Genomic DNA, 60,948 nt, shown 5'->3' on the forward strand with positions numbered 1-60,948 from the left:
AAACTCTTCATTGCTTCCGCAGCGCATTATAGCTACACTACTTTCACAATAAAAGCCCCGGACGTGTACATTGTGTCAATGCTTACCTGAGAGCATTTTGCGTACAGGCAACTTAACATAACAGCTTATGGTAGCTGTCCTCAGGTAGCAGAAATATTGAGTAACTGTGGAAACTCTATCCAACAAAAGAAAAGACACTCGCAGAGTAGACAAAAAGGCAAAGGGGAAGAGTGCTCGTTCTAGCTAGATAAATATGTAACTAAACCTGCCTTTGTACTTGTCTAAATAGGTTTAAAGTTGTGTCTCTAGCGAAAATGTTAGCAATGATATATATCCTTTATTTAACCAGGTAAAAGCCTCATTGAGATTAAAAAAACTATTTTCCAAGAGAGACCTGGCTGAGAAAGCAGTATAAAAAGAGACAAGTTACAACATTTAAACAGTTATCAAAAAAACTTAAATACAAGCAACATCACAATAACACAGTAGCGACTTATAAGGAGCAGTCACACTGACCAAGGAAAGAGATTTATTTGTCCTTTAGAATCAATTTGAATTCATCGATTGTGATCGGTTCAGAGAGTTTCAAGTCCTTTTGCAAATTGTTCCATGATAAAGGGGCGTAGCTAAAAGCTTTCTTACCTAACTCAGTTCTCACTCTTGGCACCAGCATCTTTACAATATTTTGAGAGCGTAGACCATGTTGATTTTGGTTTTGAAACATGTATGTATACAGGTATGAGGGGAGCAGCCCAAGAATAGATTTATAGTTAAAAACGAACCAATGAGAGTCTGTGGACATACAAAGACATTTCAGTTGTGGCATACAAAGTACAATGATTTGTGCGATTTCCAAAGCCAGTTATGAAACACAGAGCACAATGATAAACACTGTCCAACTTCTTAAAGCTCTTTTAAGTTGCATTCATAAAAAGCAGATCACCGTAGTCCAATAGAGGCAAGAAAGTTGCAGAAATCAAATATTTTCTTGACTGATAGGTGAAGCAAGATTTGTTTATGTAAAAGAATCCTAATTTTTCAGTTTCAGTTTTGTCACAAGGCTTTCAGTGTGGGGTGTAAATGACAGCTTCTGATCAATAGTGATCCCTAATGATTTATGAACAAGTTGATCCATCTGCTTGTTCATATGAAAAAAAAACGTAAATATGTTATCCCTGTCTTCGTCGTTTGGTTTGTTTGGAGCCAAATGTGATGTGTTGTTGGAATCTCTGAGAAAAACAGAACAAATAATAGCACCACTCGGAAATGCTAGGGGGTAAAACATTTAAAAAATGTACAGTAAACATGCATTAGAGAGCGGAAATACATCTTCCCAGACATCATTATATAATACAATATGTCCTGTGCCTCCAACCTTGTTTATGCACTAAGTGTTGTGTATAAGTCTTTGTTGCTGGCCCTCAGGGTTGCAGGATGCCTGGCTGGCCACTCTGGAGGCCTCCTGCTCTGTGTTACCCAGAGCAGAGCCTCCACAGGGACTTTCCACCAGTCCGGCTCAGTGTTCAATAAACACTGTGCCACTGCCAGAGAGGAGTACCTGGCTGGCCTTCTGGTGGGAACCTGCTGCCGTCACCGAGCGCCGTGAAGGCACTCATTGTTCTCGGTGCGACAGGACACACTGTAAACACAAGGTAGAGTGTGTTTTTGGACGTAGAAAGAAACATGCAGAGACATCAGACAGGCAAACACACGGTTTTACACAAGACACACTCAAACAGATCCCCGAGATTAAATGGAAGCAGAGCTGCAAAGCCTCGATCGGTGCTGCTGTTGCCAAGCGCCCAAACAACAACATCAACAACTGCACATCTCAGCAGGTGAACCGAGGTGACTGCAGCAGCTTAATGGTTATAATGGTTTGTCCGTCAACTCTAATTGTGAGTGTGTGAGAGGCAGAGATGCGGTCGGGAGGGAGGGAGGGAGGGCCGAGATGAGATGAGAAACAAAAAGCGAGAGGAAGGTGAGAAGAAAGGAAGGATGGAAGAGGAGCGAGAGTGTGTGTGCAGGGAGGAAGAAAGAGTGAGATTGAGATCTTAATCGTTACAGTCTTTTTACAAGCTTGTAATGTGATCAAAGGAATCATTGACCTGGTGCTCATTTTGCCCTGCGGCTCTTATCTGTTTCCTTTCTGCTAATGGAACACGACACTATGTCGAAACCAACACAACATGTCTCACTGTACAGCAGCGTTTTGTTAAATGTCATTATAAGAAACGTATATGGTTAAAGATCATACGATGTGGTCGTCTCATATTATAATCAGAGAAGTTTTCTCTTTCGAATGACTAGATGAAAGCAATACACTACTGTATTGTTTAACCCTTGTAGTCCTCCTGTCGACTATGCACCCATGGACCCCATGACATTAGACTGGTTTTAGGACGAAAAAAGTGAAGAAAAAAAATTACTAACAACTTTTTTTTTCACCTTTTAAGGCAACTCATGACCAACAAATTGATATATAATTTTCATTTTTTTTTATTTCTTATTATTGGTCAATTTTAGTCAAATATCCAAAATTAGGCATCATTTCAATAGAAAAAAAAGTAATAAAACCTGAATATTTTTTCAATAGTAATGGTGGAAAAAAATTATTGATGGGAATGCAGAGTAGGGTATGTCAAGTTTTCGTGAAACTTATGTTTTGAAAACATTGTTCATTTTTAGATGGCAGCAAAAAAAGTAAAAAAAAAAAAAAAAAATCACACCTGTGTTCAAAAAGAACCCCATGACATTAGACTGGTTTTAGGACATATAGAAAAAAAAATATGAACAACTTTTTTTTCACTTTTTACGATAACTCAAGACCAACACGTTGATATATAATTTTCTTTTTTTTTTTCATTATTATTGATAAGTTTTAGTCAAACATACAAAATTAGGGCCTAGTTTTCAAGTAATGTTATTTTATCTATAAAGGATACAGAGGGGCACATATGCTGAAAATTTCAAGCAATTCTATGAAAATTAACCTATATTAATGGTATGATGAAAATGATTTAGGGTCAAAAAGGACCACAGGAGGGTTAACAGCATTTCTGCAGTTTTCCTGAAGATAGCAGAGATAACACAAGATTAAAAAAAATGAAAAATGAAAATACTAACAATGCTGGAATAAGACTGGTCCTGGATTTATAGTTTTATGAAGATCTTACAACTAGATTTTGACGCAGGGACCCTGACTCAAAATCAGGTTAATTTTGTGTTTTAATATCAGCAACTGTCTTTATGTTCAGATATCTGCACATGAATGCAGAATCAGTGGCAATGGGACAGAAACATTCAGGTTTGTAGTCTGAGTAGTACTGGCCAATCATGTTTGAGCAGGCTTTGGTTGCATGCAGGTAAACAGCAGGTTTCCCTTTCAAAAGTGTGTGGAATTGGATTGTATGCATGCCAGGCGGCATCACTTAAAGCGATAAGAGCATTTTTGGGCATGCGGAAGTTTTTACGCCATGTATTTTCATCAGCTACTCCTTCCACAAAGTTATCCACCATCGACTAGATCTCCCAGGTCTCGTCCAAAGCCGTCTGGCTCGCCTCCGACGAGTTGATGCATCCTAAATTTGATAGAGGTAATTCCAGATCCTTCTCTGTTCAGTAATACTATTTGTACATATCCTGTACATTTGGTGGAAAGACTCCTGTAAGTTTATTAGAGCTGCCAGAGCAGCTTGAAGGTCCGACGCATGGAAATAATCCCACATATTTGTTTATTTCCCTGTACTGGAGCATGGATGTGACATAAATGCGTACGAGACGTGAGCAGATCTGAGCAGAGTTTTGCGTCTTGATAGACGGACCCGATACGGCAGAGCGTATTCGACTTTTCCACTTTGGAGGGTGGTTCCAGATTTTTGCGTTTTTAAGCATCAAAAAAAGCCGTCACTTTCTAAACGAAAGGCACTTCCAATAAAATATTTTGTCGTTTTTACCCACAAGCGTCCTCATGTAAACGGGGCCTTAGTTTGTTTTTTTTTCAGTCAAAGAGGCGTGAGAGGTTTCCACACGTTCAACAATGTGCACGTTTGATGAGCTAAGAGAAAATACTTGTGTAAACATGAAATCATTCAAACTGGAGTTAGTCAGCTTTCACACGGTGACACTGATATGTTGTCTCAGTAAGAAGGCCCAGTGACTCAGTGGTTAACACTGTGGACACACAGCAAGATGTTTCCAGTTCCTTGGCTCTGTCCGCTCGGTGAAGAGTTTTCAACCTCTCACTTGGTGCTCAAGTTTCGATCCCACAATCCAAAGACATCCAGGTCAAGTACAGCGAACGAAGAGTGAGCTCAGTGATGGATGGCCGAGCGATTCCTTCCAGCTAAATACATGGCGGGATAGGTTCCAACCCCCCTGTGTCCTTATAATAAACAGGTGAGGAGAGTGAATGGGTGAATGTTCTCATGGCTGAGAGCGCTGCAGGACTCCCTGTCAGTCAGGTTTTGTTACAGGACTCTGGCTCTCAAGCGTTCACGTGAAGTCAAGGCATGATGGAGCACAGACCTTGTATGCTCTGTCTGGAGAAGTGTAAAAAAAAAAAAAAAAAAATGCATTCTGAGGTGTCTTTTTGCTCTTGGTTTCGTCGCTTTAAGGGGACGGAGGGGTTTGGAAGTTCAGGAGGAATGTAGCATTTCTAAAACCAGTTTAAAGCTGCTCTAATCAATATTCTTATATTGTTAATATTAATCTGTAGTCAAGCTGTTACAGAGGTCATGGGCCTGGTTTTCTGTGTCTAGCCAGAGTAGAGTTTGTGTTCATCAGCCAGGAAAATACATCATTTAATGAGGTCATTTTAGTATTTTTGGACACATATTGCAATGGTTTGGATACAAACCACTTGTGTTATATAGCAAGAGAAAATTTGATTTGATGGGCTTTATGTAGCTATAAAAAGAAAGGCTTTTAACTTTAATCAATTGGAACAAGGCTGAAATTGGACTGCAAAGACTAATGTATTCAAGTAAAAAACGGCTTTGATTTGAAAATTACTGGCTTTGATGGCTGCATATTCAAATGTTTTACAGCAGTTCGGGCTTATGTTTGACTGTGTTGCTTCATACTTACATTCTTAGACGACTGTGCCAACAGGACAAGACACTTTTTAATTTTTATTTTAGATGACCCACAAGGGACAACCTGAGGCTGCATTCATCAAATGAGATGTTGGGCAGCGGTATGGGAGTGTTTTCATTCCTGTTTCCATTATATTCCACATGGTGCTAGAATTTAGCCATCCTGCTGGTACGCTGAGTCCTAAAAGTGCCTGGGTTCGCATCGACAGATTGAAAAACTGTATTTATGTTCAATAACCAACCAGGATGTGATGCATCTCAAAGGGTCAGATTTTAAACGTAAAATTTGGTGCACAAAGCCAAATTATGTGGCTTTACATGAAACATGACGTGATTGCAGTTTACGTGAACTTTCTGTTGTTTCTTTTAGCATCACCTGCAGTTCCCCCCGCCACAGCCTTAATGCACAAACAACATTGACATGAATTGGAGGACTGTAACTTTCTGTATTGCCATATAAAGTTATGGTGAACGTGTTAGCAAACAGTTGTCCATTTATACATCCAGCAGTGAAACATCATATCTTTTATTTGGAAATTTCTGGTAATCCAACACACGAGGGAAATGTCTGGCTCTTTAACTGCTCAATACTCCACTACTGAGCTAAAATCGCATTGTTGCAGGCCAGAAAAACCAAAACAATGAGCTAAACGACACTAAAAGGCTAATTTTGGATGCAAATTTGTTGTTGGTTGGTTACTATCAATGATTCTTTGCATATTATATATTTTATAGTTGTTTCATCCATTGTTCATATAAAAATATTGATAAGTGCAGCTTTAACATAAAAATCAAACCCATGGAAAAGTCTTTAAATCTCTGTATCGTGAGTGGTAAGAGACAGAATAAGACTTGAAGGAAGACCTGAGTAACACTCCCTCTCCGTGTGTTGAGAGCTACATTTTAAAAAGTATTTTTATTTTGACTCACAACTCCTGTATACAGCAATCAAGCTAAATTTAACACGTTGTGGGGTCACTAACTTTAATTCTGGTGCTACCTCAACACTGAAAGCTTTGTCTAGACAAAATAGTAATTTTAAATGTCCAGTCGCTTCAAAACAATTTCAAGACTTTTTCTACCATGACTTCTGGGCCCAGACTGTCTCTGTAAAGGAAAACAATAAGAAGAGCAGCACACACTAAAAGGGTTATATCAGAGCAGTGAAAACAAATCTACTTCCCTTTTATTTCAACTGTGTAAATATCACTACGTGGTAGACAGACACAGTTTACATAAGAAGGCCTTCGATTACAAGCTGTGAGAATGGCAGGACATTCAGCCTCCCATTCAGGACTGTCACGAAAGCTGGCGCGTCTCCTCAATGACGATGATTAAAGGGCGCTTGTTCGCCGCAGGTATGTAACAACCACTTCAGGCCGGGCTTTGCTTCCCTCATGCTACCAGGAATGTATGGGAGCTGCACGGAGAGGAGAGAAAAGTACCACTGTGTGGGGAAAACACTGCCCCTCCTCCAGGCTTCTCGCTCAGCCACATGCACTAGGTGCACCACCGGGGCTGCACTTTCACCGCTCGTCCAGCCTGAGAATATACAGCTTGGGAGGACCCTGGGAATCAGTGGGAGCTGAGAGGAGAGAGTTATGGGCGTTGTTGTACGTGCTGAGAAATAAAACTGAGAGCTTTTGATCATGCCTTTAATAACCGAGGACGGATTGTTTTAAAGACTGAAGACACATTTAAAAAGACATTATGACTGAAAGCACACAGTCCAGTGTTCTATACATAAAATCACATACATTCTGGTTGGAATACTGGGTTAACGCAAGTGATTTTTTTCCGCTTGGAAGGAGACTTGGTGGAGATCAAGCAACTTCGATACTTTTAGGTACCAACCAAATTGCTTCAATACTCCTAAAATGCTTCATCATTTAATAGCAACTGTCAATACCTCAGAAGTAAATCTCACCTGTGTCTGTGGACCAATAAGCATGCAGCATGCTTGTACCAAGAGATAATAATGCTGGTGATTTGTCGATCCAACAAAAACACTACGTTCGCACAGAGAAGGGGCTCTTTTGTGTTTTGTTGTTTTTGAGAGGCTTGACAGTGTGTGAAGTGTAAAGGAGTTCGGAAAGCAACCAAAACTTCAGAATTAACATTGGGATGGTGTGGAGAGAGCGGGTTTCAGATGCTGATTGACCATCCAACAAGCACTTTGTTGGAGGCATATTTGTCACTAGCGCTCCTTTCCCACAGTACAAAATAGCCACTAACACCCACTAACATCTGGCTTTTGTCTTTAGTGGTAAAAAGCTTCAATCAGCATTCATTCGTGGGAAAAATGACTCTGCAGTAGTCATGGGTATTTATTGGCTCCAGCTCCAATCAGCAGTGATGGAAACGGGATGGACATGATCATTTGTTGCCCCTTTTACGGTGATGATATGCTATGATGCTTCTGAGGTTCCACCTGTCTCCATCCAAGCAGCGATCAAACATTGTTTGAAATAAGTTGGCACAGTCTTCCTCATTCCTTGTGGTTCGTGTCCTTTATCCTTCCCTTGTGTTTCTCCATGGTCCCCTGTTTGTCCCTTATCTCTGCACACCTGAGACCCAGCTACTAATGAAGCTCCTGCAGTACAAATACTCCAGCTCCTCACTCCAGTCTTACCTGTGTCTAATGCTCATCTATAGCCTGAGCTCTGTGTCTGCATTCTCTTTAAATCACCTGTTTTAAATAATCAGACCAAAACTAAAACCAGAATACATGGTGGCAAACAATGCAAACATACAAACTGGACACCGTTGGGGTTTGAACCCATGACTTTCATGCTGTGGCAAAAAGTGTCCCTGGTTGGATTTAAACCCCAGAACAACATGATCCGACACACTGGCACAATACACCGAAGTTGGCCAGCCAAGTCAATTGAAGTTGTTGTCTTTAAAAAACACTAAATACAATTTTGTGTAGATGAGTGTCCCATTAGGAAGAATGCATTGATGTATTATGGGTTTGAAACGGCCAATGCTCTCTTCAGATGCAATATTTTAGATGAAAAAAAAGACTGGAAAAAAGTATCACTCCTTCTGTGAGGTTATGGGAAGAGAAGACTCATGGTAGCAGTGTGTGTGTGTGTGTGTGTGTGTGTGTGGTTATGACCCAGTTAGCAAAGGCCCATGTTTCCAGATGGTTGTGTCACTGCTCCACTACTGGTCTGTGCTCCAGGGAGCTTTTTCTCTGTGTGTGTCCCTTACTGATACCACTGATATAACTCTCTGTAATGCGCTGCATAACTGGGAAACATAAATGTTGAAACAATTCATATAAACTTGTCTAGAGTTGTTCTTTTATACTCATTGAGTAGCTGTGACCTGTAAATATATCTCTTACTCTTGTGATCCAAAACATTGATCTGAAGCTCAATTCTGTCTTTTCCCGAAATTATTTTTCAAACAATTTCTGACCGACCCATATCAATTTCAGGCTTAAAATATAAACTGTTGGTTTTGGTAGGCTCACATCCAGATTAAAGTGTATACAGTGGAATGACCAAATGTGGGCAGTACAGGATGTGGCACACGGAGATGCTGGTTTGTTGTCCGAGTGGGGTTAACCACACGCACACGTCTTTGTTACTGGTTGAGGCTGCGACTTTTCCAGTGAGAGTTCAGCACCGAGTTGAATTCCACGCGATGCAAAGAAGCGAATGATTTATTCGCCACTTTGCCCACATAGAATGGAAGTAAACGGTGGTAAAAGGTGAATATTCGCCAATGTTACATTTGTGTGACCGCAGCTTAAGCCCACACACTTCTGGTTTAAACCTTGGCCATTCTGAGTACAGGTATACATTCAGGGTAAAGAGAGAGGAAAAGGCTAGAATTTATAATAAGATAAGGGGGTTCGAATCCGACTTGGAGCCCTTTCCCGCATGTCTTCCCCTCTGTCTCACCCTTCACTCTGTCCTATCAATAAAGCCCAAAAATGGCCAAAAAATTTTCTTAAAAAAAAAAAAAAGATTCCCTTTAAAAATGACACCATACAGCAGAAATATAATTATACCGTACAGCAAATATAATAATATGGATTGAGTGTCAGTATCTCTGGAAAATGGCATACATAAATATTTTAATATTGCTTTTGATACTGAAGTACTAAAGTTTTAACCCAAACATTTAGATTTTTTTTAACTGTGAGAACTAACTGATCTCTGTTGCCATCAACATGTTGCCACAAACATGTGCATCCCTCTGGATCTGTTCATGGTGACTGTGTTCAAGCTCCAGGTGTGACTCAGCATTATTGCATATGAATATCAGCCTCACTTCCTCTTATTAAATAAAACAGTCCGTCATGGAACAGCTCTGGAACAGCATGACCCTGATACAGTGCCAGCGTCTTTATATCCTGTTTACCTGACTCTACGCCTCTCTCCCTTCCCACCCTGTCCACCTCTCTTCTTCTCATCCTTCTTTTACACCATGCCTTCCTTCCTTTCCTTTCTCCCTTTTGTCTTTTCCTGCTCACGTTTCTCCTCATGTTTACAGTACCACTCATCTATCCCTCCTTCCGCATTTACCTGCTTTTCCATGACTCCTCTTCACTCCTCCTCCTCCCCCTTGTTTACCTGTGGCCCTGTAACCACGGTGATGGCCGCGGTTGTCACAGTGATCATGTTACATCTAGGACAGCCAGTTCCAAGAGAGGGGAAACAAGGGATTCCCATAATAAGCCACTATTGTTCCCAAAAGACACTCTCTCTCTCTTTCTCTCAGTGCTTCTCCACTCTCATAACACACCAGCAAAAGGACACCAGATACACACATAGGCAAATACACAAACAGGCACAAACTGTGGGCTACAGATAACGTGAGCACTGACACAGTTTTATATCCGGTACTAAAGGATGTTACAGGTAAATCAATGGTACATGGGACTTAGTATTTACCATCAGTGTGGACCTGAGCCACAAGACTTGGTCTCAAGTCAGATTAATTAGAAATCTAGTGAGTAGACACTTGACAAAAAATCTAAATTTTATGTTCATGCCATTGCTTCAGTTAAATAAAAAAGGAGACATATAAACACAGAGCGCCATGTGTCACAGTCATACAACACCACACCCACCGTTTCTGATTCTTACACGTTTTGTTCAGCAGGATAATCTTTTACACCACTTTTATGATGTTTGAAGCATTAATGCAGCCAAATAAAGTAAAAAGCTAACGTTATGCTATAGTGAACTACGCCATGGTTGCATGACTTCTACATCAATGTTATGCTTCAGATGGTCTACGACAATCTAATACATTTTTTTAATTAACCTAATTTACAATCTACAAGAGTTTGCAGAGCACTGAAAAACACGACTCGAAGCTATAAGGCGGACCAGAGAGAAAGTTTCTGTCTGTGTCTAGCGTGATGATGTGCGATGTCCCTGACAACCATTGTAGTCTGATGTAGACACTTGTTAGCAACTGCCTTTTTATGGACACTTAAAAACTCTTACAACAAAACAAGAACATCACTTAAGCTTGTGTTAACCACTAGGTTAAAGCATTTGATAGGATTATTTTAGCACTCTGTCTACCACAAAGGACAAGTTGGCTGCTGGCAAGCTAATGTTAGCTATATGTTTGAAAGCTAGGGCACTTAGCTTTGTGAATTATTCACACTCCACTACAACATGAGTTACATGCTGTCAAATGCTTAAGCTTAACTTACAGAAATAGTAGTTAAAACTGACTTTGGATATATGAGTTTGTGAGATTTTAAAAAACTTAGCTGGTTCTTTAACCTGTTGGAGGTGCATTTCACCACACAGCAGCTTTTAGACATTTCTCTGTTGTTTGCTAACAGACAGCAGTGACAATGATGCTCCTTCATTCAATTCAAAGTCAATGGTGAGCGATGGATTGTTTAACCTCTGGAGGGGGCGGGGCTAAAGCAGTGGCGGAGCCAGAACGTAGCTAATGGGTAGGCCTGCAAACATCTGGGTGGGCCTGATTATTTTTTAAAGCTAAAAAAATAATCTGTCGGACCACTGTAAACATGGGCGACGATTTATATTTTTGCCCGTGGGTGCCCAAATTAAATAAATACAATCATATAAAGATCATATAATTCTGACTATATAGGGGTGCTCACTGCTTCTGAACATCTGATTTTACAAAGAATTGAAATCATGATATAGAGCCTGTTTTGAGGAACTCGGAACACCGAGACGGTGCTGTTCTATTCCGGCGGGTCAGAGGGAGAGAGAAGGTCCTGGGTCGGGAAGGAGCCGCCGCCCATCTCTCTCTCTCTCCTCACTTCACGTCGTTTACGTCAATAGAGGGAAAATTGAATTCGGACCGAAAGTTTTATTTACAAGATTAAACTGAGTGACACGGTCTCTGTCTATCGATCGCGCAGCACCTGTACACACACAAATATCTTATAAATCTGAGTCCGACTCGCAATTTACACCGCAAAATAATGACACAAAGAAGTTTAATTGTGTCCGATGATTAGAGAGAGAGAGAGAGAGAGAGAGAGAGGAGAGAGAGAGAGAGAGAGAGAGAGAGAGAGCTTTGGTAGAGAGACATAGAGTAACAACAACAGAGAGCGAGCGCCGGCCTCGATAAAGCTGTTATTAACCAGAGAAATAAAACTTTATTTCGTGATTGTTTCACAGCGGTTACATTCAGCAGGTATAGACACGCCCACGGCAACACACCTCAGCCCCCCTCACACCCCCTCTACCGCACTCTCCCACCACCGGTTGCCGGTTTCCCTGAGTCTGTCTGAATACGCACAAACAGCGCTGTCCACGGTGCTGTGACACTGAACCGGCTATACAAGCACTGATGCGCATATCATATCATGGCCACACAACGATGGGACTTACACGTTTTTATTCACCATACACACACTTATTAATTCACAGCACTGTTATGCCCCAGTCTACTCTCTTCAAACTGAAAGTCGTGAGATGATGATTTTTTTTTCGTATGAATTATAATAATTTTTTTTTTTTTTTTTTTTTTTTCATGAATCTTACTGGGTGGGCAAGTTGTCAATCTGGGTGGGCCTGTGCACACCCAGGCCCACCCATAGATCCGCCCCTGGGCTAAAGTCCACTCTGTCTCTATTCTGTGATGATTAATAAATAGAAGGCTTAAAGGGTTACTTTTTGTCATTTTCGTAGCTCAAGTTCCAAAATGCTGAATCATCCAATTCCCACAACCCAATTAACCCTTCCTGACGATTAAATGTAACCCAATCGAGATGGACAATGCTTTAGCCTCTTTGGACAACGGCCAATATTTGTGAGGTTTCAGTGTAGCCACCTGATATGTGGTTAATGGGTATCCGGGGCAAGACCTTCACCTCTGTGTGCCGGTCATAATTGTATGGTTAACGGTCCAATTAGCATCTAAAGCCGTAGGAATGGAGTTGAAAGACAATGTCATGTCTATGAACGGATTGTTTCACAAGTAGCCAGTTTATCTGAGTTAGCTAGGTTAATAAAAAGCTAAATCGTCATAATATCAATGTCCATTAACATTTTTTTTGTCATCTACTGGTGAGGTTGCAGCTTTCAATAAACTGAAATGCCCCTCCTTTTCAAGCATGTAGGAGAACTCTCTAGAGCCAGTGCTTGGAAACAAGGTGTTGCAACATGGCAGACTGTTGAAGAGAAGTTGATGAAGGGCTCATTCTAAGCTTACAAAAACACAATGATTCTTAGTTTCAGGTTTCAGATTATACACTAATAGAAACATATTTATGAATATTATATTTTATTTTATTTCTGTCAGTAGATGCCCCTATATCACACACACAGCTCATTCAGATGTTTAAGGGATATTATGGTTGTTATTATAATAATATAATTATATTTGCATTGTAATATTTATTGACATTTTTCTTATTTATGCAGTTATTTGCTATGGGAAAACAGCCTGCCAAGGGCCCAGCACCAGATCTATTTAAATCACTGAACAATTCAGAGATGGTAGAAGAGATTCAGAGCTCTCACACTACTCTTTATTTATTTTTATTTTTTCCTAACCTTAAACATCTTTTTCAGCACCACACAAAACTTTAATCTAAGTACATTATATCTTGTGTGATGAAGTTTTTTTCTAGAAAAAGGCCAAGCTGACACATAATGTTTAGGACAGCAAATGTTTGACTTATTAGAGACTCGTAAGTGTGCTGCCACTCCACAGTGTAGCAGAGTGTGTGTGTGAACGAGTGAAGGTGGAAAAAGGGTTTAAGTGTGTCACGTAAAGTGAAGAAGAAGAAAACAACAAAGCTGAGGTCAGTGCTGAGCGGAGGATTTTCACTCACGCTGCTGTGTTGAAGCCACCGCTGTTTCTCTGGCTCGGCTGCAGCTCCAGCACGAATTCCCACAGGCTCTTTTTTTTCTCCTGCAACCCAGAGTACCACAGGAAGCCGAGCCTGGGTAGCAAACACTATAGTTTTATAGGAAGCGAGTGAGTGCAATGCAGTATAACCTGCAGCAGGGAGCTCAGATGCTGGACGAACAGAACTAGGTCACATCCAGCGTCATAACACACAACAGCAAAGTGGAAATATGGTTGAGCTGCGAGGCCACTGATCACGGCCTACTTTTCTTCCTCTTTCTGCAACCTTGCTGTTTTTCGGAAGTTATATGATACATAAAAGAGGTTTGACACAGAAAATGTAGTCCAGCTATATAGTGAACAACCCCTTTTGATGCACAAATTATGTGTTTACAAGCATCAAATTTGTATTTCTTTAATGAAGTGCATTTTAGAAAGGATTCTCTTCTTGAATCCAGAAGATTTTCAGCACACTGTGGATCAATAGAGCCCTGGATACTTTTCTTTTTTTATGTGATCCTTGTATCCGTTTGGAGGTCGAACAAGAGCACAAAAAACTCAAAATAACTTCCTACAAACCACCTTTCTCTTCTCTGCCAAGAGAAAAAAGAACAGAAAGAGCTGGAGTAACAGGAAACTGGAAGCCGACCAAGGAGAGATACTGATGTGGGTGTTCAGGTCGATGGCAAAGGTCCCAGGACACTTTGTTACTCAACAAGCGATGATGCTGCCAAGGATGTGGACACTCCCAGATTTCTTTTTTTTTTTTTTAGGTAGACAAGGAAGCAAACAGGCCACTAGCTTAGTGGCTAAAAGAGTACTTTAAGAAGCTCACAGCGGAGGATTGTTTCTGCTCCACTGGCTGCCATGCTAGATTTCAGACTTCAGCATCACTGCATGGAGTTTAGTTACTGTCGTCCCTGCAAATGTGTGTATTTAGAACCCACAATAAACTACTGCAGGGTATAAATGCCACTTTCCCCTACACCCGTGCACTGATGTTTCTATGTCAGTTCATTCATGCATGTGTTTGCACTCTATTTGCTTCTGATTATCACTGAGGCCGCTATGATGTCACCAACGCGGCTCATCCACCCAGTCTGTCAATATAAAAGGTTACACATATCAAGTATCCCATCTGTTTTTGTGTTGGATCTATTTTTGGAGCATTCCGTCATGCTTAAACAAAGTGTTTAAACTGGACCCACGTAAATCTGTGTTGACAGAGATAAGTCATACAGGTAAAAATTCACATAAAGCAGAAGAACAATTATATTTGTGACATTTAGGCTGAAATCAGAAGAGCCACAACTCTCTCCATGACGTTATTACCGCACAGCAAGAGTGACTTCACCCAAATTGATTTCCTTTTGTGAGCATGTGCACATCAATTTCTTTTGACTACTCACTGCTGATTAACACAAATTTAAATGTAAACACTGAAGTACATACAGTTCTTTTATTTCTTGTTCTTGTACTTTTTGTATTGTAATTCCATATAAAGGTCCCATATTGTAAAAAACATTTTAATTTTTTTTATTAAACAGGTCTCGATGCTATACAAATACTGGGAAAGTTTCAAAAATGATCAATCCATGGAGAAATGCACACAGCCCGTATTCTTAAGCTGTGCCTTTCATCAAACCGTCAGAACATGTGATGTCACAACTATTCTACATATAACGTAACTGTATCCCAAATCGGACACCATTCGGCTAAAATTCTATCAAAATTTCACATTAACTTCTAATATAAATGATCACGTAATGCTTCCAATTAATTAAATGGTGTGAAACTAAAATCTAACTTCTTATCTTTAGAACCGTATATTGCTTTAACCGTGTACGTTATGCTCAGGTTTAGCAGAGTCGATAAAAGGACGCTCATGCCTGTGAATTAGCCGTGTGCTATCTGTATTCCAAATCTGACACTTGGATCTCCTCGCTGTAAAACAATGGGGGCTGCTGAGTTTTTCGGGGGAAATTGGATGTTTCTGGGTAAACCAAATTAATAACACCCTTAACAACCATTGTTATCAACACACCTGGACCGTACTTTTGTCCTTCACAATAAAATACAGTACAGTAAAAATAAAGATGTACTTTTAACATCGTCACCTGAGTGTCGCCCAATCATTCCTACTGCTTTCTCTCATCAGATTTACTTTCGTATTGTAATTAGACATGTAAATCTCGATGAAATTTCACAGGTAGATTGTTAAATATGTATAAATCAATTATACCTACACTGGTGGTGGTGATCCTATTCGAAATCACCGTGAAAACACCGTGAAGCACGGCATTACAAATGTGTCCGACAGCGACGAAGGGTGTGCGATTTGGGACAGTCTCTATACAAAGAAATTGCTGTTACTGTCATTCCCCGGCTGCAGTGATGGTGCAGAGATGCAGAGAGCACAGATGTAGAAGATCTAGACTAATCAGAGCATACTGTTTTTTTTCTGAAGGGGTCTTAAAGATACAGGCGCTAAAATGTAGCGCTTTAGACAGAGAAAACGAGTGGTCTCCCCTCAAAAACGACACTGTAGGTTGTTTGTACGGGCAGCAAAATCAACTGTCCTCCACCGCCCTCTAGCGGGTGTAGTAATTATGATTGACAGCAATGCAGAGTTTAAATTGCAGAAGTCGTAATTGGGGTGGATGGGAGGAGTGGTGGATGGGTAGAACAGACGTTGGGCTTTCGCCCAGGAGAACGGGGTTCGTGTCCCATGTGAAAACAAAAGAAAACAATATGATTTAAACATCACAGAACTTCTTTGCATCACATTTTTACATAACTATGTCACTTCCGGTAGTCAACCTCGTAACTACTACACTTCAGGCATTTACATTTACTGTTTAAACTGTCAACGACTAATTCTTTCATTTAGGTGGAAGATTGTGTTGAAGAATACAGGTTCATTCAGACAGACAATATGAGAAAAATAATGTGTTTTTTTGGAACATGTTCTAGAAGAAACCCAAAATATAAGGATGAACCTGAAAATGAGAATAATACGTTCCCTTTTTTGTTTTCTAACTCTAGGAGCATTACAGAGCAATGAATGTCAACATTTTTGTGTAAAATAATACAACAACACAGAATTCAAATGATATCACCGTTTAAGACTTGTGCAATCCTTGACAACAAAAATAGAAAACCCATATCAGTGACAACTCTTCCTGATATACAGCGTGCCAAAAAATGAGAGTGACATGTGACAGAAATATATCACCACCACCGTCTGTGAAAGCTGGCAATAACATGTCAGCATTTCTCAAAATGTCCCTGCCCGTTTACACCACAATGCGAGGCCAGCGTTTTAAATATGTTGTATGTTGAATCTGTTAATATGTTCACCAGTTCCAAAAGCCAGGTTTGGTAGATGGAATATGATGTAGAAAATAATTTGGGAAATAAAAATATTCACATTTTTGCAGAGTTACAGATACCACTCACATATCTGTGCATTTACTATAGAGTGGGAGCCAGGAGGCGATTAGCTTAGCTTAGCTTAGCTTAGCATAAAGACTGGAAACGGGGGAAATAGCTGGCCTGGCTCTCTTAGAACTTAAAAAAATAGGCCTACCTTCACTCCTAAAGCTCACTAATAGACTTGTTTTTTGTGACTGGTTAATGCATGCACAGAAGTTAAAAAATGACAAGAGTTGGTTTTATAAGGGGGTTTATTAGGTTGGAGCAGTTACCACCTCCTTTGCATCAGGCAAAGCAAACATAACTTGTTGTTCCCAGTGCTCTTTTACCTTTCTGGTTGTGATGGTGTTTTTTTGAGTTTTATTGTTTTCATGTCATGGATCAAGGGAGTCATTATTTCCCTGATCAAATATGATCACCAACGTGGGCGAGATAATAGTGCAGCTGGTAGACTTGACATGTGTAAATAACCTGTTCATAAAAAGGGTTTTTTTTCCTTCATGTCACACCCTACAGGTATGATTTCAGATATTAGGGCGTTATTTTGAAGTCTGATAAAGCAGCTTTTAGTAATTTTATTTGCATTGTAGTCTGACTCTGAGTGAGTGACATCATTCCTGGTCAAGCGTTGGTGACTTTGGTATGCAAAGAGCCGGCTGTCCGCGCCGGAGTCACGGAACATCCCAATGACGTCATGGAGAGGCAAATTTTGCGTGCTTGTGTTTTTCTAAGACGTTGGAGAGTCAACAATCCGTGCTGCATTTTCCTAGATTCTGTCATCACCTTCAAGCACACACATGCACTCTTCATCACCCCAGCTTCTCTGTTTTATCCTTCGTCTCTCCTCGTTGTGATATTCCACATGAACTCTTAAAAAAACCTCCACAGCAGGATGATAACACATGATGTGACAGCATGGATCATGCTGGTTACTGAAGCGGAGAGGACAAATGTGAGGCATGGTTGAATAGAAGGGGAAAAAAACACTGCTCAGCAACTTTATTACACTGACTTCAGGACTATGAAGTCTATATATATTTAAAACCTATATATACATGTATCTGTACTGTGAAGGCAGCCAATCCCAGCCTGCCTGGCTGCTGGAGAGGATGCTTACCCAGCAGGCTTTGGGGGTTCAGTGGTAGGCCAGAGCACATATGCAGGTCACAAAAAGCTTGAGGGAAAAGGATATCTACTTAGAGCATATATGCACAGTCCAACATACATATATGCATATGCATATTATCTGATTACCTAGTCTTTTATGGTTAAATATATTTCTTTGAACATTATGCACCCATGCATGACTTAAGCCCAGTGGTAAAGTGCAATGGGGCTTTTATTTCAATGGAGGGGATTTTAAGTGCATATTTAGGTTAAAGTGTTTGGAAGTTTTCATTAAGTCTGAAAAATGGAAAAATCTTTTTTTTTTCTGGTTAGTTCAATGGTGTGTTGTGACCATGGTGTGGCCTTGGTTGCATCCTAAAACATACATACTTTTCAAAATAAACTCATGTGTTCTCAAGAAATGCACACTTAGATTTAGGCACCAAACCTATTTGGTTAAGGTTATGAAAAAAGGGTTTGGTTAAAATAGCTTGTCTATATGTAACTACTGGACACAGTTACATAGTAGAGCATGACATAGCACATGACGTATCTATCTACCAATTTATGGCCCATTGACAATGGTGACTTTTAGTCACCATTGTCAAACTTCAATCTCCTTCGTCACAGTCAAGGGTTGGTTTGATCAATTCACCACCTACTGCCCCCAGTCTAAACTGACCTTTGCACTCTTTATAGTAGCGATGGGCAACTGGAGGCCCGGGGGCCGCATACAGCCCGCATCCTCACTTGAAGTGGCCCTCAGTACAACTACATGCATTTGAGCATGATATCTTAAAAGTGCAGTGTAAAATACACAAAATTACTTCTTGCGATTAATGTTGGTCTGCTGTTCTTGGACTGAAAAAAAAGGAATCACAGTAAGTGGTTATTTTTTATTTGCTACAAACCTTTTATATTCCTATTTATACTGTTATACATGCATTTGAGCATGAAATATGTTAAGTTGCTGCACTGTAAACATTTAAAATTGGAGTTTCATCATATCTGGTTAAGTGCACAGTCCTATATGTGGCCCTGTGGTAGTGTCCATGAAAAATTGTGGCCCCCTCCAACATGTAAGTTGCCCATCCCTGCTTTATAGTATGTTGCTCTATATAGCATCTTACAATGACACAAATTTTTGTACAGTGGAGTTACTTGAAAGCCTGATGCGTCTCATATGAACATTAAAGTAGAACTTGTGTGTCCGTATCTGACTTTGAGAGTCTCTGAACAAGTGTCAGTATCTAATATTGCTCTACTACTTACTAACACCCTTTGCGCAGGATATCCAAACAATCAGTCGGAGAGCTCCAGCTCATTCATGATGCAGTCCTTACACTTAAATCTGAACACACTGCTGCATTACCAAACTTATATTTTGTCTTTTAATGTAAAGCACTTTGAGCTTACTTGTAGTGAAATGTGCTATATAAATAAAGTTACCATTACCATGTGTTTGAGTAACTCATCCTGGAAAATTTATGAAATTGTTCATAGGCACAACGAATGAACAGAAAAACATACATTTTACGGAAAATTTTATTCCCTGGTTCAACCTAATGCCTCAAATTGACTGTAATGTATGTTATTAAAGACTCTTGTTCTTCACAAAGAATTAATTTAATCATATTTCTGATCCTATCTGGAAGTCACTAGTCGTCAAACAAGAACTCCTGCTTGTGTTATTAAGATATCCTCCTTTGAACATCTATATCTAATACTGAGTCAAACTGATTCATGCCTTCATTTCAAGCAGGTTCTTCTCATGTAACACCCCTTTTTACAGTAATACACAACAATCTGTAGGACAGCTCCAGCTTATTCCTTAAACTCAAATCTGAACACATTTTGTCTTTTATGTAAAGCACTTTGAGTTTATTTGTAGTGAAATATTTTATATCAATAAAGTTACCATTGCCACATGTTTAGGTAACTCATCCTGGAGGATTTATGACATTGTTGTTATTATGTTTGATGTTAGGCACATTGTTTTGGCCAGAGGCACAGAGCTGCTATCATGTGATTGTATTTGTGTGTGTGTGTGTCTATGCACGCGGATATGATGCAGTAGAGAGAAAAACTGAAAACAAGATACGTTTTCCATGTGTGTATGTATATGCTTGAATGCGAGCATCCATACGCATGCATATCTGTCTACGTGCTTGCGTGAGCTCCACCTCTTGCGTTTCAATGAGTCATGACCAGCGAGGGTTGCTCATGCTGACTAAAATTAGAGGTTCGGTTATCTGCCCAGTGAACTGCTCAGCACTGCTTAATTATTCAAGACCTGGAAAAAGGCTGAGGACTGCCATTTTCCCCCTCTCCCCATTCTCTCTCTCTTTCCCTCTCTCCTGCTTGCTGTGTTTTTTTTCCAGGACGTGAAGTGCGTCACCCCTGAGTGCGTGTCACTGTGTCATTCACTCGCCACTGGACGATAATAATATCTTCTAGGCTTTTCCCCTTATCATGCTCTGTGTGCATCCGCATTCACGCTGTTTGTGAATAACATCCAACGTCAGAGGAGTAGGAGGTGCACAGTCACATGCTCACTCACAGAAACACACACACACACACAGACACACACACACACACACAGTAATTCCCTGATTTCCCCCTAATGCCTCAAATTAACTGTAATGTACGTTATTAAAGACTCTTGTTCTTCATAAAGAATTAATTTAATCATATTTCTGATGCTATCTGTAAGCCCCCAGTATTCAAACAAGAACTCCTGCTGGTGTTATTAAGATATGCTCCATCACTGGACCTGTTTCTAGGCATTCATTCATATGTTTCTGTGTCAAAATAAAGCCTGGTAATATTCTGGACTCCATTATTGACAAAAAAAATTCATGGGATTTGATGAACTGGTGACACTCATTCGAATTAATATGGGATCTGTAGTTTAATTTGTGTCAATCACACATCATGGGTGTCAATATTTAAGTCAATATTAAATTATTTATTTATTTAATATTGACTTAAATATTGACACCCATGATGTGTTTCTATGACTTAAAAATGAATATTCCTATGAAATAAATAAATATGCCTATGAAATAAATCTCAAAATATTATTTATTTTGAGATTTATTTCATAGGCATTAGGCAATAAATATATAAAGAAATATGCTTTTTTCCCTTTTATTTCTGGGGACTTTTATTTCATAATGCCACATTTATTTATTTATTTATTTTATTTCAATTGGCTCTTATTATTTCTACATGTATTTATTTATTACTTTTTGCCTCATTTATTTATTCAGGATCTATTTCATAGCCATATATATTCATTTTAACAGCATTTTTATTTTTTTCTAATAGTAACTTTAATGGCATACAAATCTGAGTATTTGTTCTGCAAAATGGAGGACATGGCACATGACCATGACTCCACCAGTAATTTGCAGAAGCTTTCTGGATTCAACACCATAGATGCGCTATTGCTTTGCAGTAATATAATGCATTTTAAAAAAGACCTTGCCATTCAGTAACATAGCGGAGGCACTATGAATGAACAGTAAAAACATAAATTCTCCAGCAAATTGTCCAGAAACCTGGTTATTTTTTCTTAAACATTAAAGTACATATTCATGACTCATTTTTAAAGTTTGACATCTTCAATATGAAATAGGCTGAATGTGACAGACAAGTTAGGGAATTCAGAAATGATTAAGATATGGACTGATATATTCTTAGTTCTGGTCTGTTTGTTGGATTTGTTGACTAAAAGCTACACGTCGTTGGACAATGAGAATACTGAAGGGCCCTTGAAGAACGGAGCTTGTTGTCAGATTATCTGCGTCTCAACCTGTGGCAGGCATCAAGGTGAGAAGTCATTGTCTGAGGTGACGATTGTGTGTGTTTACCTTCGTGTTTGTGCAACAGTGCGTCACGTCCACCCCCTCCGTAACACCTTTTGTCCCTTGGCTGTCACTTCTTGTAAGTCAGACACCTTCTCCATCACTACACGCTCTCGCTCTATTGTTGCCTTTGTTTCCCTCTCTCTCTATCGCTCCCTCTCTCTCTGTCTCTCTTCATCATTCACTCTTTCATTACTATTGTTTTATAATGACATAGTATTATCGCTCATGTTCATCAAAGAATTATATTAAAAAAAGGACATCTCCAACCTATAAACAGATGTTTAAACCATTATATTTGGTCAGCAGGTGTGTGACTGAAGCCATGTGGTTAATACTGGTTGTTTAAGGGTTAAGAAGTCTTCAAATTTAAATGAACTACACATAAGGTGTTTATACCTATACCAAATGTCATCATCACCTCTTCCTAACTGCATCAAACTGCGTCCTTGATCTCTCTCCAATAACTCTGTCATTGGTATGTCTTTTTGTACTCAAGACAAGAATCCATATGAATGGGGATGGCCATGGAAGGGAAGAGCCTACTGGCAAAGGCCCAGGAGCCTCAAGTGTCTAGCCTTCACCTACAAAATGCTACTTAAAGAGACACTTTTCAGCCAGGAAGAGACTCAAAATGATCAGAAAGAATCATAGAACGACTACAAAGGGACAAAACACTACAAATGGATCAGAACAACTACAAAGACATAGAAAAGAGCTACAAATAAGCACAAAATAACTACAATGAGATGAAAAACAGATGCAAAGAGTCATCAAACAACTACAGAGAGATGCAAAATGACTACAAAAAAAGAAAAAAAAAGGGATTAAAAAAAACAACAGACAAAGAATAACAATTTGACCAAAACAGCCTTAGCAATTGCTTGGCGACCTCAGACATCAGGAGGGAGCTCAACTTAGATCGCATCATTTGGAGACTCATAATGTCCACTGGATACCTCCCATGAGAGGGTTTCCCAGCATGTCCAATTGGTAAAAGGCCCCATGCAAGAACAAGAGCTGGAAAACCGTTGCTGAGCAGAGTAATACCTGGAATACCCTGTGACCCAGCCCGGGTTAAGTGGATGTATGTATGGATATATGGATGGAATTGATGACTGAATGGGTGGATGGATGGATTGATGAATGAATGAATGGGTGGATGGATGGATGGATGGATGGACGGATGGACGGATGAATGGATGAATGGGTGGATGGATGGATGGATGGATGGATGGATGGATGGATCTTGTTGACCCAACACCTCACTAGTTGTTTTTCCTCAAATTCCTTAATCATCTGTATGTCTTTCTTTACTGGTATTTACAGTATATGGCGATTTTTTTTTCCTAGGATGGCAAAATCATTACACGCCCTATCTGCCTCTGATTGACTAGTAAGCATTGTCTTCATCGGTTGGGTTGGTTATGTGTAGGCATGAGGGGTGAGATTGGATAAAGTAAGATTATCAGGCTGAGCTAATAAGAGGCAGAGTAGGGCAGCTGTTGCCTTTGCCATCCTAGGAAAACAATATCCACTGGGTTAGACCCAGAACACCCTGGAACCTGTGGATTCCCAGGAAGAGCTGGAAAACGTTGCTGAGTAGAGGAATGCCTGGAATACCCTGTGACCCAGCCCTGGGTTATGGATGGATGGATGGATGGATGGATGGATGGATGGTTGGATGGATGGATGGATGGATGGATGGATGGAATGGATGGATGGATGGATGGATGGATCTTTATGACCCAACACCTTACTTATACACTTTAGTGTTGTTTTTTCCTCAAATTCCTTAATCCTCTGTATGTCTTTCAATACTGGACAGTATATGGTGCCCTCTTAAACCTGCACCATGTTGACTACCTTCAACTACTGAAACCTGTAATAGAGAAGGCAAAGCTGACCAACCACAGATGCATCACAGGGCTCTCTATGGAGCTGCCACACATTCAGCGGGTAGTGCAGCAACTTGTGTAAAAAGCAGAATTTAGTCGTAGGGTTCACTCAGGCCATTCGCTGCCCTCAGTCACACACACACACACACACACAAATGCATGAACCCCCCTGAACCCCCTGCCATATAAACAGGCAGGCATGTTAGGAATGCCCACGTGCATTTACAGACATGTTTTGTGCCACCGGTGGCATTTGTTTGGTTAATCAGTCTAAGCAGGCAGCAGGGTCTTTTGTTATTGGCTGGGGCGCAGGGCGGGGCCTGCTGGCTCAAAGAACCTATGAGCATCAGCAACATCCTGCTTCTTTCAGCGGGGAATACAGGATGCATTCCTGTAACATGGCGGTATTGTCATCTCATATAATACCAGAGAGAACAGAGAGGAGAAGGAGGATAGAGCCCTCGTCTGTCAGTGTCACAGCTCCGCTTAGTCCCAGCCCAAAAGGGATCTGTGTACATTTTTCTGTCCTTCATTGCTGAAAATGGAAATTCAGTTTTCAAGGACAGCAGAAAAGATAACAGGGATCATAAAACAACAAACAACATATAACACATTTCCAAGTTAACAACCTTCACAGTTAAATATACTGGTGGGCTGATGAACAAATGCCAAGTCAGAAAATTCTCCATTAATATTTTCTGGCATTTAATTTCACGATCACAATCCAACTTAATTTGCACTGAAAATCATGTTACAAGCAAGTTATTGAACAAGACAGCGCTCACGGTTTAGTATGTTTCAACCATTTAATTGCAAATATGTGTGTGTATTCCTCTCTGCCAAGGAGGTGATGTTTTTGGCTGAATGAAGATCAGGCCAATAGTTTTTTTGTAATATTGCTGACGGACCAAAGGAGATCACACTAAATTTGGAGGTGATCAGAATGAGATTTCCATTAGCTCCAAAGTAAACCCGTCTATGTCATAATTAGGCAGTCAGAGTAATCATTGTAAAGAGGCCAGATGGGTGGTTGTTAGGTAAAAAAAAACCAAAACCTTGACTTTCAGGAGACCAAGTTTGCATTCTGAGTGAAACTAAAAGTAAATGTAGTTAATATTTTTTCATCTCTAAATTAACTTACGTACGTAATCATGTTCTGTCGTGTCGTATGTCACCAATATAACTGCATCCAGTAGTTAGGTACTGAAGTAGTTGTTTTTAACCCCAACAATGTTCTTATTTCCTTACCTTAACCCATTAGTTTTGTTCCCTAAAATGAACAGTTCCTGTCAACATGGAAGTTTATCTTGAAAGGAGACTTAAGAGACTTAAAAGAGACTGAATAACGGACACAGGGTTAGAGGGTTAGACTGTTGGTATTTGAAGTTGGGACTGAGTATGTGTTATCCAAGGAACATGTGAATGCACCATTGGCCTTTGGTGGAGGTGTCTAAGCGCCATTCTAGTCCAGAGTTGGAGTTGATTTATGTGTGTTTTCCAGGTTTTTAGATTGATTTTGTGTCTTCCAGATGCCATGTCACTCGCTGGGGTGTTAAAATCAGTTTAAGCGAAAAGGAAATTTATCTCAGTAGATCATTATGTGGCTTTTCATAAAAATGGCTCAAATACAGAAAAGCATTTATTTATTTATTTATTTCATATTTTATTTTTACTAAGGTGAACTCATGCACTTTTGCACAAATCATGCAGCGAATCTTGTTTTACAAATCCTCCAGTACTGAATCTGCCCCTCGTCATTTGCATCTCCTCATTTAGGATTAACATATATTTAATGGAAATCAATAAGGGATAATGATGGGTCAAAGACAAACATACTTGCAGTTTAGTCTTTAACATGTTCAGCCACACAAGTGGGAGGCTTCTCCCGCTTACTATAGCGGATTCCCTCTACGGGTCATCAACACTTTGAATGTCACATGAGAGTCACGGAGGTCAGCAGGGAATCGTTAAGGTCAGATGGCGCTCATGTGGGAATCATCAGAGTGGCAAAACGTCTTCAAGATCAAACATAAAGTCCTGTTGCCTTTGGCTTTGTGACTTGTCTTTGTAGGTTAACTTTGTGCAAGGATAATGACATTTCACTGATTCACCTCATCAGGGCCCCTCGTGAGCAGAGCAGATCTCTACACAATGGCTGTCAGTTGAAATGCAGCACATGTATAAGGGGCTGTCAGCGACCTCAGCTAACCCAAGCAGGATGCATTTAATTCGATCCAGAAATGTAACCCCCCATGATCAGTATTCAAGCTCTGACTCTTAACCATCCAGCTCTGAGCTGTAAGGAATTATAGGTTTTATAAAGGAGCGATTGTTTCAGACTGCATCAGAGCTGATTGTCAAATGCTCCGGGAGGGCAGAGATAAGAAAGGAGGGGAGGGGGTATGACAGCATTTCCCTCCTGAGTAATAGTGCCAACACAACAAGGCTATTGTGTTGTTGTCTGTGTGATGTGGCCAGGTGGGAAAGTTCGAAGAGAAAAATAGAGACAGACACCTAGCAGTGGTATACTTTTGACAACAGCCGCGTTGTTTGACCTGCAGACAGGTGTGAGTGAGGGTGTGTTACACTGAAACGACAGATAGATAGGCGAGAAGGCAAGACAGACTGAGAGGAGACAGGAATAGCATTCAAGACTCCTTCTCTTTTTTCAAAATACTTGCTCTCGCTGCTTGTGTCTCCCAGGTCGTGGTGGTGCTGGGTGAGCCACCCCCCCCCACCCAATGCTGCGCCCAGACAGAGTAGCCTGTGTCCGGTGGAGGAGCAAGGTGACGCCAGTGGGCCACACTGAGCCTGTTGTTAAAACCTGCATGTTAAGAGTGGGGGTAAGGGGTAAGAAGAGGGGCTGGACATGGTGGTGTTTGGGGGGAAATGTAAGGGAGCTGGGGAATAAAGGGAGAAGTAGGGAGGTAATATTGAAAACATGGTCTAAGGCAAGAACATGAGTGAGGGAGAGATAGGGAAAGCACGATTAAGAAGCGTGTGTGTGTGTGTGTGTGTGTGTGTGTGTGTACGTGGCAGAAGTTACATCTGTTCCCAGTTACCCCCTCCCCTCAACTCCAGCCCCGCTTTCTTTCCTCCCCAGCTTGTAAATGGTAGCATTCTGCCAGCCATGTGGGGCTGAGTGGGGCAGGGGTTTCGCTGCTTGGCGGGAGATGAGGCGAGATGCACTCGATTAACAGTCGAATCTTGTTCTCTTGCAACCTCTAGTTGTGTAACCGTCTCCTTGACGGGGTGAAAGTTCGAAATCATTGCAAATCATGCTTATTGCATTCAAAGTGGAGACGAGTAGAGATTGGAACATTTGCTAAGGAGGTTTTAATGAGTTAGAGTAAAGTCAGCTGAGGGAGACTGTATTATTATTATGTAATATAACTATATTATGGGTGCTCTTTGTGCAGTTGTTGAGAAAAGGACAAACAAATAGTAGCATTTTGTTGGTAGTATGAAGAGGAGTGGATTTAGTCTTGTTAGCATTACTATAAGTTTAAATCAATGTACTTGAGTCTTATTTTTAACTAATTGATGAGATCTTGGAACATATCAACATTGTTAAAACTACCCAGCAGAAAATATGATAAGACAGATATACATAGAGAGGGGGGACATGATGGACAGGACATCATGTCACGTAATTCTCCAAATCCATGACACAACTATGCTTTTAATTTTCAATATAAAGTTTTTTTGTCAGACAGTTATGCCATTGTTGGACTCTCTTGATTTGTGAAGATTAAAAAAAATAGGGTTTTACAGCAATATATCACAACTTGAATGCGGTTATATTGAAAAATATAATGCAAAATGCGGGACATCTCACCACTGTAGCTATGAACTACAAAGTCAGAATCACTGCATAAGGCATAAAGTAAGTTAGCAATTAGTAGGCTAACCCTAACTAGCTTGTCTAGCTTGTGTTGTGTAAAGGTACTTGTGCAAAATTGTCCTTTTGTAGAGAAAAAGTATTCAGTTAAATACAGCAAAGGAGAAGTTTGATGTACCTTGTGCAAAACTTTTTAAACGTAAAAACAATGACAGAAATGAAGATAATGAAGAGAGCAAAAAAAATTTTAATCTTAAGTTCCTTCTTAAATGTATCCATTGTATTGGGTTTTTTATTTTAGAAATGCTCACAAAATAAGATCAAACCCACAGCCAGTGTGTTCTATAAGGTAACATAATGATAACAGGTAGCCATAAACATGCTAACGGGTAGCTCAGTAGGTTTAGCACTAGCTTGGCTGAGCTAGTGAATGTCTCCGATCATGGTTCACAAATGAGCCTCCAAGTTCAACTTTAACCTTCCACCTTGTTTTCCTGTGCTATGAAGGATTATTACAAAAAATTTTGGCTGTGCTCACTTTTTATTTTACCTCCCTAAAAATGGTTTAGATAATCTAGCGAAATTGTTAGCTTCCAACAACCTACCCTAGCTACTTGTGCTCTTGACTTTGAATGTGAGAATGTGTTTTTGCAACGTCAGAGTTCCCAGTCCTCAGCAATGACTGGTTATTAAAACATTGTCATATCAAGGGTCATCATATGACGACCAGACCACTATAACTAAAACTACTACTGGTGGTGATTTTCCCACCATGGTGAGTATTATCAGAAGTTGGCCTACGTGCATTAATCTGGAACACAATCCACTCACTGTTTCTTTCTGTTTTAAGTTTAAAGTTTGTAGTTTGAAACAGGCTTTTGTTACGTAATTCCTGCTCTGGTAGTAGTCCATCTGGGAGTACTCTATTGGCACATACAAACGTGTGAGAGTGTGTCAGTGTGTGGGCGAGAGCAAGATGGAAAGAGTCAAGTGAGTGAGTGTGTGTATGTGTTTGAGTGAGCGTTGTGGGTGTGTGTGTACAGGCCTTATCCGCTCTCAATGCAATTGATTAAATCAAATTTCCAAATTTAATTTAGTAATTTCTATTTTTCATTATTTGAATTGAATGGCAGTACACCACAGGCATCCTTTTTGGCCAATATGCAAGCATTTCTTGTATACGTGAGTGTATTTGTGTGCACGTGTGTGTGCGTCTGTGTGCGGGGGCAGCGGCAGGCTGGTGAGTGGGCAGCTCACTGCCTTCCCATTCTCTCTGCAACCAGAGACACTTCCACGCCGTTTGCTACCAGAGCCATTCACAGCCATCGCTAAAGAGTCCCAGAAACAGGATGTAGGCCAAGCCGAAGCTGCTATTGCTTGGCCACGGGACACCGACTTGGTTCCAGTATTATGTAAACCTGCCAGATCAAGCTGTGTAGTCATTTGGTCACACTCTTAATTTACATTTTAAGCAATGGAATGAAACCCTTCTTCTCTTCTTTTCTCTTTTTTTCCAACCCGCTTTTTCCAACCGCTCATTGCTAGAGTTGCAAAGAGAAGAAAAGAGGAAATGCTTCAGATCGAAGACCGAGATTGTGTTATGTCACTATCATGTAACTTCTTATTGGTTAGCTTTCAGGCCAGGATAACCTGCCACACTAGTATAAACCTGTGGAAACAATCACAAGAAAGACTTACGTATCTGACTCCAGATCATCACCTGAGGGCATGTTCTACCACAAGAGAACATAATGGGAAGGCTGGTGTTGTTTACGTAACTACAGTGTCTTTTAGCAGCCTGTCGTAAACTAAAAGATTCAGGTCCTGAGGCGAAGACGCTCACGCAGGCACCATCTAAGAACAGTAAAACAAAGACAGGCCGCCTGGAGGAAAACACTCTGCTGGATAGTTCTCTCTACAGCTGTGTCCAGCCTTTGAATTGCCCATGTGTCCAGATGTTTCTGGCTATTAAGTCACTAAATGTGTGGGCCACAGTGGGATGATTGACTGATCGCCTCTTACAACAAGGTTGCCACCTAGTGGCCAGAGGTGTGAGAGACGTCAGTGAAATAACCTCTGCCAGTGCTGCCCATAGTGTGCCATTCATGTAACTTGGTTCATTTACTCAAGTACTGCGCCTAAAGCATCTGTATTTATTATTATTTATACCTTTCCAATACATTTATTTATTTTTATTGAATTATCAGTGTGAGTTTTACTGAATTGTATTGAAATTATGAGGGGAATATTGTACGTCACTACATTTATTTGACAGCCATAGTTACTACTTACTTAGCTGCCAACACAATAATGCATCAATATGACAGGAAGGACAGGACAGGACAGGACAGGGCAAGACCAGACAAGCCTTTACTGATCCTCTGTGGGGAAACTTGAGTGTTGCAGCATTATATAAGGACAGAAGTAATAATTAAAAAATATTATTATAATGTAGAAAAAATACAATAATATAATAATATAATTGACACTGACATGACTATTGTATAAATGCTTTTGCCTGTTATTATAAGTAGATTTTGCTTATAATACTAGATGAGGTTTAGTGTGGCATTGATAGATAAGAGATAAGATGAGATAAGATAAGATAATCCTTTACTGATTGAGGAATGAGGGTGTAACAGCAGCACAAGGACAGGTAAACCGGGAAAATAAAAATAAATAAATAATTAGAAATCAACAAAATATTCGAGCAATATAACACAAGACTTTTTTAAAATAATAACTATTGTGTTATAAGTACGTTTTTAGATAGTTAGTATGTGTGTACTTTTACCTCATAATTTATTTCTTTAAAAAAATATATATTTTTAGACTTCAGTAAAAACTTACTATTTTTTGCTTAATTTTTAAGGGGAGCTTTCTAACATCTGAGAAAATAACCCTTGATGATGTCATAATGATGTCACCTGGGTCAACTTGGATTTTGGTTCATTCTTTATGATAGATTTTAACAGAAATATTGCATCACAAACTGGTGATGTAAAGTTTGAAAGATATTGGTATAAAAGAGGCAATAAAGGTCTAATGAAAGATGCTATCAAGTTGGATTGTGGGAAATGTAGGATCCAGAGTTTCGCAGCTTGACCCATTCAAGGGACTAAAATTCTGTATATATCTTCTTGTAGTGCTTCAGTTTTAACCATAGTTTTTAAAATCTGTCTCTTGTGAGTCCCCAAAACTCTATGGAAGTGCAACACTAAATCACTGGAGTGGACCTTCAATCGATAAGTCAACACACACTTGATATTGTTGTTGAAATATGAGTTTTTAGGCACAGGGAAGGGGCCACATATAAATAAATAAACATTAATTCTATGTGGTCTCTGATCCACAAAATTATATTTATTGTTAACTTCACATTCCGAGGAGAAGATTGAGTGTGTTTTAACCAGTAAATGCTGTTTTATAGCTGCAATTCTGAGTATCCTGTACATATTGGTGTATTTCTAGACATCTAGGGTTAGTTCAGGTGATGTTGTACCTAAAATAACATGATACAGATTTGCTTAATTGGACGTTGAGAATGCAGTATTCTGTGGCTGTGTAAAGTTCTAGGGATGTAGGAAATGAGAGGCTTTAGCAGTGCGGGCTTCAGTGAGGAATGAGTGGCATGTCACCAGCCCAGCGGCTCTACATGGCAGATATATGTCCAAAAGTGCTGAGCTGACAGAGAGGTGACAGGCAAGGCTTAGCTGACCCAGCACTGCTGCACTCTCTCCCACTCACTCTGTCTGACTGCAGACTCATCAGCATAGCCTTCAATACAAAAACGCACTCTCTTTCTCAGAAACCTGCCAGTCTGATCCACACTTGAATTAAAAAAAAGCAGCTTTGATTGGCGTTAATTTCCACCAAACCTTCAAACGTAAGTATTTCAAAATCTGCCATCATGAAGGAAGGATTTTGCTCTTACCCTGAGGTTGTTGAAGTGACCGTGAATCACCCCTTGTTCTGACCGAAAGTAGCCCTGTCAGTTGCGTAACTGCCATCAGTGGGGTGGTCAGTGTGGCTAAGCCGCTGAGCCCTCCTGTGATCGCCGCTCTCTCTTTTGCTATGGTTTCCATCCAGAAAAAACAAAGCAATATGAACTGATAACAGCCAGGAAATGAGTTCCATAGAGAATGACACAGAAGCCCAGGCCTGTTTCATATCCAGTCGATTATAATAAGGGGGAAAATGGAATTGATGCCTGTTGTTGTTGTGATAGGCCGCTCTTTGCTTTCATGTGGCCGCGCATGGCTTTGAAGCTTCGTAAGAGACTCATGTCCTCTCTTATTACGTTGCAATGAAACACATCCACTAAACTACCCAATAAAACGCGGATCAGACCGAGTCACGTTGAGGAAGCTGGATCAAGATGTGAGAATGTTTTGATGACCCAGCAGTAGTAGGCTGTATTTTGACTGTGCAGCTGACAAAACTGAGATTGAAAAAACACCATGTATAACATTTAAGACTATAGTATGTTGCAAATTGAGCAGTGAGGCTTGAAGAGTGAAGTTATATATACATATGGAGTTATTCGCAACCCACTCTGCAGCCAAGAGCCAGTCTTTCACTTCTGCCCCCAGAACAGCCTGCGAGTCTGTCACAGTCTCCAACAAGGACAGAGTCTCACATACATCCACCCTCCCTTAATGCTATAACACTTCTCAATCAGCTATTATGGTCTGGCTGCCGGCCTCCATCATTCCTTGTTATTCCTGTCCTTTTCCCTTCCTTCTTTCTGTTCCGGTCCCCTGTTTGTCCTCTCTGTCTGTATTTATGTTTGTGTGTGGGCGGAGCTTTCCTTCACTCCTGCTGCTAATCAACCTGCACACCGTCCAACACCTCGTGGAAGCCGTCTCCTGCAGGAAAAAACTGAGAATGTGACTTTACATCATAATGATTTCTCTTGACAGTAAATAGTTTGCATTAAATTAGCAACAAACAAGGTTAAAGTTAAAAAACAACAACAACTGCAGCATAACTACGACTCGTCACGTTTATTCTGAGCAGATGAGAACATGAGAATCAATTTATGCTGCATTAATCTGAGACAAAGATGATCATTATTTATTCTTCTCAACCTAACTGATCATGTGTTCATCTTAAAAAATATAAAATTTTGACTTAATACCACCCGTTTATTCAGATATGTGGTGAAAGACTTTTACTCATATTGTGGCTATTCAAAATATTGTGTTTGGAGATTAAACATGATTGTAAATATAAAAGCTGTTATGACGTTTTCTTCAGAGTTGATGAACAGATAACAATAAAAACCATAATAATAATAATATTCAGAAAATTTACTTAAGTAAAAGTACTAATACAGCACTGTGGAAATGACTCCACTACAAGTAAAAGTTCTGCATTCAAAACTTATTTCAGGAAAAGTAAAAAGTATCAGCATCAAAATTTACTTAAAATATCAAAAGTTAAGTACTCTGTACCTCAAAATTGTACTTAGAACTTGATTAAATGTACTTAGTTACATTCTGCCACTGCTACTACTTCTACTAATAATAATCATCATCATTAATAAGAAGTTGCGCATGAAAAATGCTTCACAAGTGTTGGAGGCACCGTCTCGCGCTTTTACGCACGGCTCCCTCCACTTCTTTAAAAAAAAAAAAAAAGTCATCAAGGAAGCAATGGGACAACCGGAAAAATTATAAAATAGGAAGAGATATACGAACTATCCGACATGGAGCTCGGAAGAAATGAGCTGAATCTTCACATTAATCTGTGAGGAATATCTAACAAGTGAATTTAATATAATAAAGTTTAAAGTAAAAGCTTCCACATTAATAATTTGAAGCTTCAACAGTGAAACAAATGAAGTCAGGGTTTCATCCAGATTCCAGACAGAAGAACACGACATGTTTCAGTACAGCTGCACGTTCTAACGCAGCCGTTGACGTTCTGACGTCCTCCTCATAATAATTCCATGGTCTCCATGGGAAACATATATTCATATATCAACATATATAGGGAATTCCCCTAAACTTGGTTTGGTCGCCATTTTGTTTCAATATTTTCAATATCAAATCTGGTAGATTTGGTGCCCTCATACCAAAACAACAGTGTTTTCAAACCATATCACTCATTAAATATGCATTCCACATCCCTACCGGGAAATTTGAGACATTATTTGCCAAAAAACATTAATATTCACGGAGAAATCGTCGATTGAAAGTCTGGCACCCCTTAAATTTGTGATTTTCCAAAAGGCCTGATGCCTGGTGTGACCTGTCATCATTAAATGAAAGTTTAAGTTTGTCTTACCTCCAGGGAGGAGACGCAGCTCCAGGGCAGCGGGGCGGCTGAGGTCCATGGTCAGAGTTCACTGATGCAGGAGTTTAGCTTTACAACAAGATCAGATTATCTCTAGCGGGTTTAAACTGCGATAGTTTGTTTTTCAAAGGTTGTTTTGCAAAAAGTCAACTTGCGTCAAAGTCTAGATGCAAAGGGGAGATGAGACTGAGCTGCGGCCCTTTTATACCCGACCTGGACCGACCAACGTTCTGTCTCCATGGCAGTCATTGATGCTTGTTATTGGACAAGACTAGCCTGGCTAACACCAGACCAAATCTCATTTGAGATTTGGTCTGGACACCAGCCGTTCATTTCTCCGTAGAGGAGGTGTGGTTTACGATCCTCCGGAGCCGTTTATTGGGCGCTTAGAATGTCTATCAAAAGCGTCTGTAGGTAGCTCTTAGCCAATCGTATCAGTTATACCAGATGACATAGTAGAGCAACAGAAATGGATGTTTGTTGTGTGTGTGTGTGTCTGTGAGAGAGTGTTGCTTGCTGCTTTGCTTCTCCAGTTCTCGCTTTCTGCAAGATTATTTATTTTCACGCTTTATTCCCCCTCATGTCATTCAGCCACACACATCCACTGATTTTATGGGCAATAAACAAGCTGCTGCGGGTCTCTCGGCGGCTCCACTGTCCCCCGGCTCGGCGCTAATCACCGGCGCTACCGGTCATCTCGCTACGAGCTGGGGGACAGCGGAGCCGGCGAGAGACCTTTCGCCTTTCAACTTTCGCTCTAAACTATTTAAAACACCATCTACAGCTAAAGAGAGTTTCGCGTCTGCAGCAGCCATGTTGGATTGGTAAGAAAACTACAAGCTTCCAAGTGCCGAGTAGTACGCGTCATCGTCTTGCCGTCCCTCCCCGCTCTGTGATTGGATCCCTAAAACAGGGCTAAGAAACTGCCCTGGTTGCCAGACCGCCTGGAGGTTCGAAATTAAATTTGAGCGCGCAAGGCAGTCTGAGTATACCCAGGCTAGGACAAGACAGGAAGAGAAGAAATATTTGTTTTTCTCATTTTAGTCATATATTCTTATTTTATTTGTGCGTGTATTTGTTTTTCATTGATTTGTTTGACCATTAGTTGTAATTTAATTATTATAAATTATTATTTTATAATTATTGTAACATTCAGAGCTATTACTGACATTGTAAACCTTATACAACCTGAATATACTCATCAATATAAATCAGTCAATATACAAATACAAAAAAATACAATAACACGCACAGTGATGTGATTCATTGAGGTAAATTGGGGAGATGGTGACTAAATACATTTGTCCGTTTCTCCACATTATCTACTGAGATTGTTATTACATTTTTTAATGAATTAACTTTTAATTTATGTATTTCATAAAGCATGCTGTATACACTGAAGTTTAGACACACCTTCTCATTCTATGTTTTTTCTTCACTTTTATTATTTTCAAAATTGTAGATTAATAATGAAAACATCAAAACTATGAGAGAACACATATGGAATTATGTAATAAATACAGCTTTGCACACTTCTGTTATTCTCTCAGTCATCTTCAAGAGGTGCTCACCTGGAATGGTTTTCAGTTAACAGGTGCACCTTGTCAAAAGTTAACTGGAATTTCTTGCCTTCTTAATGTGTTTGAGCCCATCAAAGAAAAAGGTGGCTACTTTGAAGAATCTAAAATATGAAACATATTCTGATTTGTTTAAAGCCATGCTGTTGTAACACGTGCAGGATGTGTCTTTGCATTGTCTTCCTGAAATAAGCAGGGACGTCCCTGGAAAAGACGTGAGCAGCGTATGCTTAATCCATTTTAGATAAGTTTGGGCCCAGATAAGTTTGGGCCCAGAGAAGTTGGCGGCGTTTCTGAATGTTGTTGTTATCTGAATTTTTTGAGTCTTGACCCGCATTTATAGATGAAGCAACAAACTGTGTGTAATATGTAATGTCCTTTCTACCATAATGTTGTTTGTTAGGAAGAGTAAGCATGCCAGTTTATACACTAAATCATCAGTAATCATTTGGTAAGGTCACAAACACATTAATAAAAATAGAGTTTCCCAATATTGCAAGAATTTATCAACCAACCTTTTCTTCATTCTTTGAACATTGGTCACAATAAATATCCATTCAGTCTTTGTTGTATTGGAGGTTTAGCCTGCAGCCATTTTTGTGTTACAGCTCTCTTGCTGGCTGCTAGTATTATCTTTTATAGAGATTTGTCTTGCACCAACAAATGAGCTGAAACATTGCCAAGTAGAGAAAGAACAGTCAATTCCCTCACCAAAAATGTTCCATATTGCCTGTTTACCTCCTGCCAGTACAACCAAATAGCTGGACAACTTGAAAATATATGGAAATGATTCTCCACATTTCGTCCAACATAGACCCCCTTCCCATCTCACGTGCCTGTACCATTTAACTTGGGGGTCTTCAAATGTTTCAGATTCTTTCTCCCATTTTTATACATTATTATTATTATTTATACATGGGTGAATATTTCATACTGGTTTGAATACTCAAGGATAATTTGAAACAACTTTCCTGTTATCTTCCTGTTTCACCTCCAGCCAGAGTTCCGTTTCAGTGACCTAAAATATAGTTTTCATCAGGGGTGGAAAAAGTATTCAGATCCATTACTTAAGTAAAAGTACTAATATAACACTGTGAGATTACTCCACTACAATTAAAGTCATGCATTCAAAACTTACTGGAGTAAAAGTACAAAAGTCAAAGCATCAAAATGTACTTAAAGAATCAAAAGTAAAAGTACTCGTCGTGCAGAACGGCCCCACTCAGGTTGTCAAATATATTTCATATATATTATTAGATTATTATTATTGATGCTATTGTGTAAACAGCAGTTAATTTCCTCGAGATAGGGCTCATTTTAACTACTGTTATGTTGTTTAATTTAATAAAATATCTTGTCACTTTAAGTTGATCACATTTTTATGTTAAATCTCGACCTAAAAAGTAACTAAAGCTGTTGGCTAAATGTAGTGAAGTAAAAAGTACAATATTTGCCTCAAAATGTAGTGGAGTAAAAGTATAAAGTTACATAAAATGGAAATACTCTATAATACTATACTAAAATTGTACAGTACTAAATTCCACCGCTGGTTTTCATGTTAGTAAAAACTGACCAAAATATGAAAACTAAAACGTAATGTTTTATGTCTCTGTCTATATCCTAATGTTGTAATTGTCTGGGTTTGTTCAAAAGACAAATCAGACAAATTTAAGTCTGTCTCCTAACAGTGTTTGATTGTGGATTAAGCTCAATGACTGCACGGCTTACAGTTCAGGTACACACAGAATCAAACCTGTGACCTTCTAGTCTCACCAAACACTAATCCCCCTGCCGCCCAGACTGTGCTATCTGTCTGCGCCTGTGTGTGACCTCCTCTATTCCCCACACACCACCACCTTGTTCCTTCTTCTCCACGTCTGTTTACACCCTCCAGTGTAAACACCGCCTGAGCGCCATGGCAACACACACCGCTACGAGGATTCGGGCCTCAGCTTCCACCAGGGTTTTACAACTGTTTTTTAGAGAAAAATGTTCGGAAAACATTTTGAAGTTGTGTCCAACAGTGAGAGAGAAATATGCCTTTGATGTGGGGAGCCAGCAAGTGTTTTATGTTACTGCAGGTGTTGGAAAGGTTAACAATACAAAATACTGCCTATTCATAGCAAAAGATCCAGTTTTACAACCCCAGTGTGTGAAGTAGGTTATACTGTTACCTACACAATAACTCACACACCTTTTTGGGGTTACCTTTCAAGTCTAAGTGCCTTTCAAAATAGATATAGGATGGATAAAGAAAATCAATAAGCAATAAGTCCATGTCTGATTTTGGGGAATTGACAGCAGGGTTTATTTAACCAGGTGTTGAACATCTGCCTGGACCTGTCAGGATTACTCAACAAGTTCACTTAAGGCTCTGTTGACATCCAAAGCCTGGCATCCAATTTTAAAATCACGGAATCTTTTGAACATCTGATTGGTTAGTTACAATGTGCAGATGGTCCTGCAAGTGAAAGATCACAGGTTTAGCCTAATCCAGCATGTGTGCGGTTGGGACCAAAAATCTATTATGAGAATGTTTGGTAACGCTTTATAATAAGGTCCTTAATAACAATTAATTAACAAGTAATAAGGTATTGTTCTCTCTTTAGATCCGGTAGTTGCAAAAAGCATAGTTAACTTATAGTTAACTTATAATAGATGAGCAATAAAGTATATTTTAATATCAATAAGCAAACAAAATAAGATTAATAAAGGCATGGCAAAGACATAATGAGTGGGTCATTGGTGTTTGTAATGCCATTATTAACACTTATATAAGCTTATAAACACACAACAATGTTAATAAGCATCTTGTAAGGACTTACAAGGGCCTTATTACTTGTTAATTAATGGTTATTACAAGGACCTTAATATAAAGTGTTACCGAATGTTTTCTGGCATGATAAATCAAGTGATTTTCCTAATGACTTTCATACAAACAAACTTCTTTTTGCAGCCAGTGGAGTCACCCCCTGCTGGCCATTATAAAGAATGCAGGTTTAAGACACTTTAGCATTGGCTTCACTTTTCAGGCCTGGAGGTTGCTACTTGGGTATGATGAATAAACAACAAACATGAATATTGCGAATAGTTTGCACCAAAACTATTCATACCTCTAATGGTGTAAATTTGCAAAACTCAAATTCACTCCGTCCATAAAATTAAAGTGCATTGAACGACAACTCTCCTCTGTCATCAAACCACAACAAAAACGCATCACATCAATGCTCAAAGTGAATTTGTGTTCCTTCTGGTAAATTACTTCCATAAAGTTGGAATAATTTTGTTTTCAGACACAATTGTGGTTTTATTGTCATTGTGATATGTTTGGAAGATATGCATTAATAAAGTTTTGAGAAAAAATACACTTTATCTGTCAACAATAAATCACATTGTCACAATCATTTCATGGAAAGAGGTAAAGCATTCCAACTTTTTGGGCGACTGTGCAGTTGCAGCATGTATTTGTGCTTTTACTTTGAAAGGTAAGAGTCGTGAGTCTAGTATGGCCATCTTTGTCAAGGTTGAAAGGCCTTCTGTTCTGTACAACAAGATTGCTTGATGATTTTATTCATGGTGTGACGCTCAGAAAACTTGTTCTGAGAAAAACCCTTTTGTGAATATAATATTTGCGTAAAAGTTAGAAAAATATATGTTAGCATGCATTTATTCACAAAAAAAAGCTAAAACAAAGAAAATAAAGCCTCTACCTGGATATGTGTGTCAATTAAAGCTCCTAATGTAAGTGTTAAATGAATGTGATAAAAAAGACAAACAAAGCACAGCAGGGAAGACATTTATTCAAGTGCTATTTCTCTTTTGACTGCTCCATTGTAGCATCCAAAAAAACAAAGATTTTTGGAGGGAGGACTGCAGCATCTCTTTGGAGTGAGATCAAAGTCCCTCTCTGTCTCTTCTCATTCCTGATGGGTGTAAGAGACCAGAGGCCACACTGCTGAGCTGCACGCACACACACACACACACACACACACACACACACACACACAATCCAATCTCATCATACTGCCATGCAGGCAGACACACATATGCCTTCACGTGCAGACAGACACATACACAGACATGGGCGCTGGCTTAGAGATCAAACGGAGGTGGGTAACATCAATCCATTTTACCTGTCTGCTAAACCTCTGTACAGCAGAGAGCGTGCCAGATAGCACCACGCCACTCCCTGTCTCCTACCCCCCTCCTCTTCCTCCTGCTCCCCTGAGAAACACAACTCTAAAAAAAAAAAAAAACATTGGTGCATTGTTCACTGGGAATATATCTGAAGACTGAACTGAAACTAGCATTTTATTTTTAATAGAATAGCACAAAGTCTCTATTCCGATATGTTGTTATGTATGAAATTTTAACAGAAAAAATATTAACATCACATTTATTCCCATATACACAGCAAATATATGTGTATATAGTACCAATATTTCCAATCTGAACCTTTTTAATGTCAACATCTAGAAAAACAACTTTTCATTCCCAGCACAATGAAGCAACAGAGCCACATAACATGCTGAATAATTAAGAGTGTTTGGATTGGTTTTACACTCTCATTGAACAGAAAAGTCCCAGGTAGCATATCAGTTTTACACATGAGAGGAAAACACCGGTGGTATTGAATGTTTTGCTATTAAATTATTTCTCTGCTGGTTCAGGTCCAGGCACAGCTTGACCATGGCGCTGTGAAAAAAAACGTATGATGTTAATAATTCAGATTCACATCATGATTCCCCATGTGGTTCTATCAGAAAGTCAATTGAAAATCTTATTCTTGAGAGATCATCAATCCAAAAACATGCTCGGTAAATGAGGCGCAGCTTGATTCAGTAAAGTAAAACGGCCGTAATCTACTTTTGTACACCTAGAATCTATAGTTACAGCTCACAACATGAACCTGCTTTTGGAAATTGCAGCTTTAAATTGTGATTTAAAAAAACCCATATAATAATAATAATAATAATAATAATAATAATGTGAAGAACCTCCAAGTTTGAGCCTATAGGATTTCTTACAAAATCTCTCCATACTAATAAACACTAATGATTCTATGCAAGAAACATAAAAATGAAAGTAAAATATTAAAATTAGACTTGTGAAATAGTCTAGAAATCAGAAAAGAAAGGTCAGAATTGAGCACAATTAAATCTATAACATTAACAATTGTCTGAAAAAATATTATGTATGTTATAATTGCCATTTGAAAGTGTTTGAAATCAAAATTTTAATTTCATCCATATTTTATTTGATGGAAAATGTGATCGATGAGGAGTCATGGTCACTTATACCATTGATATCTCAGCATGCAAGATCGACTCACCGAGCTATCTGGCGATAGCCTGCTTTATTGGTTCATAGCATGCTAAGTCGCTAGTTTAAGTCTGTCAGATTCCAACTAGTCGGCTAGCGAGTAAACTTAAACCTTCAACCATATTAAAAACAATCTGTAACTCATCCGAATCCAACTTAAAGCTTCACTAATCAGTACTTAGATAAAAAATCTGAATGCTATAACCATGTGAAAACTCGAAAATGCACAAAATGCTGTATAAACAGAAAATCATTCTGCATCCTGCTCTGCTGTACGGTCACTGATTGTGGTTGTTGTTGATGTCAATGTATTATTTTTTTCTTCTACTGTTTTTTAATATATATTTTTGTACTATGGACAGGCTGACTGTAAAACTGAATTGTCCTTCTGGGACTAATAAAGTATTCTGAATCTGAATATAGAGAGAAAGAGACATGAGTGCGCACTTGAGTTGATACTGACTTCCATTTCAATTTATCTGCAGATATAAAAGTGAATATGTGTTGCTATTTGTATCCTCAGATCCAAACTAGATAATCAAAGAAACTGCCTCTCTAGTGAAATCCAGCATTTGGGTTCATCTATGGTTTCAGGGGTCACATAGACTGTAAGTCAGGGTGCTATATCTCTTTCGCACACAACACAAATTTCCAATTTCCCCTCCTTAACCTCAGGCAGGCAGCTACAGCTACACATGCAGCCCCAGATGCTCCTCTGTTCTCAATCTAATGCTTTTACTTCCCGCCAAAGTCTGTGTTTTATAAAGCATCTTGGAGCTGGTGTGAGTTAATTCACTGACTCTCGCTGCAGCTCCTTCGCAATGCCCTGAAAGGGAAAATTCCCAAGCAGCACCTTGAGAATCTATATTTGAGTTCCTGGGTCTGCTCTGCAGAGTTTCCAATTTGTCTGGCTTAATCGTTGGCGGTTGAGCGTCCAGCTGGGTGAAAGGAAGGCAGACACAACCGCATCAGAGAGGGCAGCAAGTTTAAGGAGTGCCTGACATCAGAGGCGGTGCAGGCCACTGACAGCTGAACAAAAGCACATGGTGCCACATCTGGCTTCTAGTTAAGCATGCAGTTTCCCTCAGTGTACCTCAGCACTATGATTATCTCGGTCCCACCGCCTTATAATGGAACAAAGAGGATTGTTGTCTAAGGATAGGCTTGGGAAACACCAGCCCTGACTTTTAACCGCTGATGAATGAGGATGAGGAGGAGAATCATAGATTTGATGCCAGGCAGTAGAGGGCAGGGTGTCCAGGCCTGCTACAATAAAAAGCGTCTCTGAATGGAGGAGATTATGGTGCTATCAGCTCAGTGTCATTTTGTGGCCCTGCATGCTGCTAGGTTTCCTCAGTAACTCTGTCCGTGTCCTCACAGTCACCCCACTACAGCTGGACCATGTGCTCCACAGCTGAGATTTACTGGCAAAAGAAAACCACCACAAAGTCAAGAGAAAAGAGCAGGGTGCCCCTCCAACCACAGAGGATACGTGCACATGCCGCTCCAGTGTGTGTAAACACACGCATGGTATACACAAACACCATCCACTTGGTGCACGTTTTATGGAATCTGACCAGGGATTCACCACGCCACACGAAAGAGAAGGCTAGCATGTGGAATAAACAATGTTAATTTTAACAACAGGCAAGCCCAGTGGTTAGTAGAGCTGTCTCTGAAAGGTCACAAGTTCAAAATACTGAAAATTTTAAGAAAGTCTTCATGCATTTGAGTATCTCTATTCTAAAGTTTCTGTATTCACTTAATAAGTGTTGAGGACATTTAGGTTGCTTTTGCTTAGAGTCAAATGTGAAATTTTTGCAAGGCCTCAAAGTTATATACCACACTGATGGGAGACTGCTCATTGTTCCAACATCTCACTGGTCGGACACATGGATAAAGAGCAAACGAAATTACATATATTTGTAGACCAACCTGGAAGTCTGCATTGCCATGGGGTCTGTTGAGAACTTGCCTATGGGATTTTTGCATTGGACTTCTGGTCAGCAGGATAATCCTCACAAATTAACACCACTTTCATTAGGGCCCGAGCAGGCAACGACCTGCGAGGTCCCTATTGTATTTCAATTTTTTTTTTTTTCTTCCCAAATGATCGCATTTTTCACTGCGTGGATATGTGTGTCAATTAAAGCTTCAAATGTAAGTGTTAAATGAATGTGATAAAAAAATACAAACAAAGCACAGTGTGCAATGGATGGGAACTGTCATTTAAAATTGAAGCAATAATGCGCTGTAATTGTTTTGTGTACAAGGTCTCCACGTTGAGCTGTGGCTCACCAATCAGTCTGCTAGACCACTTTACTATTTGGTTGACTGAGTTTTTATTTTTCAATGAGAGGTTGGGGTGTGTGCGTTACAGGGGCCAGTCTATACCACTCCTATGAATTTCACTTTCATTTCAAGTGTTATAGTGTGGCCACGGTACCAAATATGAAATTAGACTGCCACCACAGTGCCTAGGTGGCACTGTGGTGGCAGTCTAATTTCATATTTCATATATATTAGCCGATCAATAAAACCTTAAAGGGGAAGAAGGACAGTGGTGGAAGAAGTATTCAGATCCTTTACTTCAGTAAAAGTACTAATACCACACTGTGAAATGACTCCACTCCGCTCATTTAAACTACCTAATAAACTTTTAAGTGGTTTAATTTATAAAAATGGGTAATAATTTTAAATGTATCATGTTTTTCATTTTAAATCTTGACCTGACAAGTAACTTAAGCTGTCAACTAATAAATGCCTCAAAATGTAGTGGAGTAGAAGTATAAAGTTACATAAAATGGACATAAAAGTACCTCAAAATTGTACTTTAAGTCCAGTACTTGAGTAAATGTACATAGTTACTTTCCACCATTGCTACCTGCCTCTTCTAACTTATACATATCAGTTAAGAGTCCTCCTTCAGACACTGTATGAGGATTAAAGGGATAGTTTGTGCATTATTATACAAAACTTGGTACAATTATTGTCAATGCCCTCCTGAGGATAACCCTTTAAGGTTTTATTGATCGGCCCCTAGGTGGCACTGTGGTGGCAGTTTAATTTCATATTTGGTACGGTGGCCACACTATAACACTTAAGGCAATGAAATTCATAGGGGTGGTATAGACTGGCCCCTGTAACGCACACACCCCGACGGCAGCATGCCCCGACACGCGTGTACTGCGAGGGCACGTTCAGTACTGCTTGCAGTCCTAGTTAAATATATATATTTTATCAGCTCACTTGCAATTTTAAAATTTTATACTTGAATGTATTTCTATATTTTTTTCCTAAATATTTTATCTGCTTGTTTTAAGTCTTACATTTTTATATTTGAATGTAATTTTATAAATGTCTATTTTAAACAATTTTAATGTTTTGTGTAAAGCACTTTGAATTGCCCTGTTGTTGAAAGGTGCTATACAAATAAACTTGCCTTGTCTTGCCTAGCGAAACTGTAGCCGAATTGTTAATTAACCCAATCTTCAATCTACAAGAATTTGAAGAGCAAGAGCACTGAAAAACACAACTAGAGGCTATATGGCGGACTACTGAGAGTTGACGTTTAATGTCCCAGACAACCACTGTAGTCTCACTTCCAGGATTAAGAATTAATTTCTGTGGTGCCCTATATGGAGGCCCAGTCGTCTGAAAGTACACCATGAGTCCAGCGTGTAAATAATGTTTTATTGTTTGACAACACTGTAGTTAAGGAATGTTTAGGTTTGGGCACAAAAACACTTGGTTAGGGTTAGAGAAAGATCACTTCTTCTGACTATTGGGCCATCTACTGCTTCAAAATGTCTACTACTAAAAAATGCCCAACCAAAACAACAGGGCGTACAGAGTGAACCTCTCTAGATGAAACCAAACAGAACACTTCACTTTGTGATTTAGGCTGATAAGTCGAGTGGAGTACATTATCTTAGCTCCTTGAATCACCAGATCTCTGCTGCTGCACTGTGTGGGAGAAAAGCCCTTTTAAGTAAAGAAAAAGCCAGGTGAATGTGAAGTGATTACTCATGGTACCATCACTCAGCTTGCTGCGACATGATCACAAACTTTCCAGGTTTAGCTGTTTCCATCACAGAGGTGGTGAAAGTGGAGAGTATGTATCGTTTCCAAGCGATGAAGCATCATATCAAATATTCCTCCACTCTGTCAGTGCTCTCATAAAAGCTAAATTCACCTGGATGGGTGTTATAACATCAATAGTAGCTACACTGACTCATGTATTAGTCAGTTTGCTGACTCAAGCTAATGCTCTCTTGTTTTCTCCTCACATGAGCCCTCATCTTCTATTATAAATACAACCACTTTCCCATGAGCTACTGATGATGCATGGATTTTACAGGTGATCTGGGAACTCTTTTTGTTTATTTGCTTCAGCACAGTTGCTCTGTCTCATGCCCTTGTCACTTTAATTGTGGTGATGCAGACATTTTAAAGAATTAGTTTGATATTTTTGGGAGATAGGGTTATTTGTTATCTGTCTGAGAGGTGAATAAGAAGATTGATACCACTACTCGATGCGCTAAATATGAAAGTATGGTTGGCTGATTCTTTTAGCTGAGCACGGAAACTAGAAACCACAGTGCCCAGTCCAAAGGTACAAACTTGTTTGAGAAATCCATACAAAAACCAAACCAAGAAATGTTTTAATGAGTGAGCATTAGAGATGTTGGTAGGTTTTGTTATTCTGTTACCTTTGTAATTACCTAAGCACAATCACTTGGGTGAAGTAATTTATCTAGCTAAACAAACAATGTAACTTATTAATTAGTAATAGTAGACGGTAGCTGTTTGCCCATACCTCCAGTATTCATGCTAGGCTAAGCTAGCTGGGTACTGGCTGTTGCCTCATATTTAACAGACATGTCCTGAGTAAAAAAATAAAAATAAAAAAATAAAAAGATTTGCGCCTCTAAACCTTACTAATGAACTTATTATATCTTGTTTGTTTAGCCAGGCTAGCTGTTCCTTCTGCTTACAGTCTTTAAGATAAGCTATGCTAACTAGCTGCTGGTTTTGGCGTCATGTTTAATATAACTTCTCATCTCACTTACGTAAAAATATCAAAAAAGGATATTTCCCCCAATTTCCAAGATGAATATGTTTCAATTGTATGGTTTCATGGTTATGTTGATAAAAATATATGTATTTTTGTAGATATCTTAAAGAAATCGTATTATATATTACTGAAAAAAATGGAGGTCTGTGAAGAGGGTGAGAAAATGTGATTTATTGGGCCTAGATTATCTCAAGATTATTATCAATCATGAATGTAAAAAACAAAAAATCAATTAAACTGCAGATGTGGAAAATAACCTTTTCCGCTCCTCCCTGATGAAAGCTTTCCATACAGTGGAGTTAACATCCAGAGGTGAAAAGTGGAGGGCTGGCTGGGGGAGTCTGTGGTATGATTGCGTCTCTGCTCCCTCACTACCAGCTCAGACAGGTCTCAACTGGCTGCTCCTGCACCTTGGCAAGCCTGTCGAGTCCAAACAGCTGACATCATCCCGCAGGAAGCCGGGAAGTCTTATTGCAAGGTGGGACCTGGGTTAGAAAAATATGCTTTGATCCAAACGGGGCCACAGGAAGGTCTTTCCAAAAAAGCTTCCTAACACCTGAGTGGTGACGGGGCTGCAGGCTTTCAAGTCGGTGATAGAATGGCTTGTGTGAAGTCCAGGCCACATAGGAAAACTGTGGATTAATGTGTGTAAAGACTCTTAGATTGAGGGTATATAACATGTGGGTATGAAGATATAGAACACACAGTATGATCCCCTATGGTAAATCACACTCACATATAATCATGCATCAAAATGGCTATGTGATCTGATTATAACAGATGAGTGCACACAGTGAGACACATTATCTATACCTTTCAAGATCAATTTAAGTAAGGCACTCATCTTTATCCAGCAACGGGCATCATATTTCATATGGTTAGACTGCCACCTTGTGGTCATTCTTCATTACAGCAACACAATCTCACTTCCACTTACTAATTTAAATCAACTGCACTGCATTTGCTCAAGAATAAACAAGACAAAATTGTACAAGAAATAAACACATTTTCACCTGGCATATTCCATATATCCATAGATCAGATAAAATAGAACTTTATTAATCCAGAAGGAAATTCTGGCTCCAGATTGCTCCAAAGTTTTCAAAAACAATTATAAAAACAATCACAATATAGTATTATATAAGAAAACAATGAACAAAATAGGTAACAATAACAATGTAAATATAATAATATAACAATATAAAAATACAAAATAAAGTGTCTGAGTCAAGGGTGGGAGGGCCGGACCGATACTCAATGCAGTAAATTATCTGGTTTTAAGCTGCCACTGGTAAGAAAACATGTTATGATAAGACGATGTTAATGTGGAGTAACTCAAATATAGCAGTAACAAATTGTGAAAACTCCAATCATTATCTCACATTTCAATTTATTTTAAACACAACATACATTCAAACCATAAAAACAATATAAAGCATGTATTTTATGTAGTGAAACCAGCATTTTTTTTTAACTTTATGCATAAAGCAATAAGTGTTTTTCACAAGGTAACAAGGTAACTCAGTGTTTTTTGTTGAATGCATGTCTTTGCAGGTGCGTATGCATTAACGTACATATGTAAATCACCTTCAAAATAAAAGCACTGCAGTTGTATTGAGGCCTGGGCTAATGGCCAAGTCTGGTCTAAGGAGTAATACATGGAGTGTGAGAGATGTTCAATATTATATATGGGGGCATATCTATTTTTAGATATCATTATCATTATCTTTGTATCTATTTCATCTCTAATCACAGATAAAATTGACCTTTTTTGTGTCTGTTCTCTTATGAAATGGCTTGTAGTGTTTTACAGTTCATACCACCACCCTTCTGTCCTGCAACATCTGTCCAGCTCCCCAGATCCACACTAAGTGGAGGCTGCAGAGGATTCACAGCAACCTCAACATCCAGGTTACTCGGGGAGATGGGAGTGCGAGGTAAGGCCCACAGGCAAGCAGTCAAGGACCTCTCTAGGGCTGCTGAGAAGGGAAGTCAGTGGCTGTGGATAAAGAGAAAGGATCCGACCTGGGCCTTCAAGTGAGTTGAAGGCATCTAGGGAGTGAACCTGGGACGCTGGGTCTCACTGCTGAACCCTCTGGAGGTGTCGTGGGTCAATCAGCGAAACACCGGTGAAAGAGGGCGCCCACTTGACGACCCAAAGGATGCCATCATTCACTTGAACTCCACAGCGTCTCATCGGTGCCTTAGGTAGTAATCTATTGAGGGATATCAACACCTAGTCCTATACAACAGATCAGAGTCAAAGCTAGCTGCCATTAAAACAACCTCAGTTCTGCTTTCATTGACAGATTCTTTGCATTCAATTTCATTCATACCTGAAGCACATGAAGCACGCAAAGGCCCGAAGACATCTATCTCGGACTTTCATAAGAGCCATGACAAATGATAATGCTAGCTGGGAGTAAACACACACAGCCAAAGATATTCCTGGTCTTAAAAGTGATTCTTGAGCGAACAAAGCACCTAACACATCTTTCAGAGCTCCCCCATCCCTCTAACCCTCCATCCCTGCAAATACAGATTTTCTTTCAACATACTATATTACTGACAGCATTGATTACAGAGAACTCACTGGAATGTGCCAGTAGCTATTTGCTCAGATATAGATTGAGTCACGGCCACCATATAGATTAGAATATGCTCTTATGTCAAAGTTATGACTTTAGAGGTTTTTGTGTATCAGCTGAACATATGGGCATGGCTCATGTACTGCACTGTTATTAAATTCTAATTTTCTAAATTCTATTTGCATACATTTTATCTTATCATAATAATTTAGCCTAGTCTTTATTGTAGCCAATGTGTTTCCTCTGTCCTATAGCTGGTTTCTCTTACTATTTTGAAGAAATGGTGCCCCCTTCTGATGAGAAGAGCACAGTTCAGTGTGCCCCTGCATCAGAAAAACTGCACTTCACATAGTGCGTTTCTACAGTGTTGTGCACTTAGTTTCAGGTTGTGATTGTTTTTATATCTCATGTTGCAGCTTTAAACAGATTCATTGCAAGCTAGTGAGCTGCATGTGGAAGATATGACATGAGTTGAACCAGTGATAAATATTGCACTTTTAGGAAGTTGGGGCAACAACAGCTTCTTTTAAAGAAATACTCAAAAACTCAGTATATCCTGTTTAGTCCCCAGTATCCTACATTTCCCATGATGCAACTTGATAACATCTGTCTGATCTGATAAACCTCAGGCCACTAGATCAATAAACAGAGTAAGTCCAGTTATGCTAAGGCATTCTTACAATTTGCAACTTGTGTTGTGTGGAAATGTGGATGAATCAGAAAATATGCAGTGCAAGCGCCTTAGCTTGCAAACACGTAGCTAACATTAGCTCGCTTACAACTAACTTGTCCTCTCTGGTAGACATAGATACACTTTATGGACAAAAGTATTTGGACACCTAATCATAATACCAACAGGGACTGTAATGACATTGTATTGAAATACATAAACTTTAATATGGAGTTGGTCTCTCTTTTGCAGCTATCACAGTTTCCACTCTTCTTGGAAGGCTTTCCACAAGATTTTGGAGTGTTTCTGTGGGAATTGGTACCCATTCTTTCTGTGGAGCATTTATAAGGTCAGGCACCGATGTTTAACGAGAAGGCCTGGCTCGCAATGTCTGTTCCCAGAAAAGGGCCTTCCCCAAACTGTTTACACAAAGTTGGATAAAATCACTTACAGTTGACCGTTATATATCCAGCATGGATGAAATGACCTAACCCATCTTATTGCAGAGGTAGCATCCCATCACAGTACCACGCTTGAAGTCACTGAGCTCTTCAGAACCAATTTTGCATTACAAGTGTTTGCAAATGGAGACTGCTTGTGTAGGTGCTTGACCTTATACCCCTGTGGCAAGGGGTCTGATTAAAACACCTGAATTCAGTTATTAACCCTTTATCAGGCAAAGAACTATATTTGGTAACTTCAGGTAATATTTTGAGAAAAAAGTTGCAAATTAACTAGGTTAAAGTGGCAAATCTACAAGAAAAAAAGTTGCAGATTTAAGAGATTTAAAGTGGCAAATCTGCGCAAATAAGTCGCAGATTTACGAGAAAAAAGTGGAAAAAAAGAACTTTTTTCTCCCAGATTCACCACTTTAACCCTTAATAGGGCACTCATTGAAATACTTGCAAATTCCAAATTTCAACCCTGGAGAATATTGGAGGATATTACATACTGCCAGAATGTGTAAAAAAAAAAAAAAACATATACGTAAATAATATTTTGAGAAAAAAGTTTACAAGATTAAAGTGGCAAATCTATGAGAAAAAAATGAGATTTATGAGATTTAAGTGGTGAATTTCGGAGAAAAAGTTTTTTCCCCACTTTTTTCTCGTGAATCTGCAACTTTTTCCGTGCATATTTGCCACTTTAAATCTCCAACTTTTTTCTTGTAGATTTGCCACTTTAATCTAGTAAATTTGCAACTTTTTTCTCAAAATATTACCTGAAGTTACCAAATATAGTTCTTTGCCTGATAAAGGGTTAACAGGTGTGGCCAAATACTTTTGTTCATATAGTGTAGCTTCTATAATTTGACATGCTTAAGCCTAATGTTTTCGCTACATATAGGCAGTTTGAGAGTGTTTCAGCCCTTAGAATCATATTGTGGTTTTGAAAAGTAAAAAAAATTGGATGAAAAAAAATGTGAAACTCTGTTGACATGAGTCCATCTTAAATTCAACATAATTCAACTTTATTGAAACACCTTTGAATCTAAAACCATACAACAAATAAAGACATCAAGTGGTAGTTTGAGCACATCAGAGAAAAGCAACGATGGCCAGCATACTGAGAGCAGAAAATGTCTCTTTTGGTGTCCTTTAATCCATGATCCACTTCTGGAAAACACTGTCTCACCAGCCTTTGTTGGTTCTATGTGCAACTGGTACATTAAGTGCATGTAGTTTGTGGTTTAAAAATGGGCGGCTTCAGATGTGCAGAAATGTCAACCGTTCTTCCTGATTTGCTCCCATTGGTCTCAGTTTTTACATCAAAGCTCCCCGTGTGGACCTGTGGTCGTCTCGGATGATTCGGAGTTCTCTTCTTCTTCTTCTTCTGATGGGAATGGAAGCATAAATAAATAATAAAACATGATTTCAAATATTAGTCCAATCTATTCCCTATTTTGAAACTGGAAAATGTAAGTAATTGCTGAATCGTGACAACACATTATGAATGGGAATAATTAATCGATGATCAATTAATGGTCGGTAAGGATTTGGTCGATCAAGTGGAATTAATTGATCTTTGTATTATTTATTTGTATCTATGACTGTGTATCAGTACTCACTGAACTGAAACACGTCAATAAGCCAATGAGCTGAGAATTAAGTTGAATAAAGCTACAGTTTGCAAACTGAAAGTTGCAATAACAATTATAAAACTCTAAATACAAGAGTATTAATTGGAGCAAAACTAGCTTACTGTATCAAACCTTGCTAACATGAATTACTGAGTTTAATTTGATCCAAAACTTATTTAAACACAAAACACATTTAAATATGAAGATTACTGTGAAAACTAACCTCATGCCTCTTCGGGGCTAAACCATGAAACACTGAACTCCTTGACGTCATCTTTACTGTTTAATCTCACTTGATTTAGTTTTACAATTGACAGGATCAATTCTCTTTTCGTCCTTTCAAATTAAAAGCATCCGTTAGCAAAACAGGCTTTTTTATAGTAGTGTAAATATATACCTTTTATTTTGCGCATGTATGCATGCAGTGATTAATCGATTAATTGATCGTTAACGTCATAGATAATCGAGTTGGCAGGTTTCTTCCAAACAAAGAACAACACATACACAACATTTACTTTAAATAAACTTGAAGAGCAGAAATCAAATGAAATGCTCACCTGGTTGTAGCGTTTCAACACACTCTCCATCCTGCTCCTCGTAGCCGCTCGAGCAGATGCACTCATGGCTGCCTTTCGTGTTGACACACTGCTGGTGCTCCTGGGTGCATACCGGCTCCGGCTGGGAACACTCGTCAATGTCTGGAAAACAAAAATAAAGTGTGCTAAAGTCAATGTAACACAAACAAAAAGCCTGATATGTCTCATTCCTCTGAGCCACAGGGATACACTTTTGTCCAAAATCACTGATAATCAGTAAGCGATACTGTTCCAAAACTATTAAATCGTGAATTATTTACATCATACCTGTGCAGGTGCCCTCTGCGTCTTCGTACCCGTCGGCACAAGCCTTGCACTCATCAGGACCGGCTCCAGTGCACCCAGAGCACACGCTGTCACAGGCTGTGAAGGACAAAGTGAAACCACTTTAACATGCTTCACTGGATTTGGGAATTCTATTTGAAAATAGCGGACCAAAATGTTGTGAAACTTAGTTTAGTAATTACCCTTGCATGAAAAGGAGCCTTCTGTGTTAAGGCAGTATTGATCTTCGTCACATTCAGAAGGATCTTTGGAGCACTCGTTTACATCTGGAACACATGAGATGGATGCAGTGAGATAGACAGTTGTGGAGGGCGGAATTTAAAAATAAATAAATGACTCAATAAATAAGTTTGCATGGCATTTAATGTACCAGAAATAATACCAAAAATAATTAGTATTTTATATTTTAATAACTTAATTCCCCATTTAAATATTGATTATTAATTTAAAATATATATATATATATATATTTGTATGTATTACCCCAAACGTATTTATTTCTGTATATTTTTCTTTGACATTTCTTTATGCATTTATTCTTCATTGTGCAAATTAGGAGGGTCACCTTTTCACCTGTTGGTTGATTGACGTTGACATTAAAAAAAAAAAAAAATCATAATTGCAAAAACAAACAAATTAATGTAAAAATGAATAAATAAATAAATGGAAAATTAAATAGGAAATAAATAAATTTAAAAACAGAAATATCAATTTATGTAACATTTTATCAATTATTTAATGCCTACATTTATTTTTAATATTTTGTTTGGTGCATTATAATGTCATATTAATTCATTTATCAATTCATTTATTTATTTGCTTTTTATTTTAGCAGCTTCCATCCTTAATAAACAGTGGTGTACACAGACCATACATGGCAACTTTTCCCTGGTCCTCTTACCAACACAAGCCTCCTGGTCGTCCTCCTCCCAGCCTTCTTTGCACTCATCACAGTCCTGATTGGTCTCTCCGTTACAGGTTTTGCAGGAGGAGTGGCATTCTGCAGGAGGAGGAAGTCCCAGTTCAGAATCATGACAGATTCACTCCTCACTCCTTTCCTCATGTATATATGAAGGTATGCAATGTGCCACAGACAGAGCTGAGGTTGCAACAGCAGGTGCTTGTTCAGTTGATCTGTGTCGGAAGTTTACCTGTGCACAGAGAGAACGTGTCGTTCCTCACTTCGTTATAATAGCCGTCGATGCAGTCCAGGCAGAAGTCCCCTTTATAAGCGCGGTCACAGCTGCACTTTCCGTTCCCTCCGCGAGTCCCGTCGCCATCACACACTCCATTGCCATGACAGGGTCTGTCAGAGCCCCCCACACAGGCTTTAAAAAGTAAAATCAGACACATTTAACAACTTTTAACACCAGGTTCAAGGGGTTATTTGTTTTGGCTCCGGTATCTCAGATACCGAAGCAATATACATGTTAGGTTCTCACCATTGCAGTCCGGTCCAAATGTTCCCTTTGGACAGCACACTTTGATGGTTTCTACGCAGAACCATTTATGCAGATCGGGGTGTTTTGTTTTCCTGCATTGCGACAGGAAACAGAACAGGAAGAGATGAGGTTTGACACATTTTACTAAGTGAAACAATCTTTTACTAAACAGATAGCTCTGCAGGTGAGGTCTCTGTCAGTGTGCCAAATCAGGGAATCAATCCGTTCTCAAGCTGTGTTTACATCCTGGAAGTTGTGAAATTCAAGATCTAACCGACACGGTTGCTGATCATGCTGGCATCAAACTTTGACAATATTGCATTAGCCAGCACCCACCTCTTGAACCACCAAGTCTCAAAATGGTCTTCATGCTCTTCTAACATGCGGTTGCATTCGAAGCTGCTGCTGTCACACAGCCCCTCTACGATCTCCATCAGACGGATCTCACTGTGAAGGAAAAAATGACACGAATGGACAGAAGTTTAAAGAAAGGTGGAGGTAGAACTGTGCCATTAGAAAAAAATGTGATAGAACAGGAAGTAATTGATGTACAGGATTGTGTAAATGCAGGAAACCAAACTGTTACATCTGATAGGCCTTGCGAGAGTGGCCTTCATCTAGGGCTGGGCGATATATCGATATAAAAAAATATAGTGATATATTTTTAAATGTGATATGGAATCAGACCATATCGCATATATCGATATAGTTCTTTTTTTCCTTTCTTTATACATAAATGCTCCCCTTACTAGGGTTTGTCATATTTAGTTCTTTTGTAATGTTCGTTCTTCTTTTCTCAAATAAATATATTTATCTCAGAAAAAGATTGGCCTATTTTATAGACTAGACTATTTTTATTTCAAGATTTTTTTTATTTAAATGTGCACTTTATGGAGCTTTGATTTGAAAAAAAAGGTACTCCTGTTTTTATACAGTATTTATGTTCACTTAAATAAACAGTTTCAATAAATCTACTTGTGACATGTCATATTTGCTCTCACTTTGAAATAAATATATATATCGTATATTGATATTCAACGTAAATATATTGGGATATGACTTTTGGTCCATATCGCCCAGCCCTACCTTCATCTGCTAAATACTATAGTGTGAAAGTTTGCCAATGGTTTCAGTTATTTGGGCACACAATCAGCTGTATATTTAAATGCATACTGCTTATCTAAAACTTTTATAAGCTCCTTCTGCAAACAAGTACTCCTGCCAGCAGCTTTGGTGCAAAGCAAACACAGCTCTGATGACTGGTTCCTGTGGCAGGGTGACCTGGACCTGACAGGATGCACTGTCTCACCTTGTCTCATATTTGGACAGCTTTCTCTCCTCCCAGGCTGTATTGCCTCCTCCAAAGTTCTGCTTTGCTGTTCTGTCATAGCCCTAAAATACAAAAATAGTATCACTGTTTGTACAGAAAGAAACAAGGAAGGAAGTGAAGACGTTTCAGGCATTTGGAATAATTTAAAATAGCGGGAAACGTTCAAAATATAAGAGCAAGACATCAATATAACGACAACAACACATAGGAGAGGGTTATAATGTCTCTTACCTTGCTGAAGTTATCTGTAATTTGTTGGCAGGTGGTACAGGCGATTTTTAAATCCCTCTTGGCGTCGCTAACTTGAAAAAGTAAAACAACAGTTACACAGGACAAAAGCCGCAGCAGCCGCAGCTGTGGACCGGTGGACAGCAGCATCTCAGCCATTCAATTCAGACACAGTTTCATATCAAGACACACGCTAAAGCCACTCGCAAGCAGGGTTTCAACTAACATTAAAGCGCTACACGGTTCGGACACATGGCAATGAACTGCCCTGAGATTAAATCTAAGTTAGCGTTATCTATGCAAAGCGCAACAAAGTAGTATTTACATGCCGGTTGTAGAAAAAAACGATGCGGTTTTAGATTTCCGCGTCAGCCAACTAGTCGAATTGTGGCTTGCGCTGATTTGCTCGGACTGCCTGTCAATCAAGTGAGCAACCAATCACAAGCCGCCACGCTCGGGACAAATCGCTATTTCCACACGTGGAAAATTCAGGAATTCTATTAGTAATATTTAAAATAATTAAGTTTTTGCTTTTGAGTGATGTTTTAGATGGATTTTTTTTTTTAAATCTTGAAATAATAATGTAAATATTTTATGGGATTTTAAAACATGTCGTGGAGTTCACTTCCGGTATCAACCGGAAGTGATAAAAACCTCAGCTGTCATGGCTGAAAAGAAAACTGATTCAGGGCTGCCACTGCTGTTTTTGTTAATAGCTGTGGCTCTTTTGCATTTATTAATATGTCCGTTCACCAAAGTTGAGGAGAGCTTTAATTTACAAGCGGCGCACGACATTCTGTATCACAGACTTAACTTTGAAAAGGTAAGCAGCTGTTTTAGATGCTGGAACTGGTGTAGCTTACAATCTAACTTGACAGCAACAGTAAATTATATCATTTTTTATCTTTATATCATACGTTTGTGAATACGTTACACAAACCATACAAACGACGCAGTTAGTATGTATTTTAGAACGTCATAGTTTTATCACTTGTTTGAATATAAAATGCCTTAAAAGCCCCAAAGAGTGCAACATTGAATAGATTTCTTGTACATGTACAGTGATTAGAAATTAGAAATTATTAGTGCACCCTTTTTCTTCAATTTTTTGTTCTTTTTTTCATGCCTAGTACAACTTAAGGCACAGTTGTTTGGAAAAATATAATAACAAGAAAAATAGCTGATAGGAGTTTAATTTAAGAGCTGATAACTAGACATTTTCCATGGTTTTCTTTATTAAAAAAAATCAAAATCATTATCAAGAAAACCATGGAAAATGGCTAGTTATCAGCTCTTAAATTAAACGCTTATCGGCAATTCTGTCCATAAACAAATGTACCTTTAGTTATACCAGGCATTAAAATGAAGAAGAAATTGAAGAAAACAAGGGTGGTCTAATATTTTTTTTTCATGACTGTATATGCTACTGAATGCAATACGAAGCTCAGTATGATTTAAAAAATTAACATGAACTTGTATTGTTTGTAGCTAGAACTGTTGACAGATGCATTGTGTAATCAGTGAAATGAACAGAGAACTATAATTGCATTTAACTATAACTAATATGATAATAATATGTAATTTTACTGTTTTGTTTATCAAAAATCATTACCTTATTCACTAAGAAAAGGTAAATTTGTGTTGACCTATTCTTAGTTTGTGTCAATTTTATTTGTATAGCCCCAAATCATATACAGGTGCATCTCAATAAATTAGAATATCATAGAAAAGTTTATTTTCGTCAGTGATTCAATTAAAAAAGTGGAAATAATACACTATATAGATCCATTACACACAGAATGAAACATTTCATGTCTTATTTTATTTAATTTCTTCTAATTATAATGATTAGGGCTTACATTTAATGAAAACCTAAAATTCAGTGTCTCAAAATTTTTTTAAAAAGTATGTTTAATATAGAAATGTTGGCCTCTGAAAAGTATGTCCATCTATATGACTCAGTACTTGGTTGGGGCTATTTGACTTGGAAATTCACTTTTACATCATATTTTAATTTATTGAGATGCACCTGTACTTCAGTGGTTTTATGGGACCATTATAATTAAAGGGACAGTTCACCTAAAAATCAAATCTCCCTCTTGCCTGTGGTGCTGTTTATCAGTCTAGATTGTTTTGTTGTGAGCTGCTGAGTGTTTGAGATATTGGCTGAGATGACTCTTTGTCTCTTTGTCTTCCAGTATGACCATCATGAGTTCCCTGGTGTGGTGCCGCGGACTTTCCTTGGCCCCTTGTTTCTCTCCGTGCTCTGCTCCCCATTTGTGTTTCTGTCCTCGCTGCTGGATATACCCAAATTCTACACACAGCTGACAGGTAAAATCACTCGTATTTCCCTAGCTGGCACTTTCCAATCCACTGATATGTTTAAATAAAACAATGTTGCCTCTTTAAACTGACAAAAAGAATGCATTTTCTTGATATGTTCATTGCAGTCCGAGCTTCCCTGGGAGTGTGTGTTGTGGGAGCTCTGTGGCACATGCAGAAGGAGGTGAGGAGACAGTTTGGCTCCACAGTTGCAGGACTCTTCTGTCTGATGTGTGCTTCTCAGTTTCACCTCATGTTCTACAGCACCAGGACACTCCCTAATGTATTTGCACTGCCAATAGGTAAGATACATGTGAAATAATCATTCTAATCTAAAGTCTCTAGATTTTTTTTGCTGTATTCCCCCAAAAGTGAGTAAATCTACATGATGTAATGTTTTCTCCTCAGTTCTGGTCGCGTTCACATCTTGGATGGCTCAGAAAAAGGGCCGGTTCATCAGCCTCTCTGCATTGGTCATCATCGTGTTTCGGTCAGAGCTCTGCATCCTCCTGGGTCTCATGTTGCTGATATCCCTGTTGAGCAGGAAGCTGGGACTGCTGCAGCTGCTTTACTATGCTGTTCCTGCTGGGATCTTGTCACTGGGTGAGTAGTGAATGCAGATGCTCAATTAACAATAAAAAGTCCAAACAGGTTTTCATTTCCCTTTGTCTTTTTACAGCTCTGACAGTGGCCATTGACTCCTTCTTTTGGAAGAAGCTGTTGTGGCCTGAAGGTCAGGTTTTGTGGTACAACACTATTCTCAACAAAAGTTCCAACTGGGGAATATCCTTTTATTTACTCAAGTATTATGTGTGTGGATTTATTTTCTGTCACTGTATGTATGTAAGTATGATCTCCACCCCGCAGTTCTCCTTGACTCTCGTCTCCCCAGTAAACCTCTCCCTTTCTGTGGTACTTTTACTCCGCCGTGCCCCGCGCCCTGGGCTGCACGCTGCTCTTCGTCCCCCTCGGCCTCCTTGACAGGCGGACGTGGCTGCTGCTGTTCCCCACCGTCGGCTTCATCCTCATCTACTCGCTGCTGCCCCACAAGGAGCTGCGCTTCATCATCTACACTTTCCCCGTGCTGAGCTTGGTGGCTGCCCGAGGCTGTTCTTTCATGTAAGTCAAATTATATTACGCTAATGCTTGTATGCAAAAATACAGGGACAGGAAATGTAGCGAATCAACCAACAGAAGTCAGTCTGATATAGAGTCCAACACAAACCAGATACTCTCATTGCTTTATAAACCAACAGAAATCATTTTGAAAATATTGACTTGCACAATCAGCAGCGACGTGCTGTTTATTAGACTGGTGATTGATTATTTCTTACCATTATAATGTACACAGAGCAGCTGTTTTCCACATATTGACCAGTGCCACACATATTTTTTTTCCTTTGTGTTTCAGTTTGTGCAACTATGAGAAATCCTGGATGTATAAACTGGGCTCTGCAGTTGTGGTTGGCCAGTTGTTGACCAATGCAGTGTACTCTAGTATCAGCCTCTACATTTCCCACCACAACTACCCGGGTGGCCGGGGAATGCAGGAGCTACACAGGCTGCTGCCAGTCAAAGCAGGTTAGAATCAGTCTCTGCATTTTTTTATTTTTCAGGGAATTTCTTTAAATATCAATTCTTGCCACCTTTAACATGAGCTAATCACTTGATACGTATTTAAGATTTAACCATTGAAAATGTGGACAAACTTGATCATATGAGAATGCAGTATGCATGTTTGGGGGTACGTCTAATATTCCCTTTCAGTTTTCTTTTCTATGTTCTGCAAATATCTCCACTAAACTTAATTCAGCTATGTTTGCATGTATACGAACCATAATAGTAGGATTAACCTTACCAATTGTTTTAATGAGACAAAAGTATCATGCTTTTTTAATGTCTCAGTATTCATACAAACACTATATACTACAACTAATTCCAAAAAAGGTGGGACGCTGTGAATACGTTACAAAGACTGCATATAACGCTTCAACTGGGAAACTTTTTTGTTTTGTAAATATATATACTGAATTTGATGCCTCCTGTTTTTATTTACATTTTACATTATGTCCCAACTTTTTTTGCAAAATGTTTTAAAGCTAGGGCTGTACTGGTTATTTTGAATCGTTGTAGCTTTATTTATGATGTTGACTTTTGAATTCCAAACATTGTACTATATTACACTACTTATAGAATTAGATTCAAGTGGTGGCTATGTAGGATAGGTTAAGATATGTGTGATCCCAACTTTACAATACTCTGGAGTTACTGGAAAAAGTCAAGTTATAATGAGTAAAGAGTTGAATAATTTCCAAAATTCAAAGCTTAATTTAACAAAAAATGTTCTGCTTCAATACATTTTAGTTTAGCTATTGTTTGCTCTCTTGCCTAATTCACACATAGAGGTCTAGAAGCAATGAAATATATTTATGTTGACAGAGCTGTTCTTCAAGAACTTAATCCTGTAAGATTAGTGAAATTTTGTCAATTAAAACTTGAGCTACGCCTTAAAATGTATTTTGTGAGGTCTAAGTGACCTTAACATTTCACCTCCAAATTTTAATCAGTTAATCATTGATTCAAATGGGCATTTGAAGAAATTCCCTCAAGGTGTTTCCTGAGAGATGGCTGTTGCCAACACAGAGGCGTGAAAATGATTTATAGCACAGCCCTAATAATACTGTGATCTATCAATGAAAGCCTGCATGGACTTGTTAGTTACAAGAAACTGTTGTCACATTGTTACACATCATTATCCCCTCAGATGTCTTTGTTCATATTGACACCTATGCTGCTGAAACTGGAGTATCTCGCTTCTTAGAGCAGAACAGAAACTGGAGGTTTGTGTATTTTTCATTATGTACCAAAGCGTGTCAAAAAATAATGTACCCAATATTGTCACTTTGGTAGTACATCATTCCCATTTGAATTTTTTCTTGCATTTTTTTTAACAGATATGACAAACGTGAGGACCTGAGCCTCACAAGTCCTGACATCAAAATATACTCCCACCTACTGATGGAGGCTAATGTCACCAAGATACAGCTACTCCAGGACACCCATCAGCCTCTTGCCTTTATTGAAGGTTTCAGCAACATTGCCTTAAAGTTTCACTTCCCACCTTTCAGTGTGCATTTACAGAACAAGACTGTACTCATGGAGAGAAAGACGGACACCAGACAAACGAACAAACAAAAAGTGCGACTTTAACAAGAATGTGATGGATTAAGGTATTTCTTAGTGACCAAAGGTGACCAAAATGACAAGATAATGGCATAGATTATAATCCTGTCATACACATTGTGTGTGTATATATATATATATATATTATATAATATATATATATATATATATATATTATATATATATATATAATATTTTTATATACAATATATAGTCAAAAAAAATGTTTTGCCTAAATCATCTCCACGTGACGCAGGCCATTTTTTATGGTAAAATCGCCTACATCCTCAGTTGATCACATCATGTGATTTTACCCCTTTAAGATCATCACTTGTTCGACAATTTACCACATTCATAGGCATCAGATAAGAACCCAGCAAAGAAGA

General features: G+C 39.0%; 2 protein-coding genes across 2 annotated transcripts; one reads left to right on the forward strand and one right to left on the reverse strand.

Moving 5' to 3' along the window:
* Positions 1-50,518: 50,518 nt before the first annotated feature.
* creld2 (cysteine-rich with EGF-like domains 2) lies at positions 50,519-55,454 on the reverse strand. Its single transcript, XM_059326418.1, has 10 exons — positions 55,061-55,454; positions 54,809-54,891; positions 53,836-53,946; positions 53,500-53,591; positions 53,209-53,385; positions 52,959-53,057; positions 52,240-52,323; positions 52,040-52,135; positions 51,734-51,874; positions 50,519-50,929 (listed from the first exon to the last, which is right to left on the reverse strand). Exons 1-10 carry the CDS (start codon positions 55,214-55,216, stop codon positions 50,865-50,867), a joined length of 1,104 nt encoding a protein of 367 aa, XP_059182401.1. The 5' UTR covers positions 55,217-55,454; the 3' UTR covers positions 50,519-50,864.
* A 216-nt stretch (positions 55,455-55,670) lies between these two features.
* On the forward strand, positions 55,671-60,719 carry alg12 (ALG12 alpha-1,6-mannosyltransferase). The gene is made up of 9 exons (XM_059326417.1): positions 55,671-55,880; positions 57,256-57,388; positions 57,508-57,681; positions 57,788-57,982; positions 58,059-58,161; positions 58,274-58,498; positions 58,791-58,960; positions 60,144-60,219; positions 60,334-60,719. The coding sequence occupies exons 1-9, from the start codon at positions 55,722-55,724 to the stop codon at positions 60,587-60,589; spliced, it is 1,491 nt and encodes a 496-aa protein (XP_059182400.1). The 5' UTR covers positions 55,671-55,721; the 3' UTR covers positions 60,590-60,719.
* Positions 60,720-60,948: the final 229 nt, after the last annotated feature.

Source organism: Centropristis striata, chromosome 22 (assembly GCF_030273125.1).
Source record: "Centropristis striata isolate RG_2023a ecotype Rhode Island chromosome 22, C.striata_1.0, whole genome shotgun sequence".
NCBI lineage: Eukaryota > Metazoa > Chordata > Actinopteri > Perciformes > Serranidae > Centropristis > Centropristis striata.

What these genes read in the sequence shown, in the direction of transcription:
- creld2 (XM_059326418.1), bottom strand. Translation starts at nt 55,216, where the DNA reads ATGGCTGAGATGCTGCTGTCCACCGGTCCACAGCTGCGGCTGCTGCGG. An exon ending in ATTTGGACCGGACTGCAATG is followed by an intron (nt 53,386 to 53,499) that starts GTGAGAACCTAA and finishes TACTTTTTAAAG; the next exon opens with CCTGTGTGGGGGGCTCTGAC. An exon ending in CGACCAGGAGGCTTGTGTTG is followed by an intron (nt 52,324 to 52,958) that starts GTAAGAGGACCA and finishes CATGTGTTCCAG; the next exon opens with ATGTAAACGAGTGCTCCAAA.
- alg12 (XM_059326417.1), top strand. Translation starts at nt 55,722, where the DNA reads ATGGCTGAAAAGAAAACTGATTCAGGGCTGCCACTGCTGTTTTTGTTA. An exon ending in ACAGACTTAACTTTGAAAAG is followed by an intron (nt 55,881 to 57,255) that starts GTAAGCAGCTGT and finishes TTTGTCTTCCAG; the next exon opens with TATGACCATCATGAGTTCCC. An exon ending in GCCCGAGGCTGTTCTTTCAT is followed by an intron (nt 58,499 to 58,790) that starts GTAAGTCAAATT and finishes TTTGTGTTTCAG; the next exon opens with TTTGTGCAACTATGAGAAAT.